Source organism: Salmo salar, chromosome ssa28 (genome assembly GCF_905237065.1).
Source record: "Salmo salar chromosome ssa28, Ssal_v3.1, whole genome shotgun sequence".
Lineage (NCBI taxonomy): Eukaryota > Metazoa > Chordata > Actinopteri > Salmoniformes > Salmonidae > Salmo > Salmo salar.
The window spans coordinates 8675682-8727837 of NC_059469.1; the positions used below are offsets into that span (position 1 = coordinate 8675682).

The 52156-nt window shown below is 43.5% G+C and overlaps 1 protein-coding gene across 12 annotated transcripts; it reads left to right on the forward strand.

Moving 5' to 3' along the window:
• Positions 1-4061: 4061 nt before the first annotated feature.
• On the forward strand, positions 4062-41581 carry LOC106589429 (calcium/calmodulin-dependent protein kinase type II subunit gamma). Of its 12 annotated transcripts, XM_014179403.2 has the most exons (23): positions 4062-4296; positions 8155-8249; positions 11772-11831; positions 16415-16469; positions 16554-16619; positions 17386-17458; positions 24482-24584; positions 25163-25246; positions 25696-25790; positions 26239-26361; positions 27027-27110; positions 27619-27661; positions 29494-29553; positions 31918-31958; positions 32150-32233; positions 32599-32637; positions 32722-32767; positions 33011-33094; positions 35180-35329; positions 35666-35741; positions 35826-35920; positions 38973-39209; positions 39292-41581. In XM_014179403.2, the coding sequence occupies exons 1-22, from the start codon at positions 4229-4231 to the stop codon at positions 39203-39205; spliced, it is 1857 nt and encodes a 618-aa protein (XP_014034878.1). In that variant the 5' UTR covers positions 4062-4228; the 3' UTR covers positions 39206-39209; positions 39292-41581. The 12 variants fall into 12 exon arrangements, with proteins under 12 accessions (XP_014034878.1, XP_014034883.1, XP_045566161.1 ...); XM_014179408.2 differs by lacking the exon at positions 35180-35329; XM_045710205.1 differs by lacking the exon at positions 33011-33094.
• Positions 41582-52156: the final 10575 nt, after the last annotated feature.

Below are 52156 nucleotides of genomic sequence, written 5' to 3' on the forward strand. Positions count from 1 at the left end.
GGATGGCACATCAATGCGAGTTGTGGCAAGAAGGTTTGCTGTGTCTGTCAGCGTAGTGTCCAGAGCATGGAGGCGCTACCAAGAGACAGGCCAGTACATCAGGAGACGTGGAGGAGGCCGTAGGAGGGCAACAACCCAGCAGCAGGACCGCTACCTCCGCCTTTGTGCAAGGAGGAGCAGGAGGAGCACTGCCAGAGCCCTGCAAAATGATCTCCAGCAGGCCACAAATGTGCATGTGTCTGCTCAAACGGTCAGAAACAGACTCCATGAGGGTGGTATGAGGGCCCGACGTCCACAGGTGGGGGTTGTGCTTACAGCCCAACACCGTGCAGGACGTTTGGCATTTGCCAGAGAACACCAAGATTGGCAAATTCGCCACTGGCGCCCTGTGCTCTTCACAGATGAAAGCAGGTTCACACTGAGCACATGTGACAGACGTGACAGAGTCTGGAGACGCCATGGAGAATGTTCTGCTGCCTGCAACATCCTCCAGCATGACCGGTTTGGCGGTGGGTCAGTCATGGTGTGGGGTGGCATTTCTTTGGGGGGCCGCACAGCCCTCCATGTGCTCGCCAGAGGTAGCCTGACTGCCATTAGGTACCGAGATGAGATCCTCAGACCCCTTGTGAGACCATATGCTGGTGCGGTTGGCCCTGGGTTCCTCCTAATGCAAGACAATGCTAGACCTCATGTGGCTGGAGTGTGTCAGCAGTTCCTGCAAGAGGAAGGCATTGATGTTATGGACTGGCCCGCCCGTTCCCCAGACCTGAATCCAATTGAGCACATCTGGGACATCATGTCTCGCTCCATCCACCAACGCCACGTTGCACCACAGACTGTCCAGGAGTTGGCGGATGCTTTAGTCCAGGTCTGGGAGGAGATCCCTCACGAGACCATCCGCCACCTCATCAGGAGCATGCCCAGGCGTTGTAGGGAGGTCATACAGGCACGTGGAGGCCACACACACTACTGAGCCTCATTTTGACTTGTTTTAAGGACATTACATCAAAGTTGGATCAGCCTGTAGTGTGGTTTTCCACTTTAATTTTGAGTGTAACTCCAAATCCAGACCTCCATGGGTTGATAAATTGGATTTCCATTGATTATTTTTGTGATTTTGTTGTCGGCACATTCAACTATGTAAAGAAAAAAGTATTTAATAAGATTATTTCATTCATTCAGATCTAAGATGTGTTATTTTAGTGTTCCCTTTATTTTTTTGAGCAGTATATTTTGAGGCTACATTTGTGCAACCTGTCAGTGAGAGTGCTGTACCAATTTCACTGGTACGTGATAGTAGTTCCCCAACAATTAAATGTGTATAGGGGCAGTAGCACGTACATCTTGGTGGGGCAAACAAAAAAAACTAATGTTTAGATGCATGCCAACAAAGCCACAACACAACATTAAACAATACATTAATTGCACTATAACGGTGATAAAGCTATCCCAACAGCAGAGTCACAACAGCAGTCCCACTACCTTACCATTACTACACCTGGCTATCAGCGGAGCCTTGTCTGGCAGCAAAACAGTTAATTCAGCCTCATTTACTGCCTTTAAAAAAAACATGGCTGATATGGCTGACTTGCTTATGTAACCGATGTGAAATGGCTAGTTAGTTAGCGGTGGTGCGCGCTAATAGCGTTTCAATCGGTTGACGTCACTCGCTCTGAGACCTGAAGTAGTTGTTCCCCTTGCTCTGCAAGGGCTGCGGCTTTAGTGGCGCGATGGGTAACGATGCTTCGTGGGTGTCAGTTGTTGATGTGTGCAGAGGGTCCCTGGTTCAAGCCCAGGTTGGGGTGAGGAGAGGGACAGAAGCTAAACTGTTACATTGATGCTGTTGACCCGGATCACTGGTTGCTGCGGAAACGGGGGGTGAATGTAACCGATGTGAAATGGCTAGTTAGTTACCGGTGGTGTGCGCTAATAGCGTTTCAATCGGGTGACGTCACTCGCTCTGAGTCCTGAAGTAGTTGTTCCCCTTGCTCTACAAGGGGCGTGATGGGTAACGATGCTTCGTGGGTGTCAGTTGTTAATGTGTGCCGAGGTTCAAGGTGAGGAGAGGGACGGAAGCTATACTGTTACACTTAAACAAATGTGGTTTCTACTGACAATTGAGATGTACAAACTATGGCATAAGGGGACTACAAGCGATAAGGGGCTCTCCGTAATTTCAATTGAGACATTAATGAGCGAGCTACAGTAGGATGGACATAGTCAGCGTAACTATTTGTTCAGCACTTTTGAAATGTACAGTGACAGAATTCAGAATATGGGCCGTTCTTACAGTATTCTCCCTATACACTAATTCAGAACTGTAGGACAAATAAATGGGGCATATAAGCAGACAATGATCCATATAAGCTCTTACAATATTTGATTATGACATTTCTCTAACACATGTACACCACCAAGTCAGAACAGTAGGCTAAGTTATGAGGGGAAAAGGGACCAAATTATAAGGGTGAGGCACATGGGCTACTAACAGCTTACTACACAACATACATTTGGTATTACTTTCTTAGCTACAGTATACATATCTCCCTGGCATATTACATCATTTATGCAGCAGCATACAAGACATTTTTGGACTCACCTCTGATCAGTCCAATCATTGATTTGACATAATTTTATCTGTGGCCAATGACCTTGAGCCTTCTTGGATGGACACTTCTAATGTAACTATGGCAGCACCCAAGGGGCTTGAATTTTCAAGCTCTCCCCGTTGATTTTGCGGTGATGTAGTGTCCCCTTGAGTGACAGAACACTGAGCCAATCACAGCACAACTAGAAAATATGACCAAGCCCTACGCTCTCTATTTTCTGCTGGCTGCCCCTCCACCACAGAAAGCACTGAGCTAGGCTCAGCAAGCAAAAAAGAGAATGTTTGTATGCGGCTTTATTAACTAAATGTTTTAATATATTTTTTATATTGTTTGCAAACTGATATGTGACATGTATTAATGACAAAATAACATGCAAAACAGGGAAAAATAAATAAAAATGACAGGTTGCCACGAGAAGTGCACGTGATATAAAATACCAACATGTTGTATTTTATTTATATCACTTGCACTTGTAAAGGCCTTAACAAAGGCTTCCAAACTGGCATTCATGCTGTAATATGTGAACACATTACCTAGCAGCCAACCTGCTTGCACCAATCCCATGCAGTTATGGTAAGATATTGTAAAATACAAACCCTATCTCCCCTCAATGAATTTCATAATCCATCCATTCATTAATTTGTTACAATTACTGTAAAAATATTACATAATGTACTGTACTGTTTTACGGTAACTTGCAGGCAGCCAGTTGCCCGTAAGTTACTGTAAAAACAACAGTAAAAAATATTTGTGAGTATTGGACACCATAAAATACAGTGCGTAACATACTGTACCTATTTCACAGTAATTTACAGGCAACTGGCTGCCTATAAGTTACCGTAACAAGAACAGGAAAGGATTTACAGTGCATGTAATTATTTTATGGGTAGACATTCATCTGGACTTGGGAAGAAGATTTGGTAAAGACATCCATCTGCAAGTTTATGATGATCTTTTTATGTTTGATAATCCAAGATTCTCCACTAACTAACAGCATGTGATTCATTTGTTTAATTCTTGCTAAATATTACATCTATAAAATGAAATTAAGAACACTATCATTCAATATTTTTAAAGGTTTGAATTAAATTACTTTGCCACATTGAATAGTAAGGTCAGTAAGAAAAAGAAAGTAATTAAATATGTTGATACTCTTAAGCTTTTCAAATGTTGGCTATTTGAATGTAAAACTGTGTTTTTGTGTTTATCAGTTTGTGATGTTTTGTGTTCATTTTGAAGGATGTATAGATTTTTGTAACATTTTAATTTGAACCCTTCATATTTTGTACTAAGTGTACGAAATATTAAGAACACCTTCCTTATATTGGGTTGCACCCAAATCAAGGCAGGAGAGGAAGGGTTGTGAGGTCTCAAACGTTTTGTTATAGCTCGCGAACCGCTGAATCACCGAATACTGCCCCGCTCTGATTTACATGACTCTGCTCAAAAACCCTGCTCACATCTCGCGTGACTCTGTCTCTGGCAACCCCCTCCCTTCTCGCTCTCTTTCTTCCAGCCTGTCAGTGCCGTAGCTAGTACAGGAGGGTGACAGTCCTCCCCTAGACCCAGCCTGCAGTACCCTGACCGAGGCTTGGAGACCTTTTCCCCCCCGCTCAGCCATGGCTACTACTATCGTTACATCCACACGCTTTACAGATGAATACCAACTCTACGAGGAGCTTGGGAAGTAAGCGACTGTCGCCGTTTGCTAACGTTAGCTTGCTAATGCACAGTGCCTTGCTGTCTTGTCTTTCCTTCTCCCCAACCCCGTATGCTAACTCGCTCCTTCTTTAGCCAGCTAGCTAGCTGCGATAGCTTGACCCTATTGTCTTTTGCTGGTTGTTGACAGAAGGCGGCTAGCTTGCGTGTCGTAGGTTAGGGACAGAGTTTACAATGTATGTATTTAATGCACTTTGTGTATATGCGATAGCACAACTAGCTAACAATAACGTTAGCGTGTCAACGCCTTGTCTTTTGGTCTGCTGAAAATTGCCAGGCAGGAAGCGTTTGAGCGAAAACACTGACATTTGCTGGCACGGCACGTTGCGTTAGCAGCCTGTTTGACTGTGCTGAATGTTAGCATGTATGATAACTAGCTGTCTGTGGTTGTACAATATTAGGTAATTTGTCTAAACTGCGGTTTTAACTAGCTGTGTATAAGTCTGCAGCTGATGTGTCGAACATAGACCTATAGTTATAGCCCACACGGCCTCCTCCCAAAGCGAAATTGTTTGCACATTACGTAAAACCCTGCACGCCTTCATACAGCAGCCGTAAATATAAATGCCATAAGTAGCATTATAAGCCCCCTAACACACGCTATGTCGCTGTGGCTTAAAAGTACAAGGGTGAGCGTGATGCGGTTTCTCAGAATCTCGATGGCTTTTTTTTTTTTTCTGAGAGAACCGGGACGTTTTATTATTATGGGCATCTGTCGGTGGCTCGATCCTCTCGACTCTGATGGTTGTTTTGTATTCCTATCTCTTTAGCCCCAGACCCTGGGTATAGTCGCAGTGTCTGGGCGTCTCTCTGGCATTCTATTGATCCATGATTGGTTTATCAGTTCACACACCTGGGCCGTGTTGAGTAGTGCAACGTTCAGTTAGCAATGTATGTAGAACAGTTGCTTCTCTGACATGTATGCTACTCTTATCATGATCAACAAACAGTCTAGTCATATAGGAAGAACAACCAGAGTATGGCAGTGTGCCCAAAAGGCCCAGACCTCTTGGTACATACTATTATAATCTATCTATAAACATATGCCATTTAGCAGATTTGATCTAAAGGTACTGCGCACATACATTTGTTATCGGTGGCCCTAGTGGGAATCAAACCCACATCTGGTCTTATATTTGTCATGCTATACTAACTGAGCTACCCAGATACTGTAGCACTAACACAGGTAGATGTTGGGCTACAGAGTGGCTGTTTCCAGTGAGAGCTGGGAGAGTCGTTAAACCTGCTTCTGTTTGTCCTCTAATTTAGGTGTGGCCAACCCTCCTGGAGGGCTACTGGCTTGGGTCTGCAGGGTTTCACCTGGTTCCAGCGCTGCTCTAACACACCTGTTACATTTAACTAGCTTGTATCCTAATCAAGACTGAGCTGCTGTGTGATAGAGCAGGGTTGGAGCAAAAGCATGCTCACCCAGTAGCACTCCAGGAGAGAGTTGGCCATCCTTACTCTGTTGTACCAGTCAAGTTTGGAGACACCTACTCTTTCAAGGGTTTTCTTTATTTTTTACTATTTTCTACATTGTAGAATAATAGTAAAGACGTCAACTATAAAATAACACATGGTATCATGTGGTAACCAAAAGTGTTAAACAAATCAAAATATTTTATATTTGAGATTCTTCAAAGTAGCCACCCTTCGATGACCGCTTCGCATGCTCTTGGCATTCTCTCAAACAGCTTAATGAGGAATGCTTTTCCAACAGTCTTGAAGGAGTTCCCACAAATGCTTTAACTTCACTCTGTGGTCCAACTCATCTCAAACCATCTCAATTGGGTTGAGGTCAGGTCATCTGATACATCGTCATCACTCTTTCTTGGTCAAATATCCCTTACACAGCCTGGAGGTGTCAAAAAACAAGTGATAGTCACACTAAGTGCAAACCAGATGGGTTGGTGTATTGCTGCAGAATGCTGTGGTAGACATGCTGGTTAAGTGTGCCTTGAATTCTAAAAAAAACACTGACAGTGTCACCAGCAAAGCACCCCCACAACATCATGTGCTTCACGGTGGGAACCACGCATGCCTTGATCATCCGTTCACCTACTCTGCGTCTCAGACACGGTGGTTGGAACCAAAAATCTGAAGACAGATTTCCGGCCGGTGTAATGTTCATTGCTGATATTTCTTGGCCCAAGCAAGTCTCTTCTTCTTATTGATGTCCTTTAGTAGTGGTTTCTTTGCAGCAATTGGACCATGAAGGCCTGATTCACGCAGTCTCCTCTGAACAGTTGATATTGAGATGTCTGTTACTTGAACTCTGAAGCATTGATTTTGATTTGAGTTAACTAATGAACGTATCCTCTGCAGCAGAGGTACCTCGGGTTCTTACTTTCCTGTGGTGGTCCTCATGAGAGCCAGTTTCATCATAGCGCTTGATGGTTTTTGGGGCTGCACTTGAAGAAACTTTCAAAGTTCTTAATTTTTTGTCTTGATTGAATTTCATGTCTTAAAGTAATGATGGACTGTCGTTTCTCTTTGCTTATTTGAGCTGTTCTTGCCATAATATGGACTTTTAACATGGTACACCTGTTAATTGAAATGCATTCCAGGTGACTACCTCGTGCACATTCATCTTCTGCACATCTATCACTCCAGTGTTTAATTGCTAAATTGTAATTATTTCGCCACTACGGCCTATTTATTGCCTTACCTCCCTAATCTTAATTTGCACACACTGTATATAGACTTTTTTCTACTTTATTATTGACTGTACGTTTGTTTATTCCATGTGTAACTCTGTGTTTGTGTCGCACCGCTTTGCTTTATCTTGGCCAGGTCGCAGTTGTAAATGAGAATTTGTTCTCAACTGCCTACCTGGTTAAATAAAAGTGAAATCAAGTTTTTAAAAAGCTGGTTGAGAGAATGCCAAGAGTGTGCAAAGGGTGGCTACTTGATGAATTTCCATTATAAAATATGATTGGATTTAACACTTTTTGGTTACTACATGATTCCTTATGTGCTATTTCATAGTTGATGTCTTCTATTATTCTACAATGTGGAAAATGGTACCCTTTTATTTTTATTTTTTTTAAACCTTGAATGAGTAGGTGTCCAAACTTTTGACTGGTACTGTACATACACTAGTACTGGTGTCTAGACTTTAGTGTACACTACAGCCAATCTGATCCTGGTCTGCACTACTACTGGTTTTCTCTACTAGGCCTACCTAGTAGTTAGTTGATTTATTGCCCAATCTAATGCCATTAATTAAAGTCCGCTTGCTCACCAGGGATGTCTTCAGTAGGGAACAAAGTAGCAAACTTTTTGCAATGGGAAATGAAAATGTATTTTCTTATTGGACTAGATCCAATAGTAGCCTACCTTTTTAGGTTCAATTTATTTTGAAAAAGGTTCTTGTGCCGACTGAACATGACCTCTGTGTTGTAGATCTGGATCCGCACCAGATTAGAGGGGAAGGAACAACCAGCAGTGCTGTAGACCTGTATTTGACAAAGAGCTCTGCAATCTGGGTGTCCAACCCTGTTCCTGGAGAGCTACCTTCCTGTATGTTTTCGTTCTGACCCCAGTTGTAGCTAACCTGGTTCATTCTATCAACCAGCTAATTATTAGAATCAGGTGTGTTAGATTAGGGTTGGAGTGAACCTACAGAATAGTAGCTCTCCAGGAACAGGGTTGGCGAGCCCGGCAGTACACTGTCAATTTCATTTTTATGGCTCCATGCTGTGTATCAGTGTTGATGGCCAATCCGTGTGTGTGTGTTTGCTTGCTTGCTTGCCTGGGCGTTAGTATACTAAATGTCAACCCCCCCCCCCGACCCAGAACTGATCAATGCTTGCCTTGTTTTCAGGGGAGCGTTTTCAGTGGTGCGCAGATGTGTGAAGAAGTCATCAGGTCAGGAGTTTGCTGCCAAAATTATCAACACCAAGAAACTCTCAGCCAGAGGTAATACACACACACACAAACAAACAGCGAGAAAGAGCGGTCAGTGATAGATTTGTGTGTGGGGGGGGCGATCCCTGTGAGCTGTCAGTGATCTGCTGTACAAATTGGTGACTGTCAGATGTCTTAAGAGTTGACCATGAGTAGCTAATGTGTTTGGGTAATCTCTTGTGACAAATGTTATCATACATTCTAACTTTGATAAAATATTCTGCGTACTCAAGATTTTGGTTCTGAGATTGTGTGGGGGGAGGGGGTGGTAGGTTATGTGGTAGCTATGTTTACCAAGGAGGCCGTGCTCCACTGTGGGCTGTAGGCATACGGGGCCATGACTTTTCTCAGCATACAGACCTTTCTCTCTCTCTCTCTCTCTCACACACACACACACACACACACACACACACACAGACAGTGTGTCTGGGGACTGTGTGCTGCCTCAGCTCAGAGCTGCCCTCCTCTGCAGTCAACACGCATTCTCGCTCGCCCGTTCTTTTTTTCTTTTTTTTTCTGTTCAGTTTGAGCAGTCCTGGCTTTTTGCTTCATACCCGTTTTCTCGATACCCCTCCTGCTCTCTCTCACTTCCTCCCACCCGTCAGTAGCTAGCGGATTGGTCAGTATCAAGGCTAATCCAGTTAGCCCCTGATGAGATGTATATTTAGTCTAAGAACCCACGGATCACACACACCTCCCTGTTAGCCCCTTCGTTCTCTGTGCGTGTGTGCCTGCGTGTGTGTTAATAGTGTCACATTAGGGAAGGTATTTTGTTTCAGAATACCATCTAGTTTCAGCAATATCTATAGGCTTTTCATGGTTGCAGTCAAATGCTAAGCTTTGTACAGCATTTAAGTGTGTGGGGGGGGGGGTCAGAATGGGAGGGACTCAGACAGTCTTGCAGTGATCTGTGTCTAGAGACTGAGAGGAAAGGTGGAGGGAGATGCAGACAGAGGAGGAATAGTGAGAAAGAGAACATTTGGAGATTAGAGGAATAGCCATAGATGGGTGGGTTGTTCAGCAACAAAACCGATGCGTACGCAACCCTTGGGGGAAAACAGATGGGGTAGGCTTAGAATCAAAGGATTGTTGACACCATGTCAACTATATATCCTCTCAATGAATATTGGAAACGTGAATATACTTTCACAATGAGCCCTTGTCTCTCAAATACGTCATTACAGTTCTTGGTTAGCTAGCTAGTGAATTTGAGCCATATTAGCGTAGACGTGACATACGTCAAAACAAGACATGGAATCAATAACAAGATGCAACGAGCTACCTAAGATTCACCACGTCAGCTTCTTGTCATCGTTGCTAGCTATCTGATCATCCAGAATCATAACACACAACCAAGTGCCTCTGCGTTGCACGGCCATCGTTTTTGTGACGATGTCAGGCAACCCGTCTATACGTAGTGTGTACACACCGGTGGCAGTGTGCCTGGTAGGATTTCAGGATTTAAGTGTCGTTTTTAGCACCATTGGGCCTGTTTGACCTAGCGCACTGCCCCATGGGTAATAAGTCTCTTAAAGCTCCGCTAAACACTGTCATAATCTGAGGCAGGCTAGTGGGGTGTGTGTGTGTGTGTGTGTGTCTGTCTTGCCTCTCCTTCTCTCCCTGATGTAACATGGCTATAGGCCCGCCCCCCGGTGGAGCAGATGGCCAATTAGAGAACAGCAGGAAGTGCCAGTAATGAGTTACCCTGCAGCACTCTTTGTCCCATCTACTACCGCCATACACACATGCATTGTGCACGTCCATACACACATCAAGAAATAATCAAATGAATCAGCAAAAGCTGTAGTATGCCGTGCTGAACACGCACCACACATGCAATGGGAAGTTGTGATCCTTTTTCTAGGGTTGGGTGGTAAACTGTAAACTATATACCGGTATTTATTCATTCACAGACCAGATTTGATTTTTACTTTACTTTCTACATTAGTTTTTTTATATTTCTTATGTTACATTAAATAATTCACTAATGACTCTAAAAGAGGATTGAGAAGATTTTCGCCATTTTAAATTAAAAAAAATGCTTACAACTGAACTGCTAGCTAACACAGCAAGTTAACAACTTCTGGAGGGCAATCTTTCCAAATGGATCCCAGAAAATCGTTTGACTACCCCTAGTGGCGGAAGTAAGAACTGAAGTTGAAGCAAAAATGCCTTCTGAGGAGAATAATTATTCTGTCAAATAGAGGCATACAAAAGAAGAACCTGACGGTGTGTAAATGTTAACAAATTAGTGCAGCAAATTAAGACATTTATTGACATGCTTGAAGTGAATGCTGGAATTGAACAAATAACTATGCAAATGGCAACCATTGGTTCAGTACCAGAGTTTGAGTCGTCTACAAAAGAGGATTTTGATTCCTAAGCAATGTTCTACAAATAGGAGTACTTCAACGTCTGTTTTGTCCTATTATTTTTGGTTGAACAGTATAATGCAGTCAGAATGGAGAAAGCCCATTAACCACTTAGAATGAATTTGTTACCATGCACTACCCATAAAGCATATTTGGAACTGTTGTATTCAGAAACACCAAATGCTGTCAAAAATGAGCAACGCAGTGATGATATTTTGGCAATTACGCCCAGCCCTACCTCTTTACAAATGGAAAGGTCAAATAATTATCTCTCGCTCTCTCTATGCGCCAGTAGTGAAGTGAGACAAGTTTCTGTACTTTTTCCCTTTGCAGAAGGGGGGAGAGAATCTATAGCCTACATGGGGAGGAGAAAAAGGAGAGGGGTAGTGGGAAAGATGGAAGGGGAGAGAGGCAATCGGGAATGGAAAGAGGTAGAGCAGTGATGGGGGAGGTGGAAGGCTTAAGAAATAGTAGAGGGAGGCATGGGGTGGTAGAAAGGTGGGAGAACTGTGTGTTTGGTTTGTAATGCTGGTTAGCAGCAGTATAGGAGTGCCCCATTTGTTTGGCTGAAAATTATAACGTGAAGAGAAGGATAGGTGGGTATTGCAGTGTGTCTGCACGTGGGTCTAATTGTGTGTGTGTGTGTGTGTTTGTTTGTTTGTTTGACAGGGTTTCAGATGATGAAATTGCCAGTTCTTGAGTTTAAGATATTCAGTGTTGCAATATCAAATAGTCAGATTTAATTCATGTAAATAAGTGCTGTGTCTGTGTGCATGCTCTCTCTTTTTTTGGAGCTCTGTAGCAGTCACACCATCTGACTCACTCTCTATGCCGTTGCTAGGTTTACCCCAGATCACCTCTGACCTCTCGCAACCGCCTTGCTAACAGTGACGACGAGGGGCGGGGGTGTGTGTATGTGTGTGTTCCAATTTCATCATGTGTCCCCTGCTAGACAAAGTGCTGGCATAGCAATGTTCCACAGCTGGAGCTGCGAGTAACCTCCACAAACATTCACACCTTATACAGTCTTGTATATAACTGTCTCGCTCACTCTCTCTCTCTTATATATATATATATATATATATATATCTCTTTCTTTTAAGTGAAATAAGCTTCCCTAACAGTTTTTAATTATTTTTATTTTTTTTGGTCTTCTCCTCAGATCACCAGAAGCTGGATCGAGAGGCCCGCATCTGCCGTCTTCTCAAACACTCTAACATAGGTTTGTCGTCTCTATTTCTCTACACTCTTAAAGGTGCTAAAAGTAGAATAATATAGGGTTCTTTGACTTCTTTGATAAAATATTTTTGGTACTTGGTAGAACCGTTTGCAGAGTGTTCTACCCCTCTATGAAGGGTTCTACAGAGAACCTTTAGCTTATATTTCCTAGTAAACTCTTTATGACGATACATTACATATAATATAAGGCTGTTCTTTGAAGGCTGTTCTTTGAAGGCCTTGTTATACCCTAACAGGGTGGTCTGAAGCTCCTGGTTTATAGGCCACATCAGGCCTGCAAGTCACGTCATGCTGGCTTGCAAAGTGATGTGTAATTCCAACTGGACTCCAGCCAAAGTAAGGATATCCAACAATTGGAACTTTTAAACGTAGAGTCAGCAATATGATGTAGACGCACAAAGTAAGCAACATTGTGGGTCAATTTCTGCAACGACTGAAAGCGTTGGAGCGCAATGCTAAACTTCTCCACTTGCTCAGATACTGTGTTTGACTGTGAGAGCGAAGTCTTGCATCTTGCGCATCGCAATAATGTTTCGCTGACTACCTTTAATCACCCGCAACCTGGATTCAGAATGACTGCTAGAGAGGGCAGATTGATTACTGAGACTACCTAAATCATCTAAAGTGGAACAACTGTCTCAGTAACGGGTTTAATAAATACAACTACTAACCGATTGGATTAGAAAAATCTATGTTATTGATCTTTGTGTATCATAAGATGAATCAACCAATCAATGTACATACAAAAAAAAAAGATATTGAAATAAACAATTCTGAAAATTAACCTGCAATAGAACATGCTGGGTAATATGATAATGATGCGTGTGGTTTGGAGTGTATTACTCAATTCAGAGTATGGATGTTACCCGTTAATCCGTTAGCCGCTGAAAACACATTTGACCTGTCATGCTTATCAGTCTATAGGTTCATTTCCATAATTTTGTGGAATAAAATTGCTGCTTGTGTATTTTTGAAACCGGCTTTTATAAGCCTAGTCATTGCGCAACCAATAATAATTCTAAATGCAATCGTGTGTTAACGTTGGTGGCCACCATTTTTAAAAGGAGCTATTTTTATTTCTCAATCTCCGCTCGAAATTAAGGCGCGCCTCCCATTCGCCATATGGGTGCATAGTCAACGGTAGGCAGGCTGTAGCCTATCAGCGCATCACCCACCACTTTACAATGTGAGCTTGAGGCAGTATAATTGTTTGAAACGTCAACGGTTTACTTTACTTCAAATAATGAGGCATGTCTTACTTTTGCTTCAGAGTAGCCTGGCTAAAATCCAACCATAAATGTGGATTATTTTATAAAAACTTCCTCCAGCCATTAACCAGCGTTTCTCTCCTGTTCTATTGGTTTTCATATCAACTTTCTTTCGTTGTCCAGAAGCCAAAGGCACAATCTTTGTCATATTAGCAACCCATCCTAGTTGCTGCTATTAGATTCCCCGTCTTTAAAAGTTTCTAACAGAGATGTATCTCAACTGCTCGCATTAGGTGTGCTGTTTAGAAAAGTGTGTAACTCGAATTGTATTTTTGCAAATGGTTGAAAATGACATTTAATTTGTTGCTTCATTACAGGAGTTGCATGTTCAATAATGGGCTATAGCCTTTTGAGTGAGATTGTTGCATGTTTCCAATAAGCTCTTAATGAAAAATGTCCGGTCCTTGCGTGCATGCATAGTATCAGAGAGGAAGAGGCAAAGCGAGAGGTTTCATTCTCGCCAAAATAAGCCCAATGCGTTTCTATGGGCCTAAGCTTGTCGCCTGCCTTCGCGCCTTGTGACGACTCCCATTGTTAGTGGGGAAACATAAGCGTCTCGTCATTATATACTAGAGGTCGACCGATTAATCGGAATGGCTGATTTAATTGGGGCCGATTTCCATGTTTTCATAACAATCGGTATTTTTGTACACCGATTAGCCTTTTTTTTTCTAGAATTAAAAATAAAATAAATAAATTATTTAAAAAGATGTTTATTTTATTTAACTAGGCAAGTCAGTTAAGAACACATTCTTATTTTCAATGATGGCCTAGGCCTAGGAACGGTGGGTTAACTGCCTTGTTCAGGGGCAGAAGGACAGATTTTTACCTTGTCAGCTCGGGGATTCGTTTTTGCAACCTTGGAGTTACTAGTCCAACGCTCTAACCACCTGCCTTACATTGCACTCCACGAGAAGCCTGCGTGGCAGGCGGACTACCTGTTACACGAGGGCAGCAAGAAGCCAAGGTAAGTTGCTAGCTAGCATTAAACATATCTTATAAAAAACAATCAATCTTAACATAATCACTAGTTAACTACACATGGTTGATATTACTAGTTTATCTAGCGTGTCCTGCGTTGCATATAATCGATGCGGTGCCTGTTAATTTCTCATTGAATCACAGCCTACTTCGACAAACGGGTGATGATTTAATAGGCGCATTTGCGAAAAAAGCACTGTCGTTGCACCAATGTACCTAACCATAAACATCAATGCCTTTCTTTGAAATCAATACACAAGTATATATTTTTAAACCTGCATATTTAGTTAATATTGCCTACTAACATGAATTTCTTATAACTAGGGAAATTGTCACTTCTCTTGCGTTCTGTGCAAGCAGTCAGGGTATATGCAGCAGTTTGGGCCGCCTGGCTCATTGCGAACTGTGTGAAGTCCATTTATTCCTAATTAATTTGCCAGAATTGTACATAATTATGACATAACATTGAAGGTTGTACAATTTAACAGCAATATTTAGACTTAGGGATGCCATCCGTTAGATAAAATACGTAACGGTTCCGTATTTCACTGAAAGAATAAACGTTTTCGAAATGATAGTTTCCGGATTCGACCATTTTAATCACCAAAGGCTCGTATTTTTGTGTGTTATTATAATTAAGTCTGATTTGATAGAGCAGTCTGACTGAGCGATGGTAGGCACCAGTAGGCTCGTAAGCATTCATTCAAACAGCACTTTTGTGCGTTTGCCAGCAGCTCTTCGCAATGCTTCAAGCATTGTGCTGTTTATGACTTCAAGCCTATCAACTCCTGAGATTAGGCTGGTGTAACCGATGTGAAATGGTTAGCTAGTTAGCGGGGTGCGCGCTAATAGCGTTTCAAACATCATTCGCTCTGAGACTTGGAGTTGTTGTTCCCCTTGCTCTGCATGGGTAACGCTGCTTCGAGGATGGCTGTTGTCGATGTGTTCCTGGTTCGAGCCCAGGTATGAGCGAGGAGAGGGACGGAAGCTATACTGTTGCACTGGCAATACTAAAGTGCCTATAAGAACATCCAATAGTTAAAGGTATATGAAATACAGATCGTATAGAGAGAAATAGTCATATAATAACTACAACCTAAAACTTCTTACCTGGGAATATTGAAGACTCATGTTAAAAGGAACCACCAGCTTTCATATGTTCTCATGTTCTGAGCAAGGAACTTAAATCTTAGCTTTTTTTACATGGCACATATTGCACTTTTACTTCCTTCTTCAACACTTTGTTTTTGCATTCATTAAACCAAATTGAACGTGTTTCATTATTTATTTGAGGCTAAATTGATTTTATTGATGTATTATATTAAGTTAAAATAAGTGTTCATTCAGTATTGTTGTAATTGGCATTATTACAAAAAAACAAAAAAACAATTGGCCGATTAATCGGTACCGGCTTTTTTTTGGGGTCCTCCAATAATCGGTATATAATTCAAATGTAGGGGCGGCGACTCAGAATATTTTGGGCCGTGGTTTGTGCACAGCTCTTTTTGTGCAACTGTGAGTGAGTCATTCCAGTTTAACTAATCTGTTATGCTATTACATACAGTGCAGAACCTTATCCCTCTGCAAAGAACCCTTTTGAACCCTTTTTTTCAAAGTGTGTCTGTTGATCTGTATGTCTGAGTGCATCTCTCTCTGTCTGGATGTCTGTCTCTGTATTTGTTTGTCTACTGGTTTTATTTTCAAATTGAGGATTAGAAAATGTCATCTATTTGAGGACAATAATTATTGTTAAAATCAGTTTGGGGGGGGGGGGGAGAAATGACCAGGAGGAGAGAACAAAGGAGGTAGAGGAAGAGAATATGAGAGTGGAATGAGGCCATACCAATGAGTCAAAGAGAATTTTGGGCTGTCTCCTTCATTTGTATCCCTTTATCATGTCTCCCTCTACCTTACTGCCTCTTTTTCTTTTTTTCCAGTGTCCCAGATTGCTCTGCCCCTCAGGCATGGTCTCCTTCCTTTTCTCACGCTCTCCCTCTTCGTTCTCATTTTTTTTATACTTCTCTCTCTCACCCTCTCCTCATTTGGCCCGTGCTTCTATAAACTTTGGATAAAGAGAGAGCGAGAGATGCAGGGATAGTCATATGAGCACATGTACTGTACTTGCTGCAGGGCCGACCTGCTTCTTATTGCACAGCAAATGTACCTTTTACATCACCTTGAACCTTTAAACAAACCATACAGTAGGTCAGATTTAGAATCACAAACTGAGCCCTAGCCACTAGCCTGTAATATTCCGCTTTTAAATATCTCAATTCTCTTTCTCTCCCTCTTCTCCACCCCCTCTCCCTTTCTCTAGTGAGACTACATGACAGTATCTCGGAGGAAGGCTTTCACTACCTTGTCTTTGACCTGTGAGTATAACACACGCATACATTTCAGGCTTGTGAATGAGCTTTATTATGTGTGATAACAATCATGTTCTCTCGCTCTTTCAGGGTGACGGGAGGAGAGTTGTTTGAAGACATCGTTGCTAGGGAGTACTACAGCGAGGCTGATGCCAGGTGGGCAATCCCTATTTACTGTTACTGTGCCGCACAGTGCCGGTCAAAACCGTGGGAGAGTGGCGTGATTTGACGTGGCGCGCACCCACACACAGGCTGACTGGGTTTCCTTGTATTCATGTCTGCTGCATTGTCATGTCTTGTTATCCCTCTCTCCTCCCTCTTCCTATATATCCTATAACCCTTTCTCTTCTTCCCCTCTCATCTCTCCCTCTTTTCCTTTGTTTCTTTCTTATCTCTACTCCCTCTCTCTTCCCTCCCTCTCACTCTCTTCTCCTCAATCTTGCTGTTAGGTGATTCTCTTTCTTGCATTAAGGGACGTGTCCATGAAATAATTTGATTAGTGCTGACCAGGGCTTTAGACTCACACACTACAAGCCACATGGGGTCAGCAACACCCCCTTCCCAAGACTGATTTGACCTTTCACCTCTGAGCCTCACAACCAGCAGACTGTCTTAACAGTATTTCTGCTAGGTTGCTTATCCATTTGAGGTACTTGGGAAGTCTCAAAAGAACATAGGCCAAGTTGGTCAAATGCTTATGAGGGGGTACTCCAGGCATAGCAAAATGTGATATGGGTACAGTAATGGGGGAAAAAAAGGTTAAAAGCCACTATTGTAATAAATCTGTCTCACTACTTTGCCTCTTTCTTTGTCAGACCTGTTGAGCTTTCTGTACAAACCAGGCATGTGTTTAGTGATGAAAGGATGACTGATTGTTCTCCTTTTCTCACGCTCAACCCCCTTCTCTCCCTTTCCTCTCCAGTCAGTGTATCAACCAGATCTTGGAGAGTGTCCAACATATCCACCAGCATGACATCGTCCACAGGGACCTCAAGGTGTGTTTCTGTGGTGTGCGTGTGTGTTGCTATAACTACCACACACACCTCTGTTTGTGGCCATGGCAACGGACTGCTCTCATCTCCCTCTCGCGCTCTCTCTTTTTACTCGCTCCCCTCCCTTTCACAAAGGCCCACTCTCTCTCTGTTTACCTCTCTAGCCCTCATCTTTTCTCACTGCCTCTTTTTTTTTTCACTCTCTTCTGCACTAGGGGTATGAACATTTAAAATGAAATTGGGTTTGTTAACATAAAAAAAAAATCCTTAACTGCACTGTGAATACTTTTGTTATCAAACAACTCCCACTAACAGGTCCCCATCATAAAGGGAAAATAAAAATGTAACAAATACCTAATGCTGTAATGTTAGGAGTTATTTTAATTTTTTTTGCTACTTTATTAACTGGAGCTGTAATACAGGGAGAGAAGCAAGTCATGCAGGGAGTGGGGTAGGGGCAGGGTGTATCTTAGGGACAAGGGGAGCAGGGAGGGGGAGAGATGCACTGGTAGACTAACTTACTGCTAGTTATTTATCTCATCTTGTTACATAATGCTTGTCTTGACTGCATCAAACCGAGAGAAGCTAGCTAACGTCAGCTTCCGACCTGCTGTTAATATCAACAACCTCATTCAGATTATTAAGTAGCAGCCTACCTGTTGGCTCTTGGTGTTGTAGCTTGTCCTTCTCATTTAACTTTTATTATAATTCCATCTTCCATTTATTAGCCTAGATATCTCCTAATAACCTGCCACACCGAGGCTCTAGCTCTGACTGTAGCCTAGTGCTGGGTTAATGACTTGTGATTGGATGACAGCAAGCGCCACTCGTGAAAAGCAAGCGCAGCAGCATAAATTATAATGTTCTCTCTCTGCGTGAAGAGTGATATAAACCATCTGCATTGTGAATTCACTGTGCTGGGAGAGTGAGTGCAACCTTGTGGTGTACTCTCTCCAAATTTGAGTTTTTATTAGATTTGTTTTCCTCCCCCTCCCCCCCTTTCTGCCATTTGGCAGTACGTTCAACTGCAGACCACACGTAACCACGCCAGACCAAGACTTCCACATCTGGTTAATCAGCTTCTTGGCAAAAGAAAAATGCTCACTAACAAAGATGTAAGCAACCGGCCTCACAACCGCAGACCACATGTAGGCGAGCAGTTTGCTGATGTCAAAGTTGTGATCAGAGTACCTCATGGTGGGGTTATGGTATGGGCAGGCATAAGCTATGGACAACCAACAAAATGCACATGCGTTCCATGAGATCCTGAGGCATATTGTGAAACACATTTTCTTTTTCTCTTCTTTTTTTAAGGTATCTGTATTCCCAGTTGTGAAATCCAAAGATTTGGGCCTAATTTATTTATTTCACTTGATTGATTTCCTCATATGAACTTTAACTCAGTAAAATCAATTAAAGTGTTGCATGTTGCCTTTATATTTTTGTTCAGTGTGTGTATATGAATGACATAGCTTGAATCGCTCTACTGAGGTTAGCTGTATTACCTATTGTGTGCTGTCTGCTTCGTTGGCCTTTTTTCCTGAGTGGGCTTTTACTGCAGTCCTTTACACACACACACACACACACACGCGCGCATGCAGTCTGCAGTGCTGTCTAAATGACTCAAGTGGTTTCCATGGCTACCACCATATGTCAATATATGGCTGCAGAGATAATTGTAGGAGAGATGGAGACACACATACTGTCAAATGTGGACAATTCCAAAACGGCTTTAAAGGAAAAATCCACTCAAAGGGCTCTATTTTTTTGGGGCTGGCGTTAAAGTGGCGCTGGTGTCAAAGCGCACGTTAGTTTACAATTTCATCATGTAAAATCAGGCGCACTGTCGTTTTTTTCAGCCCTAACGCCAGGTTCGGCAATTTCCATCAGCCCGCTTCAGCTCAGCTGGGCGGGGTGGAAGTATTTGTCCTTAAAAACATGATCTCAAGTGATAATTTCAGGCAGCACTGATAGCAATACTTAAGACTAACCAAAAGCTGGTTTTAGTGATAACGCAGTTGGTTATGGCATGGATTTTGACAACGGGAAAGCAGCCTATCCAGCCGTGACGCACACTGCCCATATGTGCATGAAACAAGAGTAGCCTAAAGTGCTTTTGGTGCCTGTATACTTCGTATTTAGAAACATAAAAACAAATGTTTTCCCATTGTTTTATTTAATTAAAAAACTAAGCATAGCCTCCCCTCTCAATGAAGGCTTCTTTATTTGTCTGCCGAATGCAATCGCGAAGTAGTCAAGACTGTCGATAAACAGTTTGACTCCTGAGACCGTTTGGAAATAGATCTTCATCACCAAAGCTTTATTAAAATATCAAGTTTGAGAGGAGTACAGCGGTGAGCTGACATTCCCTTTTTTTATCTACAGTGGGGGGGGGGGAAGTGTATTTGATCCCCTGCTGATTTTGTACGTTTGCCCACTTACAAAGAAATGATCAGTCTATAATTTTAATGGTAGGTTTATTTGAACAGTGAGAAACAGAATAACAACAAAAATCCAGAAAAACGCATGTCAAAAATGTTATAAAATTATTTGCATGGTGATGGTGTTCTTGGGGTCATAGGCAGCATTCCTCCTCCAAACACAGCGAGTTGAGTTGATGCCAAAGAGCTCAATTTTGTTCTCATCTGACCACAACACTTTCACCAGTTGTCCTCAATCATTCAGATGTTCATTGGCAAACTTTAGACGGGCATGTATATGTATTCTTGAGCAGGGGGACCTTGCGGGCGCTGCAGGATTTCAGTCCTTCGCGGCGTAGTGTGTTACCAATTGTTTTCTTTGTGGCTATGGTCCCAGCTGCCTTGAGATCATTGACAAGATCCTCCCGTGTAGTTCTGGGTTGATTCCTCACCGTTTTCTTGATCATTGCAACCCCACGAGGTGAGATCTTGCATGGAGCCCCAGGTCGAGGGATATTGACAGTTCTTTTGTGTTTCTTCCATTTGCGAATAATCGCACCAAATGTTGTCACCTTCTCACCAAGCTGCTTGGCGATGGTCTTGTAGCCCATTCCAGCCTTGTGTAGGTCTACAATCTTGTCCCTGACATCCTTGGGGAGCTCTTTGGTCTTCGCCATGGTGGAGAGTTTGGAATCTGATTGATTGCTTCTGTGGACAGGTGTCTTTTTTACAGGTAACAAGCTGCAGTTAGGAGCACTCCCTTTAAGAGTGTGCTCCTAATCTCAGCTCGTTACCTGTATAAAAGACACCTGGGAGCCAGATCTTTCTGATTGAGAGGGGGGGAAGTACTTATTTCCCTCATTAAAATGCAAATCAATTTATAACATTTGACATGCGTTTTTCTGGATATTTTTGTTGTTATTCTGTCTCACTGTTCAAATAAACCTACCATTAAAATTATAGACTGATCCTTTCTTTTTCAGTGGGCAAACGTACAAAATCAGCAGGGGATCAAATACTTTTTCCCCCCACTGTATGTATTGTAGGCAGGCCCACATTATTTTAGGCATCCAGATCCAATTTTTTGACATGCATAACACCCCCTCCATGATGTAGACTACGTGTCCATGCCCATCATGAAACGAGAGATGAGAACCTCTGTGAAATACCAGTGAACCTACTATTTAGAAGTTATCTGTAACCTGTAAAAAAATTGCTTGTTTTCATATGTTAAACACCCAAGACCCACCCAATAATTTTTTTTTAGTGTTTGTTTTTCGGTGAATTTTATTACAATCAAACTTAGAATGATTCACCTTCATGGCGACAACATCCGTGGCACGCTTGCAATGCCATTTCTGGAGATGTGAATGTGATCTGATCTGTAAAATGGTTCCGATTATGTTCATACAACACAGGCCTATTTAGGAACAGTAACGGTGAGTGGACATTCTCCCTTTCTCTTTATATTGGATCTTTGTCCAGCTACTGTGAAAAGTTTATGTGCGTAAAACCCTTCATAGTCTGTTTTAATATTATATGCCCACTGGGAGAAATTGTGGTGCCTGTGTGACACAGCCTTTTTTAAAACAAGTTGTGTTTTTAGAATAGTTTTTACATTTAACCTTTTATTTAACTAGGCAAGTCAGTTAAGAACAAATTCTTAAATTCTCATTGTAAATAAGAATTTGTTCTTAACCCACTGTTGCCCTGTCAGTTAACTGCCTTGTTCAGGGGCAGAATGAGAGAGTTTTACCTTGTCAGCTCGGGGATTCGATCCAGCAACATTTCGGTTACTGGCCCAACGTTCTAAGTAATTGCATGGCTTCAATTGCATTCACACGGATATAGGGGCCTACTGTAAATTGCATCATGGCTGAGAAGGAATAATTTGAATCAAATTTGGGGCGGCAGGTAGCCTAGTGGTTATGTGGACTGCAAATGTTCAAGTTAACGTATTTAGCAAAGATAGGTCTACATTTTAATTCGTTTCTGTAAGCCATTTCACAAATTTAGACTAACATTGGAGTTGATTTCTAAGGCAATACATAAAATATTGTAAATATACAATTTGAAGCAAACACATTTTGCCATGGAGCACGTTCTGATTGGCCATTGAGGGCTAAGCCACGACTTGTTTGTTCATGAAAACCCAGCCCTTTCACGCTAATGCTAGCAAGTGCCAGTGGTGGAAAAAATACCCATTTGTGATACTTGAGTAAAAGTATAGATACCGTAATAGAAAGTCACCCAGTAAAATACTACTTGAGTAAAAGTATTTGGAGGGAGGGAGAGAATCACTTCAAATTCCTTTATCAAGCAAAGCAGACCGCACCCTTTTATTGTTTAAAACATTTCCGGATAGGCAGAGGCACACTCCAACACTGACATCATTTACAAATGCATTTGTGTTTTAGGGAGTCCGCGAGATCAGATGCAGTAGGGATGAAAAGGGATGTTCTCTTTAAGTGTGTGAATTGGACAATTTTTCTGTCCTGCTAAGCATTCCAAATGTAACAAGTACTTTTGGGTGTCAAGGAAAATGTATGGAGTAAAAAGTACTTTCTTTAGGAATGTATGTAATGAAGTAAAATTTGTCAAAAAAATGTATGGTAAAGTACAGATACCCCCCCCCCCCCACAAAAGAAAACGGCTTCAGTAAAAATACCCTAATGTACTAAAGTACTTTACACCACTGGCAAGTGTGCTGATAATTGTGGTAGTGAAAATAGCACAAATATTTCTTACACACCCCTGAATCTATAGCGCTACCGCCTGCGCTTAGAATTACCGTCATTTCCGGACTATTGAGCGCACCTGAATATAAGCCGCACCCACTGAATTAAAAAAAAATATACATATTATTTTGAAGATAAATAAGCCGCACATGTCTATAAGCCACAGGTGCCTACCGGTACATTGAAACAAATGAACTTTACACAGGCTTTAACGAAACACGGCTTGGAACAAAAAGAAATGGGCTTTAACGAAACACGGCTTGGAACAAAAAATTTTTTTTTGCAGTAAACGGTAGCCTACCAAGAAAGTCATTGGTCACTATCTTCCTCCTCCTGTGCACTGAAACCACTGAAGTCATCTCCTTTCAAGAAAAATTGAAAGCGGGAAAAATCCATATATTAGCCGCGTCATTGTTTAAGCCGCGAGGTTTAAAGCGTGGGAAAAAAGTTGCGGCTTATAGTCCAGAAATTACGGTACCATTGCGTTAGTTTTGGGGCTCCATTTAATAAACTTATCTTGGTATTTTGTTTATTAGTCCAATGTTAATACAGTCCAAAAATGTTTTGCGTGTCGGCAGTGAAGTTTTAAAAATATTGGACTTTCAATATATATATTGAACATGTAGGGTTGGTCCCAATATCCCTGAAATGTACCATACGAACACAGCGTATGTCTCAAGTTTGTTCACAAATTTGTTTACATCCCTGTTAGTGAAGTTCTCATATGTGAAGATAATCTATCCACTTGACAGGTGTGGCATATCAAGAATTTGATTAAACAGCATGATCATTATACAGATGCACCTTGTGCTGGGGACAATAAAAGGCCACTCTAAAATGTGCAGTTTTGTCACACAACACAATGCCACAGATGTCTCAAGTTTTTAGGGAGTGTGCTATTGGCATGCTGACTGCATTAATGTCCACCAAAGCTGTTGCCAGAGAATTGAATGTTAATTTCTCTACCATAAGATGCCTCCAACGTTGTTTTAGAGAATTTGGCAGTACAGTCTACCGGCCTCACAACAGCAGACCATGCGTAACCACGCCAGCCAAAGACAGCCAGATTCTTGGCAAAGGATAAATGCTCACTAAAAAGAAGTGCACAAAATTTGAAAGCACTTAGTTCATATGGAAAGTTTTTGATATCTTTTAGCATGTGAAACATGGGACAAGTTGCATTTTATATTTTTGTTCAGTGTAGTTTAAAGCAGTATAATAAATATTGATGACATCCAAACCTTCTGTTTCCATTATAATACTTGAATACGTGTTTCGTTATTCAATTTCTTGCAGAGCATTATGTGAATATTTCAATTAATCACTGCAGAACAATATTTCCTTTGTTGGTAGGTTTTTTTAAAGCAATGTATGTACAAGATTCAATTCTCCCTGCAACTTCACCAGTCAGATGCTACAACTGCTCTGTGACCCTGAATGCCAGATTGTGGTAATGTGATCCGACTGATATCCGTGGTGCTGAATATCATATTGCCACTATTGCACATGCAAAGGACAAAAATGTATTGTGCGGCAATCTCAACAATCTCTACCAGTCATAAAGTTTCAGACCCCTGACCTAGTACAATGTAAGGCATTATTTAGGTAGCTACATAAGAGAATCAAACTCAATACTCCTCTCCCTCCATTTCCCTTCATTTCTCTCTCTACTCTCCTTTTATTCTCTCCCAACTGAATTTAATAATCTTTATTGACAGGATATGGATGTGTAAATGTTGGCAAAGCCGAAGAGTTCGAAGCACTTTAATTTGTACATATAGGCAAATGCATCTCTGTCCCTCTCCGTATCTCTTTCTACCCCCCCCCCCCACCACACACAAACACACTTTCTCTCTCCACCCCTTCAGCCTGAGAACCTACTGCTGGCCAGTAAGATGAAGGGAGCAGCGGTGAAGTTGGCAGACTTTGGCCTGGCCATTGAGGTGCAGGGAGACCAACAGGCATGGTTCGGTAAGACCACGCGCACACTCTTTATGGACAGTGTTTTGTCATAAAAAACATACTGAATGTACCAAACATTATGAACTCTTTCCATGACATAGCTTTCACCTGGTCGGTCTATGATCCCTTATTGATTTCACTTTTTAAATCTAATTCAATAAATGTAGTGGAGGAGACAGGTTAAAGAAGGATTTTTAAGCCTTGAGACAGTTGAGACATGGATTGTGTGTGCCATTCAGCGGGTGAATGGGCAAGACAAAAGATTTGAAGTGCCTTTTTGAATGGGGTATGGTAGTAGGTGCCAGACCCACCGGTTTGTGTCAAGAACTGCTGCTGGGTTTTTCACGCTCAACAGTTTCCTGTGTGTATCAAGAATGGTCCACCACCCAAAGGACATCCAACTTGACAACTGTGGGAAGCATTAGAGTCAATATGTGCAAGCATCCCTGTGGAACACTTTCGACACCTTGTAGAGTCCATGCCCCGACGAATTGAGGCTGTTCTGAAGGCAAAGGGAGGGGTGGGTACATTTTGAGTAACCTTCATCAGACCTAAATCTTCATTTTTTTTTCTCTTCTGCCTGGCAGGTTTCGCAGGCACCCCTGGCTACCTGTCCCCTGAGGTCCTGAGGAAGGACCCCTATGGCAAGCCTGTGGACATATGGGCCTGTGGTGAGCCTTTAACCTCTAACTGTAGGTGAAGAACAAATAGACGTTGTCAGCCAACACGTCACGAAGATGGGGCCTGAAGCCTGCTTTTTGATTCTGAACAGTCAGATACTGTAGCTAGCAACAATGACAAGAATCCGCCTTGCGGGGAATCGTAGGTGGCTCGTTTCAGCTAGTTTTATCATGTTATTGATACAATGTCTTGTTTTTAGGTGTTTTGACTTTTTTTTTTTTCATGTCGTTGTGCCACTATGTTTTCAATAAACATTTGGAGACTAAATACAAGTTACACGTTAACAGTCTAAGCCATCCGTGTCTGTTTTGCCCCATAGTTACACACGTGTTTAAAGCCGGGCTGTGGTGCAGAGATCATACATCTTACACCAGTTTTTACAGAAACTCTAACCGCTCTCTTTCTGTCTCTTTCTCTCGGTCTCTCTCGACCTCTCCAGGTGTTATTCTGTATATCTTGTTGGTTGGCTATCCTCCATTCTGGGATGAAGACCAACACAAACTCTACCAGCAGATCAAGGCTGGGGCCTATGATGTGAGTCGGTGTGTGTTTGCGTAGGGTACAGTGTAGAGGTTGGCTGGACAGCTGGTGAATTTTTAATAGTGTCCGATTGAGAGCTGCACCCCAGCTATTGATCCTATCAGCCTCCTGACGCATTGCAGAGGTGTGTGTGTGTGTGTGTGTGTGTGTGTGTGTGTGTGTGTGTGTGTGTGTGTGTGTGTGTGTGTGCGCAAGGGGGTATCCTCTCCTTGTCTCTAGTATTCCGGTTACACAGTTAATGAAGACTGGTTCTGAGATTTGACATGGCAGACATTCATATACACACAATTTTCATGCGTCTGTCAGCGTTCTAAATTATAGGAAGCCATTGTTTACATGATATGAAACATGAAGTACATTTGTGTTACGTACATAATGCAAATGATGGGCTCTGTTTCTTTTCCTGCCTCTCATCTCTCTCCATATATCTCGCTCTCTCTAGTTTCCCTCTCCCGAATGGGACACTGTTACTCCAGAGGCTAAGAACCTGATTAACCAGATGTTAACCATTAACCCTTCCAAGAGAATCACTGCTGATCAGGCTCTCAAACACCCATGGATCTGCGTAAGTACACACACACAAACCTGTATATGCCAACACAAAATCGCACACACCTCACATACTGCTTTGTGTATAGGGTTGCAATGGGAGGTTTTAGTATAGTTAACTTTCAAAGTTCACCTGTACTACCAATTTTATGGATTTTTATCACATGACATAGTGCCCTTTTTGGGTACTTCAGGTTATCACAGGTGTCTGTAATTATCTCTGGCACTCTGTGGCCTTATCGCATTTCAAATAGTCAAATACGATGCTTTTAAAAATAAGACAATGATAAAGATGTAAAACATTATGGTAAATATTTAGGTTTCGGCATAAAATATCCTTTATTGTACCATGTCTGTCTTTTGTAAATGATTTGGCTTCAAACTGGTGGCAGTTGTCAAAGTCAAATAGTTGCAGAGTTAATTGAAAGTAATGCCATTGTTGATTTGATGCTTTTTTCAGTAATTAGTCTATTTTCTCTTGAAACAAATGGCCTATTAGAAAACCATGTACCATATGGGCACAGAAATAAAAACTTAATAATATATGTTAAGACATTTTTCATAAATATTCCACTATACAGTTCCAAAATTGCCGTAGACTATTATAAATTCCGTTAACTTTGGTGAATTACCGGTAGTTTTGCAACCCTAATTGTGTAATACTTCTCTCACCTCCTATAGCAACGTTCCACCGTGGCGTCTATGATCCACAGACAGGAGACAGTGGAATGTCTGCGCAAGTTCAACGCTCGGAGGAAGCTCAAGGTACACTGCTGCTACTACCCCTACACGTCTCTTCCTCCTGCTTTCCTTTGCTACCTCCACCCCTTACACCGTTCCTCCTCTTCTTCTCTACTCCTTCTCCACCCCTTACACCGTTCCTCCTCTTATTCTCTACTCCTTCTCCACCCCTTACACCGTTCCTCCTCTTCTTCTCCACCCCTTACACCGTTCCTCCTCTTCTTCTCCACCCCTTACACCGTTCCTCCTCTTCTTCTCCACCCCTTACACCGTTCCTCCTCTCCTTCTCCACCCCTTACACCGTTCCTCCTCTTCTTCTCTACTCCTTCTCCACCCCTTACACTGTTCCTCCTCTTCTTCTCTACTCCCTACACCACTCCTTCTCCACCCATACACCTCTCCTTCTCCTCTGGCTCACTATACCTCTCTACACCTCCTTTTCTCCAAATTACCCCCCCCCTCTCTTTAACTCCCCTTTACATATCATCTGTTTTTATTACTCATCTCTCCTTTCTCTGTCTTTCTCTCCTAGGGAGCGATCCTCACCACCATGCTGGTGTCCAGAACCTTCTCAGGTGGGTGTGTCTCCTCCCTCGCTCCAGTTAGAGTGAGGGGGAGGACAGATGGAGCTCTACTCCCTCCTTCCCTCTCCTCCTCGGTGGAGTCCACCTAATGTAGGTTTTTAGGCTGAGTATGTGTGTGTGTGAGTGAGTACTCAAAAGAAGTGTGTGTTCAGGACACATGTTTTGAAGGAAAGGAGGTGAAAGGAGCTCCTCTGTAAGTTCTGAGCAGATGTCATAAGGTGTCAGTACACAGAGGTGCTAGGTCATTGATTCTAGAATTGCAGACTGTTTTCTAGATTCTAGAATTCCAGCAGTACTGTGTTTTTTAGATTCTGTGTGTTCTATACCTGTCTCTAATGCACCTCTCTCTCCCCTTGTCGGCTCTGGAGTGTGTGCGTGTGCGGTTCACTCAGGAGTGGTGGATGTCTGTGGTGTCACAAAGGGCACTACTTAAGGCTCTACTTTCACTCTTCTGCTACTTACGATGATTAGGAAGATAACGATTCACCGATAGGCATCGGTACCGACTCAAACGTTTAAGATGGGACTGCATCGGTCCGCGGACTCCAAACCCATCCAAATGTTGCATGCATCGGTCAGGGAAAACGATTCAAGCGTTACGCGTTTCTTGCTCATATTAGTTTCTTTCTACCTTCTGAAAATACTGATGCATCCTCTCCTTCTGTGTCGAACTAAGCATGTAACTGCATTGACAGTCATTGATCTACAAGTCAATTTGCACGCCGAACAAGCCCAGGCAATATCAGTAACCTAGTCGAACTGCGCCCAGCTTCGCACGGTAGGCAGCCTGTTCCTGATCTTGCACATCTACGCCACGCCTTCAGCATTAAAATGCTGAAATAGCTTACCTGATATTAGGCTTTATTAGTTAGGTGACAACCTATGTAATTTGTTATCTGTGCGCTGTTAAAAGTAAGCTACCGGAGACTCATCTGGCTATAGGCTACCCGCTGAACAGAGCTTACAATAGATTTTATTTTGATTGTTCATCATCAGCAATAGCTTTGGTAGTATGGTTTAAACAATCAGTGTTTATGGTCGTTTTTAGATATACAGGGTGAAGGTGATCATTTCGATAAGAAGACCGCAATCACTTTGCGAGGCGCTGCATAGCAAAAGCGGGAGGCAAAAAGCAGCTCGCTGAACTTCCAAATGGTCAAAACCAATTGATTTTGAGATGAGGGTGGAATCCAAAGTTGACTATATATTCATTGGCTATGTCATAGCTCATTTGTAAACTAATATTGATGCATTACTTGCTCAAACACTTAGTCTGCAAAAATGACAAGTTTAATTGGAGGGTGATGGGACAATATGTAGGCTATGTTTCCCCCCTTAATGTGGTAGTGGGGTTATAGATGCCTAGTCTCCCTTATGGCTCATCTCAGGCACCTATATATATATACATACACCATAGACATATATCATTTACACACACATACAGAGAGGCCCAGCTCAGGAGCTCCATCCGCATCAGATTTGAATTTAGAATGGAAAATGAACGTGTTTATGCAACAAATGTTACTGCATCGATTTGTTCTCTAATCAAATCGGATAATTTCAAACTAAAACATATCAGTGCCCTTGTATCTAGATGCGTATCGAATTGTCATGAAATGGAAAGATGCTCGTCCCTAGGGTGAAGACCTGGCCTTAAGGGAATAGGATTTTTGCATCCTAAATGGCATCCTACTCATCATATAGTGCACTACTTTTGGCTACTATATGGACAATAGGGTGTCATTTGAGATTGGTCACTGTTTTGGGTTAGGCCAGCCCAGATTTGAATAGCTTCTCCCAACCTGACTATTTCTGTCCAATAGTGGGCCGGCAGCATGCCAACCCTGCTGCTGTGTCCTCCACCGCCTCGCTGGCGCAGGAAGGTACGTCACAGAGATACGCCCTCTTACTTCCTCTACACACACTTCCTGCTTCCTGTCTAAGTCCCTCCCACTTCATTCTATAAGGGAGCACCAGGTTATCTGGCCCCTTTTCTGAATGCAGCTCACGTTAGCCTGAAACACACACACACTCATGTGAGACTATATGGATGTTTTTTAAGGATGGCGCTAGTAACACATCTAACTCTACACATACTGTCAACAATACCACTTAGCCTCGTATCAACATCAGAAATCATCAAATTCATTAGCCTTACCATATCAACCCCCCTCCCCACCCTCCTCCTTTGGTTACGGCCATGAGAGGGGGTTGAGGGAGGCGGGGGCGTTTATCTGTGGCGGCTGACTGACTGGGGGATGGACAGGAGCAGGGGAGGCATGCTGCCATCGTCTGACCTGGGTAAAGAGTGGGTGGACTAAGGTCAGCGATCCCATGCGGACTAGGAAACTGTATAATGTTTCTGTAAGGGTTGGATAGGTGCAAGCAACATAGCAAATTCCACCCAGCCGATCATAGGACAAATTGGAGCTACTACCATATTATTTACACCTATCAGATCCTTTCAGATCTACACAAGTGTCTCTAGGAAGTAGGGTAATAGTAGTATTGACCCAATAACAAGGGTGCGAGAGTTAGTCTCCCCTGAGCGTGCGATTGATGCTCTGGTTCTGCATGAGGATGGTTGACAAAGCTGTACGCTTAGAACCCTCCAATCACAGGGCTCTCCTCTGAGAGTGGACCAATCGCCTGCCAGTAAGTCCTGAAGACGGATGACATCATCGCCCTATGAAAGGCATCTGCAGCTTATCCTCCCTGCGATTTCACTGCTTTCCCCTCCACTGTGTATGGCTGAGGCAGACTTTGCTCTCTGCTTATGACGCTCCGTCTTACCCAGTCACATCGTCACACTGTAGCCCAGATGAATTACAGTGTGAACAATGTTGCCTTGCTGCATGTGGACTTGTTTTCCATATACAATCCATTTCCCTTCCATTCTCTACTCCCTGAAGTGTGCACTCGTTCACTTTCCCTCCCAGAGGTAAAAGGATTGGATTGGTATGAGTGCACACTTGGACTTTCCTGTCTTCAGTGGCTATTTCTTCCTTGAAATAGCCACTGATCTGAGGTGACTGGACAGAGGAAAGGGAAGATGTTAGACAATGGCCACGTTCTAGGCTAATTGCATTGCAAATGCCTGTCTGCCAGATCTCAGGTGTTTAACATGTCAGCTAATCTGATGCCCGACTGAGGATGTGGCATGCAGCCATTGGTTGATGCAATGCACCATTGCAATGTAGTTGGCCTGTGACGCGACCGATATGTCCGAAGATGTTGGAACGGGGACCATGCTTGCCCGCCCTGTGGGTAGCTGGGTAGAAGATGTGGCGGGTGTCAAAGGTTAACCAATCAAGGCCCAGCTCTGTTCTGCTGTTTGCTGAATGGAAGCTATGCACCTTTGGGACTGTTGTTGATGTGGATGCTGCGTGGCTGGTCTGCTGCATGGCTGGTCCACTGCGTGTTCCAGCCGTTCCGCTGTGTGATATAAAGTGCATGGCATGCAACAGCTCTGATCAAGGCTGCAACCCCAAGTCGGAGCAGCTGTCTGCTCCGCCCGCCCGCCGCTCCGCTAGGGCGCAAGACTGTTCCCTGTCGATAGTACCACACAGTAAGAACACGCACGCCAGCAGTGCACGAACCACCACTGACAACTGACGCCTGCTGCCTAAAACATGTCTCCCACCCTCCCTCCCTCTCCTTGTTTCTCTCACTCTGATAATGCACCACTGAGACTTCTCTTTCCATCTCTTTTCTTCCCCCTCTCTCCCACTTGTTAACGGAAGGTAAGGAACCCCAAGAGATTGCATGCATCCCAGAATTGCGTGTGTGTGTCAGTAATACTTAAAAAGCAGTTGGGACAGCAGCAAAGTGAAATGCTTTAGATGAGACCAGAGTGAGATGACTGACTGGAGCCTCCTAAAGGAAATCAATAGTTTACAGTAACGTGACTAAACATCCGCCTCTTCTATCGCACGCTCATTCTCCCTGAAGTGTGCGCTTGTTCACTCCCCTTCGTGGAATAGAATGCCTTTGGCGTCAGGAATATGGTGGGAAACGCCCTTTAGTCCATGTTCACACCAATCCAATGCTTTTAACGCCATGAAAGGGTAGTTATTAAGTACACACTGCCGGCAGAAGGTATAGAGAATCAGACTGCGGTCTAGGAGTGGTTGTTGCTTGACTTGTGTGTTGCATAATGTGGGGACCAGGTTGGATGAATGTGACTGGAGAGATGTTTGAAGTCCAGTGCAATTCTCTTCTTATGCTGTATTCCCCTCTCTTTACAGCATGCAAAAGTTTACTTAACAAGAAGGCGGATGCTGCTAAGGTAATGGGTTAAATCTGATGTCATGTAGCTGTCACACACACTCCCTCTCTCTCTTTGGCTCGCAGGGGTAGTGAAGAGTGTTTGATTACTTGATTTAGTGGAGAATTAAAGGCTGTTGTATTTATAGAGGGAAATGAAAGAAATTAAGAAAGATATTACTCTCTTCAGTTTGTTAATTTTGTGTGTCTCAGCCCACGACCAACAACAACAGTAAGAACAGCATCGTGAGCGCTATAAATGCCATGAAGGACAACAGCATGGCTGCCTCACAGATGGTACAGAACCTTAACCTCCTCTCATCCCCTGTTCCCCTCCTCCTAGTTCCCTAACCTTCTACCACCCTAGCCTGCTCTCCTCCCTCCATTACCCTCATTGTATTTCCCTTCCTAGCACCTTAAAGTCCATACTCCCTTCCAAGCCCCCTAACTTGGCCCCCTAACCTCCATTCTCTTCCTAGTGGGCTTTTGTCTCTGTTGGCTGGAGTCTAAGATTGTTTCATCTTTGACCCTCCACAAACCTCTAACCCCTTCCCACACCAGCCTACATCTTAATATCAACTCGAACCCTAACCCCCAGGCACTTGTACAGACCTGGGTGTGTACCCAGACTTTTAAGACTAACTATGCTCCTCTTCTACCAGGAATCTCAAAATACAGTGGTTGCTACTGATGGGATCAAGGTGAGGGTGTTTGTGCAGAGTTAGGTTAACAACATATGAATAAGGCTCACTATGTGTTGTTAACCCCCCTCCTTTTCTCTCTAGGGTTCTACAGAGAGTTGCAACACAAATGAGGATGAGGATATGAAAGGTAGGGAAATTACACTTATCTATCTTCGCTTGCTTGCTCTTCTCTCTCTCCTTTTGCTTTGTTCTCTCTCTGTGATCTAACCATATATTTTCTGATAGATCTTCCTGTGCTCTATAGCTTGCAGTGTGCAAAGGTTTGTTTGTGTGTGTGTGTGTGTGACTCACCCGTGTATATGTGTGTACGTGCGTGCCTACGTGTTTGTGCATTATTTGTGTGTGCGTGCCTGTGTGGGTTCTAATCTAGGGGACAGCGTTGTGATGATGAGTCAGGGCAGTGCTACAGAGGAGATGCCCTCCCTACTGACCTCGTCTGACAACTCGCCTGCCAGTAAGTGTTTTCACGGCAACCACAACCTTTCGGGGACGTCCCTGGCAAAGACCCCACTCTTCCTGACCTTTGTGCCTCTTTTCTACTGCGTGTCTCCGACCTGTGCGTGTGTGTATGTCTATCCCTCTTCTTTTTTTTTTTCTAGCCTCCAACATTGGGAATCTCTCCTCTATACCCTTTTTTTTCTTTCTTGCTGAATCCCAAACCAGTCCCTTCCCCTTCCTCTCACCCCTCTGCCTTCCATTTGCACATTCACACTTGCCTCCACCACATGCACAAGTGCTCCAAAGCTGAGTAGTTTTTCCACTATAGTCATTTAGCAAATAAAAATCGGCCAAGTCACTCTTATCTTAAAAAGCGTGCCAAGTTACAACAAGTTACATATCTTCTGTAAATTTATACCAGATTGTCAGAGAGAACTCCATTGGTATCTACCTAGCTAGCTTGTAATCTTGGAAGTGTAGCCAGCCCCATAAAGAGATGTATGTGATAATTGTTAGTAGTGATGGGGAGGGGAGAATCAATACAGTTACATATCGCAATAATATTTTTGGATGATATATCGATGTTTGACTCCGGTGTTTTTCATCCTGTAGCTTGTTTTCTTTTGAAAATCTTTTTTAATAGGCAGCCAACATGTTTTCAGCACTTATTTCTCTGACTGATCATAACTGGTTTTCTCATGGCTCTTGTCTCTCTGCAGCAGACCTATAGTGAGCAATATATTTAGAACGTCAAATCGCTGAAATAAAATTGCAGTATCGAATCGTAATGCATATAGAATCGCAATACATATCATATTGGCACTGAAGTCACTTGATAATATTGTATCGTGAGGTCCCTGGCAATTCCCAGCCCTAGTTGTTAGCTAAGAAACGGTAACGTTAGCATAAAAATGTTTGGGGATAAGATAGAATTGGCTGATGTCATTGAGATTAACAGATTAAAATGAAACTCGATTTTCAGATGAGTTTCAAATTAAAATAACAATTACAATTAATCCCGGACCGCCCTAGGAAGACCCCCCCCCCCAAATCACCTCTACGTGAACCACTGCTGCTAACAATCCTTGGGGAAACACTGCTCAGGGAGTGGAAATTATTGAGGATTTAGGGGCTAATTTGACCCTTAAGATAGACACTTCGACTTCTTACAAAAGAATGGAGGTGTGCCTAATTATGTCACTTGCATTTGTTTGTGTCCCATTTCAAGGCCTGGCACGTGACAAAATGTAATACCTCCCAAATTAAGTATTTCACTGTTACTGAAGTTTATATCTTGTAAAACGACAAGGGAAATTTAGATATATTTATTAATGCTTGATTATTATTTAAATGTAAAACATGAATTGCATCATTTAAGTCATGAGTGTGTCCTGAGGTTTATTGGATTTCTCACCACTCTGAAAGTCACCCTCGCGTGACAACAAAGGGCCCTCTGAGCGAGTTGGTTGGGGCGAGGGGCTGGTTTGGTATTCAGTCTCTTTCTCAATCTTCACTGCGTCCTGAGAAACGGGATGACCCCCACTCCTTCACCTACAGTTGTGTGTGTGTGTCTTTCTCTCCATCAGGGGATGGTGAAGGAGAGGAGTCTCCTACTCTTATTCCTCATCTTTCCTTCTCTCTCGTCATCCTCTGGTGTTCTAGTGTGATCCTTCTCTCTTTTCCACTTCCTATGACAGTGTTGCTCTTTTCTTCCCACGCTGCTCTCCTATTGGCCAGTGCTCGTACAAGCGCTGAGCCAATGGCAGGCATCGGTTCTGCTTCTCAAAGTGCTGCTTGGACATTCGTCCTTTGTGTATTGTCAGTTTTCATAGTGCAGAAACACACTTCTCTCTGTGATAGAATATAATAGAGTAAAGTAGAGTAGGGAGTAGAATGAAGGGACATGTAGTTTAATATCAAGATCTAGTCAGTAAATTTCTTAATCAGCTGAGCTTCTCAGAGCCCCCCCCCCCAACGGTCTGTCTGTTTCAATGTCTTAACGAACTAACATCATCCATTACTGTTCCTTCATGTTGTGTGTGAGTGGTATGCACATGTCTGACAGCATACGTGTGTGTTGACCATGCGTTGTGTGTTCCAGCTGTTCCTCTGCATGATGTAAAGCGCATGGCGTGGAACAGCTCTGATCAAGGCTCCAACCCCGAGTCGGGGCACGCTCAATCTGCTTCCCCTGCTGCTCTGCTAGGGAGCAACACTGTCCCTGTCACAGTCAATACCACCACACAGCACAGTAAGAACACACACCGAGAGAGAGGGAGAGACACAGTTACATGCACTCATATAAGGGAGATACTGTATGCACACCACATAGAACAGACACACAAACTCATGACAGAGTTGGAGCACCCACTAGTATGAAGTTGTCCATTGTTAGCTGTCAGAGAGAGAAAAGGGAGAGAGGTGGAGAGAGAGTGGAATACATAGAAAGAGTGAGGGAAGACAGTACAGCGATAGTGGAGGGTGAGTAGTGAAGTAGCTTCTATTTAGCTAGATCGCTGAACTTCCATCTCTCTTCTCCCATTTTGTTCTTTCTCTCCCCCCTTTCTCTCCCTCTCTCTCCCTCTAGCTCGTAAGCAGGAGATCATCAAGATAACTGAACAGCTGATTGAAGCTGTGAACAATGGAGACTTTGAGGCCTACACGTGAGTACAGCTACGTTGTTTCACACATCTGATTACTGAATTACTAGCGTTAGTCTCTTGCTCGCTCTTCTCCTCCCCCATCAGGAGGATCTGTGATCCAGGTCTGACCTCCTTTGAGCCTGAAGCTCTGGGGAACCTGGTGGAGGGCATGGACTTCCACAAGTTCTACTTTGAAAATCGTGAGTCTCTCTCTCTTGTTCTGTCACATACAGTGCATTCGGAAAGTTTTCAGACCCTTTGACTTCTTCCACATTTTGTTACGTTACAGCCTTATTCTAAAACGTATTAAATCATTTTCCCCCCTCATCAATCTACACACAATACCTCAATGAAAAAGTCAAAAACAGGTTTTTAGAAATGTTTGCAAATGTATAGAAAAAATATTTAAACAGATGCCTTATTTACATAAGTGTTCAGACCCTTTGCTATGCGACTCGAAATTGAGCTCAGGTGCATCCTGTTTCCATTGATCATCCTTGATGTTTCTAAAACTTGATTGGAGTCCACCTGTTGTCAATTCAATTGATTGGACATGATTTGGAAAGGCACACACCTGTCTATATAAGGTCCCACTGTTGACAGTGCATGTCAGAGCAAAAACCAAGCCATGAGGTCGAAGGAATTGTCCGTAGAGCTCCGAGACAGGATTGTGTCGAGGCACAGATCTGAGGAAGGGCATCAAAAAATGTTTGCAGTATTGAAGGTCCCCAAGAACAGTGGCCTCCATCATTCTTAAAAGGAAGAAGTTTGGAACCACCAAGACTCTTCCTAGAGCTGGCCGCCCAGCCAAACTGAGCAATCTGGGGAGTAGGACCTTCGTCAGGGAGCTGACCAAGAACCTGTTAACCATGAGATTCTCATCACAAAATTGTCCAAGTTCAACTTTTACCCTGATGCCTTGAGATGGATGAAATCATACCTTGAAGGCAGAACTCAGTGTGTCAGAGTGAGCAATGAGCTGTCGCCCACTCTTAGCTATGATGTGGGCGTGCCCCAAGGGTCAATACTGGGGCCCCTCCTGTTCAGCTTGTACATTAATGATCTGCCTTCCGTCTGCACTGGGTCTGAAGTTCAAATGTATGCAGATGATACAGTGATATATGTGCATGCAAAGAGCAAACAACAAGCTGCACAAGAACTCACTACTGTCATGGTCCAGGTTACAAAGTGGCTCAGTGACTCGTGTTTGCATCTCAATGTGAAAAAAACAGTTTGCATGTTCTTCACAAAGAGGGCAACAGATGCTACTGAGCCAGATGTCTATGTGTCAGGGGAGAAGCTCCAGGTGGTATCTGATTTTAAGTACCTTGGAATCATACTTGATTCCAACCTCTCTTTTAAAAAGCATGTGAAAAAGGTAATTCAAATAACCAAATTCAAATCGATGATACTCCCCCACTTAACATACTGCTTGACTAGTTGGACCCAAGCTTGCTATACAACATTAAAACCTATTCAGTCTGTCTACAAACAGGCTCTCAAAGTGCTCGATAGAAAGCCCAATAGCCATCATCACTGTTACATCCTCAGAAAGCATGAGCTCCTGAGTTGGGAAAATCTTGTGCAATACACCGACGCATGTCTTGTATTCAAGATCCTAAATGGCCTGGCTCCCACTCCAGTCAGTATTTTTGTTAAACAGAAAACCCAAACATATGGCAGCAGATCCACAAGGTCTGCCATGAGAGGTGACTGTATAGTTCCCTTAAGGAAAAGCACCCTTTGTAAATCTGCTTTCTCTGTGAGAGCTTCCCATGTCTGGAATACACTGCCATCAGACACACATAACTGCACCACATATCACACTTTCACAAAATGCATGAAGACATGGCTAAAGGTCAATCAGATTTGTGAACATAATCCCTAGCTGTGTATTGCCGCTTTCCATGTTGTCTGTTGTCTGTAGCTTGTGAGGTGTGGAAACACTTTGTTGCTTTTATGGATTTTGTCTTGTTGCTTTTTGTTCTATGTTGCTCTGTCTGTATGCTACATCTTGCTTGTCCTATGTTGCTCTGTCTGTATGCTATGTCTTGCTTGTCCTATGTTACTCTGCGTGTGCTCACTGTTCAATGATTGTCTATATTGTAATTGTTTTTAATAACCTGCCCAGGGACTGCGGTTGAAAATTAGCCGGCTGGCTAAAACCAGCACTTTTACTGAAACGTTGATTAATGTGCACTGTCCCTGTAAAAATAAAATAAACTTAAACTCAAACCTGATGGTCACTCTGACAGAGATTGAGAATTACTCTGTGGAGATAGGAGAACCTTCCAGAAGGACAACCTTCCAGAAGGACAACCATCTCTGCTGCACTCCACCAATCAGGCCTTTATGGTAGAGTAGCCAGACTGAAACCACTCCTCAGTAAAGGCACATGCCTTCATGGAGATGCCCAAAGGCAAAAGGACTCTGACCATGAGAAACAAGATTCTCTGGTCTGATGAAACCATCATTGAACTATTTGGCCTGAATGCTAAGCGTCATGTCTGGAGGAAATCTGGCACCATTCCTACTGTGAAGCGTGGTGGCAGCATCATGACGTGGGGATGTTTTTCAGCAGCAGGGACTGGGAGACTAGTCAGGATCGAGGGGAAAGATGAATGGAGCAAAGTACAGAAATCCTTGATGAAATCCAAAACGCTCAGGACCTGACTGGGGCGTAGGTTCACCTTCAAACAGGACAACGACCCTAAGCACACAGCCAAGACAACGCTGGAGTGGCTTCGGGACAAGTCTCTGAATTTCCTTGAGTGGCCCAGCCAAAGCCCGGACTTAAACCCCATCGAACATCTCTGGAGAGACCGGAAAATAGCTTTGCAGCGACACCTCATCCAACCTGACAGCTTGAGAGGATCTGCAGAGAAGAATGGCAGAAACTCCCCAAATACAGGTGTCCCAAACTTGTAGCGTCATACCCAAGAAGACTCTAGGGTGTAATCACTGCCAAATGTGCTTCAAAGTACTTATGTAAATATGATATTTCAGTCTTGTATTTTTAATACATTTGCTAAAAATGTACACAAGCTTTGTTTTGCTTTGTCGTTATGGGGTATTGTGTGTGGATTGAGGGGTAAAAAATGATTTAATCAATTTTAGAATAAGGCTGTAACCTAACAAAATTTGAAAGTCAAGGGGTCTGAATAATTTCAGAATGCACTGTACATGCAAACACACATACAACGAATGAGTTCAGCAGAAAGATTCAAACATGTTTTATCTTTGTTCCTACAGTTCTGAGTAAGAACAGTAAGCCGGTCCACACCACCCTGCTGAACCCCCACGTTCACCTGATTGGAGAGGAGGCTGCCTGCATCGCCTACATCCGCCTCACACAGTTCATCGACGGTCAGGGACGCCCCCGCTCCAGCCAATCGGAGGAGACCAGGGTGTGGCATCGCCGTGACAGCAAGTGGCTCAACGTCCACTTCCACTGCTCTGGGGCTCCGGCCGCACCGCTGCAGTGAACTGGTACACACACACACACACACTCTTACACTAACTTTAGAACATTGAAAGGGTTAAAAGTTCTCACTCTCTCGCTTTCTCTCAGGTGTCCAAACGCTCCAGGCTATTGGAGTGTAAGTTTTGGGGCGTGTTTTCGGCGTGTGTTTTGGGGGCGTGTCCTCTGTGGGTTGACCAATGCCAGGAGCCCGGCCGGGCAAGACTGCACCCTCTCCACAACACCAACCAGTCCAGTCTCTCCTTTGATCCGCTGGGGGCCGGCCAAGTGTGGATTCCGCCCCTGTGGGATGATGCATGCATCTGACGGCCAATAGGAGGGCTCGTCCTTTGACCTCTGACCCCTCCCACCCGGCAGCCATTTTGTCTCCCGTCCATGGCAGCCATTTTGAGATGAGAGGAGCGGGGAGGAACGGGTTCATGAACTTGTGATGACAGTTATGAGAATGAGTATACAGTGTAATATATGACTAGTACAAGATAACACCCAACCCTAACAAGCATTTATATATACGATGAGAGGAGAGTGTGTGATGGTAGTAGATGACAGGATTTGCTCTTTCCCAGAGAATGTAAATGGAGAATTCCCAAGCAGAATTCTATATGGAAGGACAGTTGTTTCAATCAGAAAAATGTAAGAACCTGATGCGAGAAACTTGATATCAAAAGGTGAAGCACCAAAGTGTAGAACTTTAGGCTTTGTACGAGTTTGTTGTTTTATTTGTAATTTTTTTTGAAGGGACGGTAGGGGTGCATTCGAGAGCACTGTTTCTGTTGTGTTTTTAGCCTTGTGTTTATGTTGCGTTTCTGTGGACTGAGTCTGATGTAGTCAATTTTAAGCGACTGAGTTAAAAAAATACGTTTTGTGAAAGTGAACCTGCAGTATGTACCTGCTGTCTGTTTAATCGTTCTGCAGTGGGAGATGGCAAATTTGGGGGAAAGGCATCTGCATTTTAAATGTTTTCCTTCTTCCTCTCCCCCTTTCTTGTCCTTTTTTTTGTGTGTTTTTAAGACTCTTCTCCTTTTTTTTTTTTTTGTCCCTCCATTCTTCGTTTCTCACTCCCACCCCCTGGCTGTGTATAGATGGCGTGTGTGTGTGATTGTACTTAACATGTACGTGTGTCTAAGAGTCACTCAAAGTGCATGACAAAGGGGTGGACACTTGTCTAACACACACCAACCAGCTCTAGTCACATGTCCATGTTACTGTCACCATTTTGACAACCTCTGACCTCTATATATAAACACACACACACACGTATACCAACACATACACCTCCCAAATTCTTATTTCAACCTCATGTCCTGAGCTGTCAGTCTCATAATATCCTGTGTAAATGCATATCGTGTACACACGCGCGCACACACACTGTGGTGTCAGGTTTTGTAACGTATCTTCACCACTGCACTGCCCATGGTGAAACTCTGGCACTGTTGTTCGTGTTTTCGTCCCATCATTAGTAACTGTCTCCCTCTGTTTGAGCGGTCTGTTTATCTGTGTGAATGTGTGTCTCTGAGTGTATATATATATATATGTGTGCGTCTCTGTTTGCTGGTTTGGGTTTTGTTGACAGTTTAAAAAAAAAAAAATTGTTACTCTGCTTTTTGGGAAGTTCTGCATTCTATACACGCGCGCACTAAAGTTAGGCCAACTATTAAACTGATCAGACTAGCTGGTTAGAATATAACAGGGACGGAAGGGACTGAATTCAGATCAGTTGTTGAGGATGTAAATCTGTTACACACACACAGGAGGAAATGGAGGGTAAACGAGGAGACAACTGAATTTGTATTGATTACCAGTTAATGTATTGATTTTATTTCACCCAGACAGTGGGATTTTAGTCCTTATATTGCCCATTCAGGTGGAGAGAAGTGTTCAGAGATCAGAGAAGTATTTATGGAGTTAAACCAGAGAGCAATGTATGCATGTTTCAGTTTAAGCATCTCCACTGTGCACCTACCTGAACTAGGACGGAGGATAGTTATTATATACCCTATCATATTTGCATATTTTGAAATGAAGAAAAATAAAAACTCCGCCTCCGTCCAGCATATTAAATAGGTGACATGAGATGATAAAATAAACAAAAAATACTACTTAATTACAAAAAGGATTGAGGAGCCTTAGCTTGTTATGAAGCTCATTGTCAGTACTCTCCCTGCGTTGTGATGTTAACCTGTCGGGCTGCGCTTTCTTTCCCCAGCAGTCGTTGGATGCTGGAGTTTTTTTGCATGATCATGATGTACGGTAAATTAAAACCATGAATTGAGGACGATCAAATGTTTGTCTAATTGTTAGTAGGTCCTTTATCATAGCTTTGTTATTCTTCAAAACTTGGATCTTGAAAGTATTTAATAAAAATACTATTTCAGCACCGTTTTGTCTCCGTGTCTCTCTTAATGTAAAGCTAGGGGCTAGATTATATCAGGCCTGCGCTAGCCGCCACCCACACAGCGGATATTTTGGAAGTGTCGGAGGTGGAACTGCGTTAGCGCTGTAAAATCCACAAGCGGCTCCTAGCATTGGCTTTTCGCGGAAACTGCCATTGGATTCAACGAAACCACCCAATTTTATAATCCGACATAATCCTTTGCAGTGGCCTTAATTCATGCCGCTGCATTACAAGTTCAAAAACGTAATTGTATGACGTTCTATTGTCTACACCTCGATTAGACTGATAGGCTATACATCCACATCCAAATGTATATGAAAGCATGCATAAGACTCCAATTTCTAGCTCTGTTTTGAACTTATAACTGTAGGGATAAGGGAGTGGTTTGTGGCATGAGCAGCCACTCGCCTATTTGTCAGCTAATACCGCAGTTACACTTCCAAAACATCCACTATGTGGATGTCTGCTAATGAGGTTTAAGGCTTGATCTGATTAAATCGAGGCCTAGGTGTTCCAATGTCCTGCTAACCCTAAGAATGCAAGCCCAGTAGATTTCCTCTAAGTGGTGTGCTAGGGAGGGCGTAGTGGTTGCTGGTTTTTCCTTTCAATTAAGACCGAGACAATAATTAGTAACCATCAATCAAGTACAAGGGAAGAGCGAAACCCAGCAGACACTCGGCCTTCTGTGGAATGAGTTTGACGTGCCCTAAAGCTATTGATGGTGTGTCTGTCTGGCCTTTTAAGTCTTATTTAAAGCTTTCCTGTCCTGTTGTTCTCATGGAAGGTGACTCTAGCCTATGCCTATTTAGGGCAGTATTGGAACCTTATTTAAGGCAGACTGTGTATTCCTGTGTGTGTCTGAGATGTAGGACAAGTCTCTTGGTCCCTGTCTTCTCTGTGATTAATGAGGACACTGCTGCAGGTCAGCTTCTACACACACACCCCACCACCATCAAATACACACTTCATGAACACACACACACACACACACACACACACACACACACACACACATATATAATAGTACTGGCACACAGGTTTACCAACCAAAATACCATCACCTTTCCAGCATGCTATTTATCTCTCTGGCCATCTGCCTCTCATTCTTGTTCTCTACCTTTGTCTTCTCAAAGGTCACAGACATCATGTAGACATGAGCTGGGAATAGACAGCCTGAGCTCATTCTCAAGTCTTTCCTCAATTCCTCGTCTCTCGTCTTCTTCCCGCCTCAAAATGTCAGAGGGAAAAGAGAAGGTCCGAGGGTCCTCTTCCACCAATCTTGACACTTAGCTTGAATACTCTCCTTGTTTACTGACTAGATCTTGATATTAAAGTACATGTCCCTTCATTCTACTCCCTGCTCTACTTTATTATATTCTATCACAGAGAGAAATGTGTTTGGGGGGGGGGGTACAAGAGGAAAGACTATTGAGAATTACCCCTGGTCTCCACAGGGAACTTTAGTCATATTGTCATTGTACAATATGGCCTGGTGCCCTGGGCTAAGATATAGCTCTCAAGGTCAGCCACTGAAGAACTGTTCTATCTGAGGCCAAAAGGGGGCGTTAGCGCTTCATATACTTAGACGAACAGATCAGCGTCAATAAATGCAGAAAACCCCGCCCTTTCTGTCAGATGAATGTATGATTCGGTAGAATTAGATAACATATTTAGAGAGAACTAGATACCAGCTTAGTCAAGTATTTATTCTGTTTAACCTTCACATTAGATTAAACAGTATACCATGAACGTTAGACATCTTGATATACATTAAGAATCCTAATATTGAGTTGCACTCCCCTTTCCCCTCAGAACAGCCTCAATTCGTCGGGGGATGGACTCTACAAGGTGTCGAAAGCGTTCCACAGGGATGCTGGCCCATGTTAAATCCAATGCTTCCCACAGCTGTGTCAGTTGGCTGGATATCCTTTGGGTGGTGGACCATTCTTGATGCACATGGGAAACTGTTGAGTGTGGAAAAACCCAGCAGAGTTGCAGTTCTTGACACAAACCGGTGTGCATGGCACCGACTACCATATCCGGTTCAAAGGCATTTAAATCTTTTGTCTGGCCCATTGAATGGCACACCGTGTCTCAAGGCAATAAAATGATTATTTAACCTGTCCTCTCCTTCATCTACTCTGATTAAAGTGGATTTAACAAGGGACATCAATAAGGGATCATATCTTTCGCCTGGATTCACCAGGTCAGTCTTGTCATGTTCCTAATGTTTTGTAATCTCAGTGTACATAGCTAGGCAAACAGAACATGATGTAGGATGAACATTTTCAGTTCTCCTCTCAACAAGTTTACTAGGCCATGTGACTGACGGGGGAGATGACCAATGAGTTTTCATCATCAGTTAACCCAATTTCAAATAATGGATAGAGTTTCTCAGTGACGGTGTTGCCAGTGAAAGAGTAGATATGAGACCTGGCCTCCACATTATAGAAGGAGATCTGACCCCCCTCATAATCCACAAACACCCCCACCTTCTGGAGCTTCGCCAAGAAGAAAGTGACACGGGAAGAGCCGAATGCCTCATACTCGTCCCACATTCCAGTATCCATTCTTAGTGGATCTGTGTATACATCTTCCTGTCAATGGACTCTCTGGCCACCCCTAACCTCCACCAAGTATTCCCCTCCACCTGCACCTCATAGTAGAATCTCCCTGAGAAGCCCTTCTTTCCCAGGACAGAGTGATTCCAAACAAACCTCTCTGGGTTGTCAGGGAGCTTATTTATTCTGCTCCAGTTCTCACTTGTTTCTTGTCCTTAGACAGGATGAGCCAGGTATTTGCTGTATCAGGGTCCAGAGTCTCCCCAAGCTCAAGAAATGCTCTCCTCACCTTCTCCAGCTCAGACACAGAGCTCCTCAAAACTCTCCTCACATTCACCACACACAGCTCACTGTGATTACTGATCGCAGACCAGTCCTTGGTGTTTGGAGGGGTACACAGGGATGGGGAACTGAAGGTGGTTCTCAGTGTGTGAGAGCTGCTTCTCCTCAGTGAATTTAGCCTGGCATTTCTCAATAGAGTGCATCCGATCAGTGAAGACCTGCATGCTGTCTGTCATCTCTCTCTCTCTCTCTGCATCTCTCTTGCTGAGCGCTATTGAATGTTTGATCTCCTGATTCATCTGGAGTCGCTCATGAATCATCTGGAGTAGCTCCTGAATCATCTGGATTCGCTTCTGGATCATCTGCTGTGCCTGTGCCTCCGTCTTCCCCAGTCCAGCTTTCCACTCGCCAAACTTCCTCTATAAGGACAGTGTGGTGAGTCTTGTGGTCTGTCTCAGTGCAGAACTGAAACACACACGTCTAGTCGGTCCTACAGAACAGCTCCAGGAGTCTGTCGTGCTTCCTACACATCCTGTCTTCCAGGTTCTCCACAGGGTCAATTAGCTTGTGTCTCTTCATGCTTGCGACTCTCTTATGAGGCTGCAGGTGCATTTCACAGAAAGAGGTCAGACGCTCCAGGTAGGACTTCAGGGCCTTGCACCTTGTTCCAGTGCAGACGTCACAGGGCACTTCTCCAGGCTTGGCAAGGCTTTGGTCCAGGCTACTGGGAGCTTTCAATTACACTTAAACTGACTTCCTGAACTGAGCAGCAATCTCAGCAAAGCAACTGTATACACTGAGATCAGGGCCCAGTTTCCCAAAAGCATCTTAAAACTATGTTCATCTTAGAACCAAAGGATGGTTTTAACGACAAACTTAGTTTTGAAGATGCTTTTGGGAAACAGGGCCCATGGTCTCTTGTTCGAAGGCCACTTACAGAGTGGAGACTGGCACAAGTCAGTATCCACTAAAACAGGCCTTGCAGAAGTTGTGTCCACATGTGGTGACTGGTGACATGTGGTGACTGGCTCAGTGAACACATCTAGACAGATAGAGCACTGGAACTGATATTCAGACAGGAGACTACTGGAGGACGCCATTTCTGCTGTGCAGGTTATGACCATTGCAATAAATGTTATGTCGTCCACCTTTTTATCATGCAATATATCAGGATCCCTCGGTTGCTGAGAAACAGTCACTGGTGTAGGCTCTATTACCATTGCGTCTTCAGCTCTACTCGCTCCTTCCACTATTCTCACCGCCTCCAGATAGGCGACACGCTGGACAGCCCTTACTTGTGCCACCTCTGTCTCCTTTACCCTAACAGTGCAATCCGGAAATTTGTGTGCATGTTCGCAGCCACAATTGCAATATCTAACCTCCACTGGCATTCGATAACCTTCCTGTCTGCATACACTTGACACATGTCCAAATCTTTTGCATATATGGCACTGAAGTGGTTTGTGCATGGAGGCTCTTACAGGCTATCTCATATAGCCCAACTCATACAGTATAGCCCAACATGAGAAGGGAGAGACTCTTCATACAGTTGAAGTCGGAAGATTACATGCACTGAGGTTGGAGTCATTAAAACTCATTTTTCAACCACTCCACAAATTTCTTGTTAACAAACTATAGTTTTGGCAAGTCGGTTAGGACATCTACTTTGTGCATGACACAAGTCATTTTTCTAACAATTCTTTACAGACAGATTATTTCACTTATAATTCACTGTATCACAATTCCAGTGGGTCAGAAGTTTACATACACTAAGTTGACTGTGCCTTTAAACAACTTGGAAAATTGCAGAAAATGATGTCATGGCTTTAGAAGCTTCTGATAGGCTAATTGACATAATTTGAGTCAATTGTACCTGTAGATGCATTTCAAGGCCTACCTTCAAACTCAGTGGGAAAATGTGAAAATCAAAAGAAATCAGCAAAGACCTCAGAAGAAAATTGTAGACCTCCACAAGTCTGGTTCATCCTTGGGAGCAATTTCCAAACGCCTGAAGGTACCACATTCATTTGTACAAACAATAGTACGCAAGTATAAACACCATGGTACCACGTACCCGCCATACCGCTCAGGAACGAGAAGCGTTCTGTCTCCTAGAGATGAACGTACTTTGGTGTGAAAAGTGCAAATTAATCCCAGAACAACAGCAAAGGACCTTGTGAAGATGCTGGAGGAAACAGGTACAAAAGTATCTATATCCACAGTAAAACGAGTCCTGTCGACATAACCTGAAAGGCCGCTCAACAAGGAAGAAGCCACTGCTTCAAATCCGCAATAAAAAAGCCAGACTACGGTTTGCAACTGCACATGGGGACAAAGATTGTACTTTCTGGAAAAATGTCCTCTGGTCTGATGAAACAAAAATAGAACTGTTTGGCCATCATGACCATCGTTAAGTTTGGAGGAAAAAGGGGGATGCTTGCAAGCCGAAGAACACCATCCCAAACATGAAGCACGGGGGTGGCAGCATCATGTTGTAGGGGTGCTTTGCTGCAGGAGGGACTGGTGCACTTCACAAAATAGATGGCATCATGAGGCAGGAAAATGATGTGGATATATTGAAGCAACATCTCAACTTCCTGACTGATGTCTTAAAGCTTGGTCGCAAATGGGTCTTCCAAATGGACAATGACCCCAAGCAGACTTCCAAAATTGTGACAAAATGGCTTAAGACAACAAAGTCAAGGTATTGGATTGGCCATCACAAAGCCCTGACCTCAATCCTATAGAACATTTGTGGGCAGAACTGAAAAAGCGTGTGCGAGCAAGGAGGCCTACAAACCTGACTCAGTTACACCAGCTCTGTTAGGAGGAATGGGCCACAATTCACCCAACTTATTGTGGGAAGCTTGTGGAAGACTACCCGAAACGTTTGACCCCAAGTTAAACAATTTAAAGGCAATGCTACCAAATACTAATTGAGTGTATGTAAACTTCTGATCCACTGGGAATGTGATAAAATAAATACTGAAATAAATCATTCTCTCTACTATTATTCTGACATTTCACATTCTTAAAATAAAGTGGTGATCCTAACTGACCTAAGACAGGGAATTTTTACAAGGATTAAATGTCAGGAATTGCGAAACATTTAGTTGAAATGTATTTGGCTAAGGTGTATGTAAACTTCCGACTTCAACTGTACATGGATAAAATTAATTTATTCACTCTATCTACCATACGGTCAGTCAGCATGTGCCAACCACTCCACCTACTTCCTTAGGTGTTACTTCTTCGCACTTTATAGGCCGGCCCAGAGAGAACCCCCTTTATAGGCGCTCTGCTTTAAAGAGCCATACACAAAACATTCCACTCATATATCTTCTTGAGGCCCAATGTATGACTCTTCTGCTCCGCAGACACACATAAAATCAAAATAAGCCCACTTCTTGTGACCCTCACTGATGCCACGTCACCCAACGCATCAATGACATTTAACTAGACTTCAAAAGGATCTCCCAGGTTACATTGGTCCAAAACCATCACTCCGACTAAAAACGAGTGTAGGGGTTTCCTATTTTCCACCACAACTTTACTTCTCGTTTCCTTTCTTTTTCGCCACTGTAACCCACTCATTCACACTTTTAGCTAATTGGTGTCACTCAACTCCTGCTCTTAAAGGGACAGTTTTCCCCCCAGGTGTTACTATGAGGTAAGGACCAGTACAGCCACATACAGCTCAACACAGGACCTACCCATCAAGCAGCTGTTTTATTAAAGAAAAGTCCACATCGAGACCAACACAGGACCTGCTCTCTTTTAATAGTCCACCATGTTTCAGTACAGAGACAGACCCGTCAGAGGAACACACAGATGGCTGTAAGACAGATTTACATTTCTACTGAGTCAGACTCTTCACAGCGTTAAACAGAGACATAAATCCTCTGGCCGGGATTCAATCAAACCCACAAAATCATTGTTTACGCAGTGTCTGTGTTTACAAACTACTGCTGCCTATGTGCGGACAGACACTGTGTACAGTATGCAATGTGGGTTTGGTGGAATATGTCCAGCTATGGAAATATTTACATTGACTTAATATGATTTCTCTGGATAGTGTTTTATTCAAACATCAGGGAGGAGTTTCATGAAACGATTATATAGTATTTACCACATCATGTTACTGGATAGGTAGGCGTCTGTTGAGGATTAAAAAAGAGGCATAGGAGCATTTCCTGTTTGAGAGAAACAATTAGTTATAGAATACAATATGCTACACAACACCAGGGCACAGCACACGACTGAGGAAGTCCATCCAGTAAAAAAAGAAAAACAGAAAACAATCATTATCATATACTGTCTGGGATTGAGAGCTATTGGCCCTAACCACTGCTTCTGGGTCATATCTTTTTGTATCCTCCCAAATGCCTAAGCTTCGGAGTTGGCTAATCTGATCCTAGATCTGTGGTTAGGGACAACTTCTCCCTCAAGCGTACGATAAACTATGGCTCTGAATATACGACAATATAGCCGTCTACTGGTTAGATCACACACATTCGCTCAGAGAACAGAGACAGGAACATTCAACTACAGGAAATCTAACTGTTTGGCCATCGAAATCAGACAATAATTAATGCAACACACAAACAATCAGAACTATTTACAGACAATGTTAACAACTCGAACAGTTCAGGGAGCTCAGTAGAAAATAATGAATATGATCCATCTATCCCTTGACTCTATGGCTTTGACAGGAGAGAGAAGAACATAGTACATTAGGAATAGAACAGAGTAAAGTACAGTAGCTTAGAATTGTATTGTCCTTTTTTTGTGATGTTGCAGTGCGGTTGAGAGGCACAGGGTATTCCACAGTCACTAGTGGTTCTGGGGGGGGGGGGGGCAGTGCCCCTGTGACAACAATTTTGGGCCCCTTGTGGCCCCCCTAAATGTGGAGTATGAAATAATTTTTACATAACTAATTTTTGCTATCGTTCTTTTTTTACATCCGTTATTAGACAGTGGCAACGATGATGATTATGAACATGGTCTTTTGCCTGCTAATGCCTGAAATGCAGTGAAGAAAACGATATGACAACAATAACGTCTAATGTAACTGGCCCCTCTAACAGTACAACTGGCCCCAGCTTGGCCCCCCCCCCCAGTTGAAATAGTCTAGAACTGCCACTGGCCACAATGCAAAATCCCTGGAGCAATTTGATCTAACAGTAAAACGTCTTGCTCAAGGGCACAACGGCAGATGCAATCTGGGAACTGGAAGCATTAAGCTCAGGTTACTGGCCCACACTTCAAGTCTGACTTTAAGCTCCCAAGAATGTCCAGTTTATTTGAAAGGAGAGAAAGTCCAGTCCATTTCCAAGGTAGAGTAAATAGCATCTTCAGAAATACAACAGTGGTATTAGATAGTCCAGAACAGCTTTGAAGAACAGCATTTTTTTTTATACCACTGGTTAAGGAATAGCCGAACAGTCTGGATGGACTTTACATTTAAATAGGGCATCACAAGACCAATCATAAAAAAGAAAGCCAACCCCACTGTCAGAGAAAAGACATGCTGTCCAGCTACACATGATCAATACAGCATCCCACCTCCCCTCCACACACACACATATTGCAGCCATACGCGCACACACACACCCCACAGCTAGTGTAACACACACACCTCACAGCTAGTGTAACACACACACACCCCACAGCTAGCGTAACACACACACACCTCACAGCTAGCGTAACACACACACACCCCACAGCTAGCGTAACACACACACCCCACAGCTAATGTAACACACACACACACACCCCACAGCTAGCGTAACACACACACACCTCACAGCTAGCGTAACACACACACACCCCACAGCTAGCGGAACACACGCACACACCATAGCTAGCGTAACACACACACCACAGCTAGCGTAACACACACACCCCACAGCTAGCGTAACACACACACACCACAGCTAGCGTAACACCCCACCCCCACAGCTAGTGTAATACACACACACCACAGCTAGCGTAACACACACACACACACACACCACAGCTAGCGTAACACACACACACACACACACACACACCACAGCTAGTGTAACACACACACCCCACAGCTAGCGTAACACCCCACCCCCACAGCTGGTGTAACACACACACACCACAGCTAGAGTAACACACACACCCCCACAGCTAGCGTAACACACACACACCTCACAGCTAGCGTAACACACACCCCACAGCTATCGGAACACACGCACACACCACAGCTAGCGTAACACACACACCACAGCTAGCGTAACACACACACTCCACAGCTAGCGTAACACACACACACCACAGCTAGCGTAACACACACACACCACAGCTAGCGTAACACACACACACCACAGCTAGCGTAACACCCCACCCCCACAGCTAGTGTAATACACACACACCACAGCTAGCGTAACACACACACACACACACACACCACAGCTAGTGTAACACACACACCCCACAGCTAGCGTAACACCCCACCCCCACAGCTGGTGTAACACACACACACCACAGCTAGAGTAACACACACACCCCCCACAGCTAGCGTAACACACACACACCACAGCAAGTGTAACACACACACACACACACACACCCCACAGCTAAAGTAACAAACACACACCCCACAGCTAGCGTAACACACACACACCACAGCAAGTGTAACACACACACACACACACCCCACAGCTAAAGTAACAAACACACACCACAGCAAGTGTAACACACACATACACACCCCACAGCTAAAGTAACAAACACACACCCCACAGCTAGCGTAAAACAGACACACACACACCCCACAGCTAGCGTAACACACACACCCAACAGCTAATGAAACACACACACACACACACACACACACCCCACAGCTAAAGTAACAAACACACACCCCACAGCTAGCGTAACACACATACCCAACAGATAGCATAACACACACACACCCCCCAGCTAGCGTAACACACACACACACACCACAGCTAGCGTAACACACACACCCCACAGCTAACGTAACACACACACACCCCACAGCTAGAGTAACACACACACACCACAGCTAATGTAACACACACACACCCCACAGTTAGCGTAACACACACACCACAGCTAGCGTAACACACACACACCACAGCTAATGTAACACAAACACACACCCCACAGTTAGCGTAACACACACCCCATAGCTAGCGTAACACACACACACACACCACAGCTAGCGTAACACACATACACCACAGCTAGCGTAACACACACCCGGCAGCTAGCGTAACACACACACACACCCCACAGCTAGCGTAATACACACACACCACAGCTAGTGTAACACACACCCCACAGCTAGCGTAACACACACCCCATAGCTAGTGTAATACACACACCACAGCTAGCGTAATACACACACCCCACAGCTAGCGTAAGACACACCCCACAGCTAGCGTAATACACACACCACAGCTAGCGTAACACACATACACCACAGCTAGCGTAACACACACCCGACAGCTAGCGTAACACACACACCCCACAGCTAGCGTAACACACACCCCACAGCTAGCGTAATACACACACCACAGCTAGCATAACACACACATCCCACAGCTAACGTAACACACACACCCCACAGCTAGCGTAACACACACACCCCACAGCTAGCGTAACACACACACACCACAGCTAGCGTAACACACACACACACACACACACACCACACACA

Coding starts and splice junctions, on each gene's coding strand:
- LOC106589429 (XM_014179403.2), top strand. CDS start 4,229: ATGGCTACTACTATCGTTACATCCACACGCTTTACAGATGAATACCAA. Junction 8,250..11,771: donor CAAGAAACTCTCAGCCAGAG/GTAATACACACA, acceptor TCTTCTCCTCAG/ATCACCAGAAGCTGGATCGA. Junction 32,638..32,721: donor TTGCTACTGATGGGATCAAG/GTGAGGGTGTTT, acceptor TTTTCTCTCTAG/GGTTCTACAGAGAGTTGCAA.